The 72,089-nt window shown below is 36.3% G+C and overlaps 1 protein-coding gene across 1 annotated transcript; it reads right to left on the reverse strand.

Annotated features, from left to right (window-relative positions):
* Nucleotides 1-9,963: 9,963 nt before the first annotated feature.
* Nucleotides 9,964-45,815, reverse strand: LOC149532450 (annexin D1-like). The gene is made up of 6 exons (XM_089804265.1): nt 45,650-45,815; nt 14,608-14,753; nt 14,176-14,394; nt 12,920-13,132; nt 10,629-10,718; nt 9,964-10,447 (listed from the first exon to the last, which is right to left on the reverse strand). Exons 1-6 carry the CDS (start codon nt 45,723-45,725, stop codon nt 10,241-10,243), a joined length of 951 nt encoding a protein of 316 aa, XP_089660391.1. The 5' UTR covers nt 45,726-45,815; the 3' UTR covers nt 9,964-10,240.
* Between the last annotated feature and the right edge of the window lie 26,274 nt (nt 45,816-72,089).

Raw genomic sequence — 72,089 nt, forward strand, 5'->3', positions numbered from 1 at the left:
TATTTATATGTATTAAAATGAATGATTAACATCTCTCGGTATTTGTCTTGTATTTATATGTATATATTATTGATAAATGAACTAATTATTTACATTGGATTGCATCCTGCCAATCCTAATACACCAACTAAGCACCATGGAGGCATCGATTTGAATGTGGATCATAGTACTGAAGGTTTATATTTTCTATTCGATTTTTTATTTTTGAATTATTAATAAAAGTAAACATTTTACATTGAATTAGGTGTATTAATATAAATTTAACTATAGTATGTGATGGGGTTAAGAAAACATCTTGTATTGCAATTGCAAGCGATGTAGAGGTTGTTCCTAATGAGCGTGTTGAGGTTCAAGTAGTCGAGCAAGATGATATGGATGGATAAGGTAAATAGCACTACAATGTTCTTTAAAGTCTTTTTTTAAAATTTAACCCTTGTATTTGTTATTGCAGAGGACCCACCTTTGCAAAGGACAACGAGATCACGTCCATGGGTGACAAGAAATATCGATGATGAAATGGATATGCCTCTACAACAAGAGATGGTGTTGACCAATGGAGTGTAACATTTGATTAATTACTACAATTTTTGCACACAAATTTGTGTCACCTTTTTTTATCATTTAATGAAAAACAATAATACCATAAATGTAGAATCCATGAATAGAAACTTATAGATATATTCTTGAGAAATTTTCATTGGCATTTTTAGAATGCAACATGTATTTCAATTAGAATGTGCGAAGAAACCTTATATTTGTTTACTTTTCACTTTCTTCTTATTTGATTCCCCTTGAACTCATAAATAATATTTCACTGAATGTTTTGAAGAAAGAACACCAAGTAATTATATCAATTCAACTAATATCATCATAATGATATTGTTACAAAACCTTCTAAGAAGGCTAATCAATTTGAGTCCAACATAGTTAGTTACGGTTGTTCTTTAGACATCCATCTCTTATTTTATTTAGGTTCGAGTAGGTTTAATCATAAATACTTACCCACATTTGATGATGACTAATCCATTGTCATTTATTTTTTCTTAGCTTGCATTCATAGGGTCAATTTATATTGGTCAAGAGGTATTGAAACTAGTTGCAGCAAGCAACCTTAAGCTCGTGACACTTGAACTGGGAGGGAAATCTCCTTTTATTGTATGTGAAGATGCAAATTTTGATCAGGCTACAAAGCTTGCATACTTTGCTTTATTTTTCAACCAAGGAAGGAGTTTGGTTTATATATGTATCTAATCTTTTATGTTAAATATTTGACCAATGCTTCTCAAATCACTTTCTTCTTCAAGGCCAATGTTGCTATGCTAGATCCCGGACATATGTGCATGAAAAAATATATCACAAATTTGTAAAGAAAAGAAAATTCTTGATGTTTAAGTCATATTGTTGATGATCCCTTTAAAAAAGGAGTCGAACAATGTCCTCAGGTAGGCAATTTTCTACACAGCTATGAAATTTTGAGTATTTGTTTTCTCAAAAGGATATTGGTAGTCTCAATGAAAATTAGAGGGAGCAAGCTCAAAGCACCAAATTAAGTCCTTATTTTGTTTGTGTGGATTGTGTCTATTTAATTTCAAGATTAATCAAATAAAATTTATAATATTTTAACATTGAATTAGTAAGCATATCATGTTTTGATGAATTTTCCTTTTAAAATTAGTGAATGAGGACAATGAAACTGAAGTGTCCTTTTTTCCCTTAAACATATTTCTCTTCACTTCCTCCAAATATTGATCCTTAGCATCTTTGTATTGCTTCTCATCATCCTCTTCCTTTCTTTTCCCTTTTCTCACGCCTCCCACATGTGACGTATATGCTTGGTCCTTAAATATTTGATGGCAAAAGAGTGACAATTCCTTATTTGCATTTTCCAAAAACTTGAGTTGTTGGTGCGCCTATGGGTGAATTATGTTTTGTTGAGTCTATTAGAATATTCTTGGTACTGAGAACATTTTTTTTAGGTAATGAGCTAAATCTTTTGCGAGTTGCATTCATTGCACTATGATAATCTATATTCTCCTCCTCAATCAAGCTTTCCTCCTCAATAGGAAAACCATGTTGACCCAGTTTTGTAACCACGTTTCTTTTAATTCAAGATGTCCTTTCATTGTGAAATTTTTTTATGCTCTAGAAAGAGAACTCTGAGACATGCGTTAAAAGAAAAAATAAATTAATAACTTGACTATCTGTCACAATTGTGACAACCCATTCTGACGGCTAGCTGACACTTGCATAGCACAACCGTCACAATGATGTCACCATTATGACAGAAAGCACTGATGGCTAACCATCACTTTTATAGCATATTTGTCACATTGACATCACAATTGTGAAGACTAATTGGAAGCTTAATTTGTCATAATTACGATGGCATACTATTGCAATTGCAACGTCCTAAACATGACCTCTTGTCCCTTCCATCTTCCAAGTTGTGATAGTGTTAGCCATTGCCATTATGATGGATCCCCTCATCGTCATAATTTGCAATAGAAAAATTATTATGTCCATCCGATGGGAACCATTTTATGGTTTTCTCGATAGGGTGTGGCTAGACATCGCAATTGTGACGACTTGCCATCACAATTCAAGTCCAAATGTAGTAGTTCCTTGATCTCTTGACTACACTACTTGATTGGGAAAGTTTTTCACTTATCATCTCTCTTGCATTATCTACTTTGCTATTTGGGCTTCTTTCCTAGCTCTTGAATTGAGTCACTAGTGTTGTAAGCTATTTGGACACTTTTCTTGACAAGTCACTCATTCATTTCTACCTCTCTTTGACAAGTGAACACTCTACCTCTCTAGTTTATACACCAAGTTATCTTGTGTCACCTTATTAGCTTCCTCTAGTCTCCTTCATGCTTGATTTTCTATCTACTGCTATGGGCTTCAAACATTGTGCTACCAAACCTCAACCAAGTCTAGATGATCATGAGTTCTTCCATATCACTAAAGAGTTTCAAGATGTATACACTCAATACAAAGAACAAGAAGAAACAAATGATCTTTCTTACCTTCATCTCACTAGGCACATGATAGAAATGAAGTCTAAAATTGAGAAAAGGTTAGAGGAAAGAATGTAATCATCACATGAGCTTCCCTTAAGCTCTCAATGTGCACACATGTCATCTTCTTCAAGATCATATTCTTCCTCTTCTTCTAAGTCTACACACATTGTCTCTCCAAGATATCAATTGACTTCATTTATTGGATCTAAAGACCCCCTTAGAGAGAAAGTGATACCTCCTTTGATCCTATGCCAAGATTTCATGATAAACAAGATCTTTGATGAAGATATTGATGCATCCTATGCACTTGATGAACAACAAGAAGATCCTAAAAATACTCTTGGGAGAAATTTTACTCCCTTGGAAGATTCTTATGATGTCATCTTGCAAACACTTCTTGTTAATGAGTTTATCACATTACCATACCTTATGAACCTAAAATCAAACCTCCATGGTGGAGAGATGATCACTTTTGTAATTATCATAGAAACAAAAGTCATAAGACCAAATATTGCATAGAGTTGAAGCATAAAGTCCAAGATCTTATCGATGAAAAGGTAGTTGGAACCAAGAACTGTAATGACTCATGTAATGAGGATACTTCTCTTGAGCAAGGTCATATTGATGTGTTGATATTATGGCAACTGATCATGTAGTGGGTGTTGATGTTGTGGCAACTAAGAACTCTAGTTTTTTGTTCTTTTTTGGGAAAAGAAAATCGAAAACATTGTAAAACCCTAAAATGGTTGATTTTAGAGGTTTCCCTAAAGATGTTGTTGTAATCAACTGTGATGCATAATGCATTATAATATTGGTGTACATTTTTGTTGGATAATAGAAAGGTTGAAGGTTGTGTAGGTAGATGTAGCCTAGGTTTGGGTGAACTACATTAAATCTGTGTGTTATCTATGTTCTTTGTGTTTTCTTCTTTTGTTTTTGCATATAATTATGTATTCTTATATTGGTCCTTATCTGTCAAACCCTAACAATGAACCTGTGTTTAGGGATGGTCTTCTTGACACCTTCACTTCTTCCAACATGCATGGACTTCCTAAATCTTTAAACATTTTCAACATACCTCCATCAAACAAAGAACCTAATGCTTTTTGCGTTAACTATGTGTACCCTCAAGGGATACCTCTAAAAGAAACCCGAGCTGATCTATACTTGGATGCAAACCTTTTCCATGCTACTAAGACTAAAGATCCTCAAGCTTCATGCAATGCTATGCGTACTATGTCTACTTTAGCTAATCCCACATTAGCTCTTCAAGAGCCTATCATGCAAACCTCATATTTTCCCATGTCCTTAGAAGTGGCTACATGTCATCAAGAGGACTCTCAAAAGGATAAAGCTATAATTGTCAAGAAAGATCAAGATCAAGCACCCTTTCATCTCCTCCAAAATGTCACCTTTCCATATCCTATGTCTTACCCACATCCTAAGTATGATGAAGATACCACTTCCACTACTTCCATTGAGCTTATTGAAGATCAAGAAAAAATCACTATGCCTATGCTATCCAAAGCTACTTTTCAAGATCAAAGTATCCCCTCCTATTCTACTTCTCCATGCTCACTTCAAAATTATGCTCAAACTTCAAATTCTCCTATAAAATGTGTTCCTCCTATCAAAGTTCATCATGATTTTATTGATGTCCTTGTCCATGTTTCTCACTCTAAAGATTTTGATATATGTATTCATTATCCCTTTGCATCTCCTAAATATATCCTTTGTCCTTATCCATCAAAGTTAAAATCTTCAAACCTTCCTTCCATATTGGGGCCTTATGTTCCTTCATCTCCTACATTTTCCAAACCTACTCCCATTATACCTCAAGATCAAAAAAGACACTCAACCTTGAACCCTTCACATCAATCTTTGCATCTAAACTCGTCATATCATCTTTCTTCATCCACAAGTCCCAAGTCTTTTGGAAGCAATTTGTATGATCAACTTAAGAACAAACATAAGAATCCATTTATAAATAAAGATCACTATGTCCCATCTAATCAACATGCAAATACAAAGAGAAAGGAATCATTTAAGAGACCACAAAGCTCTCAAATTCACAAAAGATAAAATAAGTTGAAAATGACCCTGGACCCCTTATATAGTCCTTTGACTCAATTTTGACCCATTTTTCAAACTCCTTAGAATTCCGCAAAAATTGCACCCTTGGCTAATTTTGATGTCCTGGATCTATTTTTAGGATCAAAATTGAAATCTAAGTTTATCTTGATGGTAAAAATCACATTTTAAACATTTTCATCCTTCTATGTAGTTAGTTGACTTTTTGAGGCCTAATCTTTGAATCTTCGTTGGGGCATCTCTATTTCTTCATATCTTTGTCATCTCCATCCTCTCAGAGCATTATATGCCATCTCTTGTTCATCTTTCTTCTCACTTTTACCTAATCCTATGACTTATCTTTTTTGGTCAAACTTAGTCAAATTGGGGTATTCTATCACTTCTTCTTGGTCACTCTTGGATTTTAATCACTTATCTATCATCATGGACCTTTCTTTATCTCGATTTTTTCATATCTTTCTCATTTCTGCATCCCCTATATCTCATTTTGATTTCGATCTTGAGGGAGTGGGAATATTCGATCACCACTTCAAATTGCTTGCTTTCTATGACTATCTATTTCCCAAGAGCATATGCCTAACCTTTCCATTTGCTCTTGATCTATCTTCTTTTCTTGATGTTAGTACTCTTCTTGAGTTCTGATATAGTCTCTTTCTCCTAGTGTTCAATACTACTGCTACCAGGTTGTGCATTCAGGATTTTCTATCTCGTTATGTATTTCGTTCTTCAGAATCAGACCTCTTTATCTACTTTTGCCTACTTGGCTTCTTCATTCTTTGATGTTATGTGTTACCAGATCGATCACACATTATTCAAATAGGAGAAAATGTAATCACCCAAAAAATGGTCACCCAGACTATTAGCCCCCTTCTCAACATTTTGGCTAAATTATTTAATTATTTGCCTAAGCTAAATCTTTGAAAATCAATTTATTTAATTTCATCCTATAGTTTGACCATTATAACCTAAGTTCATCTTTAATTAAAAGTAACATATCCCCCTTTAATTAAATAAAAGACCCATTTCACCCCTTATCCTAAGTTGCACACATAAAGCATTTTCCCCAATTTGAAAATAAAAGAAAAGACCTTTTGTCTCACATGGAGATGCAAAAGTCAACTCTTTCTCATTGGTGGAAATGATCTTTCACATGGATCATACTAAAAGTCAACCCCCACCCTTGATCACTCATCTCTTGATCTTGATCTCAACCGTCTGTACATCTTTAAAAGAGATAGCTCTCTCCTCATCTAAGGATCTTGATTTTGAGCTATTGTTATGCTATAGGTTTACTTACAAGTTTTCTTGGAGCATTTGTGGAGAAATTCTATCTTCTCTCATTCATTCTTGCACCCTCATACTAGTTTAGTTTCATTTGCATTAGCTTAGTTTCCTTATGCAATAGAATAGTTCACATAGCTTAATTAGAATGGTTTTGTAATACTCTCATGTTGCTAGTATAGTTGAATTTTGTATTCCATTTAGCATAGTTACATTTGCATTGAATTTCTATGGAAGCTCTTTGACACTAGCATTCTTGCTCTTGTCACAAAATCTCCCATTTCATGGTTTATTCACAACGGACTGCATTCTTTAGGCTCAACTGAGATCCCTTTTCATGCTCATTTATATGTCTTTGCACTCCATGACTAGGGAGCTCAAGGCCGCCATCCAAGCTTTCTAATATATGGGATACCTTGGATAGAATGGTTTAGAAAAGTGCACATTTCTAGTGTACACATTGTACCAAGTATGAGTACCCAGTCATTGAATTGAAAAGATAACCAAGACACCAATCAAGTAGTCCTTTGAAGGAAATATGTCAATGTTGTCAATGCAAGATAGAGCATATAAAAGTCACTATCAACCATAAATAACACTTGTATGTAACAGCCAATGTGATCTCTCTCTCTCTCTCTCTCTCTCTCTCTCTCTCTCTCTCTCTCTCTCTCTCTCTCGTTAGAATAACATACTTTAGTAGATAGAGAAGCTTTTAAGATGTACTTCATCAAAGCTTTTGAATAGTGGGTTCGATGTAGCTATTTTAATTTACATATTTTCCCCCTAAATTGATAATGTAAACTTTTGCCTTTATAATAGTTATGGCATTTTCATAATAACATGGTAATGTCAATAAATATAAAATAATGAATATTGATGTATTTTTATTTTTAATTAAAATGATTAAGTAGGTGGACATGTCACATTTTTTTTAATTTAAATAATTCATTATGTAATTGTTCTATATCTACAATATTTCAATGGTTTTCATAATAAGATACTGTTGGCTCTAAATGCAATGTATTTATATTTTAAATTAATACAACTAAATTTCTCTATTTTGTTTGTTTCAACAAATAAGTAAATAGAGTGGGGTAAGATATAAGTAAACCTTGTGTACGCCTAAAAAGATTGAGCCCTAACGAAAACTAAACCCATCCCAAATTGAACTCTAACTTTAATACTAAATCTAAAACAAAACAAAAAAGCTAAAGAAAAATAGAAAAAAATTATGGTCCTGACATTAATCCATCCTATTTCAATAATGAACCAAACTAAATTGAACTATAAACTCTAAACCAAATTAAAAATATATGGCTACTGCTAAACCAAATTGAACTCCTACACTAAAACAACACCCATGTTCAACGAACCAATTCTTTAGAGTTGTAACTCAAATTAAAGCTTCATCACTATAAGACCTTAACCCAAATTGGATGCTAACCATAGACCTAAATAAAAACTAGAAAAATTTGAACATTAATAAAAAACCATTAATTGGGTAGAACTATAACCCTATAGTAAACCATATTAAACTCTAATTCTTATAAAAACACCCCAAAAATTGAACCCTATAACACAAACTAAATTTGAACCCTTGTAAAAACTTAACGCATAGTAATTTATAGTCCTTCTCAAACCTTAAAAGACAAACTAAGCCATGTTTCTTAACTAGATTGAGCTCCAAGTAGGAGTGTGACCCAAATCAAATACTAATAATTAAACTACAATACTAAACAAAAATGAACCCTAACCATCAACTTACTTTAATTAAGTATTAATGAAAATGATCATTTCTATGTTAATTATACATTAAATTACTTTAATAATGTAAATAAATTATTTTTCTTTAATATAATAGATTAACACTATTTCAATTGAATGCTTTAGTAAAACACTAAACTTATATAAACCAAATCCTATCCTAATATGACTCCTTGAGCACATAAATTAATGTCAACTATTTTCTAAATTATGATTAATATTTTAATCGTTAGCCATATGTAACCAATGTATCTTTAATCGTAACTATAATAGTACACTCAAATAAATTTGAACTATGTAAACTTAGTTCAACCCTAACTTTAATATAGAACTAAAATCTAAATAGAAAATTAACCATTACATAATCCTAATATAAATTGCATTCTAATCTAGCACTAATATAACATCAAAACTAAATGAAACCTTACTTCTAAAACTAAATCAAATTGAAGTCTAACCCTAAACCAAACTTAACTCTAATTTGAATAGTAGCTTCTGGTTTAGATTGTGTGTAATTTTTTTAACATCAATGTTACATTTTGTTATCCATCATCAAGATGCCAATGAGCAAGAGATGCATACCAAAAACTATTATAACTTAACCATAATTGTAAAGAATAGTATACTTCTTATTTCAAATATTTATATTTTCATTCACTTAATATATCTAAACATTATTACAACTTACCTTTACTATAGTTGCAAAACATTTTGTTGATATATTGAAAACTAATGTAAATAAGATACCTCTTGAAAACTAATTGTTAATAAATGCATGTTGAATCTAATTGAACAATAAACCAAGGTAAATCTTATACCTACCACTATGCCTAAATTAAATTGTACCCTAGCCCTTGGAAACATAAAGGAACAATAAATGTAATTAAATCCTAACAATAACAATAAACCCAACCGAACACTAAATTCAATTGAACCCTAGATCTAAACATGATAGAATAAGAAACAAATTATACTATAACTCCATCAAGCTTGAAATGAAACTCTACTTGTAACCAAAAAAAAAAAATTAATCGAACCCTAACACTAAATTTTATTAAACACCAACCCTAAGCATAGCTAAGAAAATAACCAAGTAAAATCTTATAGCTAAACTAAATTGAACCCTAACCATAAACTTAATTAGACATTAATCCCAATTGACCCTTACTATATGTTCTCTAAAACAAAAACTTTCCACTAACGAAAATGCACAAACTTACTTGGACATTAATCCCAATTGAACCTTTACTATATTTTCTCTAAACCAAACACTTTCTACTCTTGTAAAGGCACAACGGGCACAACACAACCACTTAACAACACACCATATGATGAACATTTTTTATAATTTTACTTAACAATAAATATGAAATAAAATTATTGACCTCAGTATTACTAAGTAATTTTTATTGCTTTTAATATTTCCTCGTGCTATTACATATATGTTCATTTACTTCAGTCAACTGCCACTACCATATCAGTCTATTCCAAATCATGACAAGGTTATTTTCACAAGGTGAACATCAATTAACAAAGAAGATATAACAAAAGCGAGGATCAAATTAAATCTTTTCACCCTATGGAAAGGTATCTTCCAAAAGTGAACATCAAATCAAATCTTTTCACTTTATTCTATTTTATTATTGTTTTGTAGATTGTATAAAAAAATACATAGCACAGAAAATATCCAAAGAACTTATGAGATGGATTTTAACAGTTAATTTATGCCTATTATGACATGCTATTATTCTATTTAATTCAGTACCCTCCAAAATATTATTTAACATGCATATAACTCTGCGAAGATGATAATTTAGTCCCATAAATAACGCAAAAGCTTGTATCTTAAAAGTTTCCTATATCTATCCATACATGATCCACCTCAACATACACAATTCCATGCAAATATGTGTCTCATACGCAATCATAATCTAGGCATGAGCGAACTGACTATAACAAATATAATAATCATAAAATTATCTGTAGGCTCCATAAGTTTGTAAATCTAAGCGTCCAATGTTGTTCAGTATTCATATCAAGCATGCACGTGGTTTTTAAATCTCCTCTAGAAATTAACATGCTCAAGCATCATCTTTGCCTATCAATGTAAGCAAGAAATCTTGGTAGTCTCCAGAGGTATCAGCCGCTATTGCATGTTCCAGTTTCTTGCTCGTCCGTTTAAAGTAATTGTCTTTGATGGTCTTCATGTCAACCTCAGCACGTGTTACAACCACTCTTGTAAGTGGAAATTCATCTGTCCCAATTTTTTCCATTGACAAACGCAGGACCTGCATAGAATAAAATAGAATTAGAATAATCTTCATAGAAGACAATCAGTGGCAATGGTCTTAAGATGATTTTTCTTACTGGCTTTTTGATAGATATAGGGAATGAGAATCACTAATATGAAAAGACAAGATGGTACTTCCCTGTGCTCAAATTATTTCTTGCCGACATAATGGATCTTACCTTCGTGAAGTGCATTTCTGGACAACATATGCATCTGATAACAATTCGCAATGCATCCTGGAAGTCATCAGGACTTTCACTTTTCAAGGCCTGTGTATACAATGACAACATGCCACTTAGATTCTAGAATAACTTTCTTAAAATGTTCAATTTGGTATCAAAAATAAACTCTTTAAGCTGTCGGAATGGTGAAAAAACTAATGACATTCGTTACATTTGACATTAACAGAACAAGATAAACTACTCAACGAAATGCCTTCCCAAGTGCATGGGGATAATCATCCTACTTTTCACTTTCATAACTCTCCCTCTCAAAGACTGAATTATCAAAAGATCGAGATTTGAGATTGAGACTATTTTTTGAGGCTCTATCTCATTATCTACTTGATTCAATCTGATTTCATAGAATTGGTCAAAGTGCTGGTCTGCCTTTGTTGATACTCCTGTTAAAAAAGAACCTTTACCTGGATGACAGAATTGTCCTTTCATTTAGACAATTATCCTACATTGTGAATTCCTCCAAGGTTTGTTTCCTTCTAAACTCTTCCAACTCTGATTTTTCTTTTTCCTCGTGTTCTCTTTGATTCTACTGCTATTATGAAAAGAATCGCATCAGTCAAATACAAGTATACTTTCCTTTCTAGATCTCCGTCAGATTTCTCTGATTCTTCATCTGAACCCACCTCTTCTTTGCTCTCACATTTGTAGCTTACATTCCAGGAGTCTTTGCATAAGAAACAAAGTTTGTCTTCCAAGTTTTTTTTTTTTTCTTTTCTCTGTGATCTAAGTTATCGGGTTCCACATTTCAAAATGACTGAAAAACACTCCCTATAACGAAAATTGTTCGTAGGCCATATTCACTATAGCCTTGTAGCTTGTTTGATGGCTTCTTGATGATTTGATTTTAACTGTTCTTTTTTTAGCTCTGACTTCTCTTCTTCCTCCACAACTTTCTCATCTATTTACACATCTCTCTTTTTCTTGATGCCTTGAAAAACCTTTCAACGGAGTGCCACAGATTTGAAATCATCCCATTTGTTTCTAAAATTCTCTCAGATTTAGATTTTCCTGATTACATTTTTGGAATTATGTTGTCTAATCTCCTTACACAATTTTTTTATAGGATTCTACTAGATAACCCAGACCTGATGACTTATCATTCGCCATTTCCTTCATGTTTGCCTCCAAATAATCCATGTATAACTCTCTAGAAGTTCCTCTTCCATAGAAATAAGGTGCATGTGGATTCTATGCTATGGTTGAATGATTCACAGTAGCCTTGATTTTTATCTAACTTACCGGTACCAGTATGGGCATGGGTACAGGTATGAGAACCTGGTATGTGGGTATCAGCAAATTATTTGCCCTTGGGCACGTGGGTTTGGTTACGTCCATGTGTGTGTAAGTTTTTAGTCAAATTGTGTTTTGTCTAGAGCAAAATGATGGCTTCAGGGGCAAATTAGGGTCTTGGGCAAATGAAGGTTAAAATTGATTTAAGTGCTTTTTATTTAGTTTATTAGAAAAAAAAATTGGGCATCTTTTCCCACAATTCCCTATGAGCTCGCCCAAGGTACATCCCTCGAGAACCAGGTATGTTGTGGGTATGCGAGTGACCCTGGTGCCTCAGGTATAATTTGGGTGAACCCGGTGTGACTGCAACAAGGATTTTTATTTTTGGAAAGGATGAAAATAATTTCAGTTTATGAAAAAAGAAATATAGTCAAATAAATATAGTTTTATTTGATGAACATAGAATGAATTAGGCAAAAAAAATTAAATGGATGAATAACATAAGAAGGAAACACTGATGCCAATCAAAGAAAATAATAATCAACAATTCAATATTATCCCCTCTGGCATTAAACTCTGAATTGGAAGTCATCAAAGTAATAATTTTAACAAGAAAAGTTTCAACATAACATTTGTAACCTCTTGATTCTTCACATACACTGCAACAAATAGCTTTATTCAAGTTGTATAAGGCGATTTGGAAAAAAGAAACATTCTTAAACATACAATATTGAAAATCAAAAGTCAAGGCATGCAATGCTAAAAGCCATTCTTGGGTGTTTGAGAAGCATGCATTTCAACATGAAAGACACTTTTATAAGACCAATCAGAGTGTAACAATATATGAGCTACCAATTTCAAACCAATTTCAATGAAAGCAAATAGAGTAGTTTTGAATATCTTATATGATTTCAGTATTTGCCAGAGTAACAAAATAAATAGGTAGAAGAAAAGAAACCGATAGTAAAAGAATACTTGTAAATTAGTACACAAGATCAAACCTTGTTGATATGATGACCATATTCATCTCTATAGTAATTGAATGCAGCATTCAGATGGGGTTTGCTCCTAGTACTTATGATTCGGATTACTTCTTCATGATTTGCTGCCTTTTCTGTTATAGCTTCATGTAGCTTCTTTGCTTCAGCTCTTGCTAAATGCATATCCACTTCTGGACCTTCATACCGATATGAACTTACAAGTGCTATCAAGAGCTGGTAGAAGAACAAAAAATACATAGAAATCAGCAGTATACATAGCTATTCCATAAAGTCGTTTCCAAGACAGGTGACAAAATTCATTGCATAAATAATAAATGTATGAATTGTGCTTATTATATAATAATCACATGTTACTTCTCTTGACAAACTTCCTTCCAGTCTCTTTTTACTTGTGATGATTCCTACAGATTCATGTTTAAGTAGCAAAGATAAATATTTTACAATTTAATTTATCTCGAGTGCTTAAATTGGAGTAAGTTTCAAGGAATTTTTAAAAATGCATACAGAGACTTCAAGGAAAAATATGCTTCAAATCGCTTTTAACTGATTACTAACAAAAAAAATGTAAGACCCCTGGAATATTGTTGTCTTTTAGAGTTAGTTATTTAAAAGATCAAATTCATCCAGTATTATCAATATCAACAGGGTTATAGCACCACAACATTTATGTTTGTAATGTACAAACATTTTCCTTCAAAACCATTTCTATGCCTCCACCCGTAGTGTCCCTCAAGTTTGAGTAGGCAGAAGATGACCTTCCAATTTTCAAAACACATCAAACTATTGGAGAAAAATCAGAAATGTAGAACCGTATTTATGTACAAGATAAGAGCAAAACTAAGAGGATAAAAACATTTCTATCTACATGATGAAGATAACAATATGAGGTGGTCAAATGGCAAGCAAATGATATACAAGTGAAAGAGAATCAGCTATAAGATTGAAAGCAATGAGAGAGAGAGTGGGGGTGTTATGCACTGACCTTAAGATAAAAAAATCAAGATGACCCTGACAGACCAATGATTGTGGTTACATTTAAGGATTGGAAATAACGAAAAAATTTAAAGGGGTGCTCATGTTTACTTAAGGGGGTGAATTTTTTTTTTACATTAATGATTAGTCTTTGTAGCTTCTTTTGTCAACTTTATGTTCTCCATTTTTCCCATTCATGATATTTGCGGTGAGGATGCAAAACATAGACTGCTTATTGTGTCATTGTTAACCAAAAAATTAAAAAATCAATCAAGACAATTCACCTTTCGAAAATCTCCTGGTGTATGTGCAGCAACATCTTCTTCAAGAGACTTCTTGTATCGTATATGATAAGCTTGTCTTACCATCAATAGCTCAGCTGAAGTTCGAGCACATGAAATTTCTAGAAGGGATTTATTCTTTGGGTTCCACTTCTTTATTGCCTCATGGGCTAAGACAGCATCACGATCAGCTGGGTCGAGTGTCCACAGGAACACAGCTCTCTTTTTTACACACAATTTCAAGGTTAGAAAATAATTCACATCGACAGATTCTGAGCATAATTTCTTTCATCTGAAAGATTAATAGAAAGTCAATCAAGTGGAAGCATCAAGAGAAAATGTCACATTACCAATAACACCTGTATATGCATATCACTTATTAAATCGTATTTTTTTCTAATAGGAGAACAGAAGTATGTAGCTGATTGTGCATACCTCAAAGTCATTTGAAAGCTCTGATTCTAATCGTTTCACAAGGTCCTCTCCATACAGTTGGAAATATGTTTGTCTGATTAGTTTCCGTTGTGGTGCAGTTCTATGACCTAATATTTGTATAATTAGGTCCTCGTTTGTGCCCCACCCTAAGAAAATAGCCCACATCATTTAGCACCATCAAACTTTTCAAATGTTATAAAGAATATAATCACTAAAAAAATCATTACAAAAGTTTCTGAATAATAACATCACATATGTTAGTATGTTTCTAAAAGTTATTATAATTGCATATCTTTAGTGATTACACATTTTCCTCGTAGACTCGCAACCATAGTGCAGGTTAAGTTATCAATTGCATACAGAATAGAAAGTAAGTGTGTAGCAAATAGAGTAACAAAATACAACAGAATAGCAAAATTATTTAATAAAATATGCAAGCATAGTATGCAAACATGTGGATTAAGAAAGCCCAACCGAAAATCTAACACTTTCCTTGTTTATGATTATTCAATAAAAAGGAAGTCAACAGTTGTCAGTTAGAACAAAGCCTTTGTGAACCCCTACAACTAACTGACAGCTGCCAAACCAAAAAACAAAACAGTCAGCTCCACAACTAATGAAACATTACAAAGTTATTTGTGCAAGGAACCAAAATAGCCAACTCCTTGTTGTACGTAATCCGTACAACTAATTTAGGAACCATGCTCTGACTAAATTGGGTGTAGATTGTACATCAATCCTAATTGCAGATTTTAACACTCCTATACACCATTCAACAGTTTTCAGTAGTGCAGTATAAATGTCCCCCCTTTTTGTGAAGTTCGCTGAAAGTGCAAAGTGAAAAATGAACAGAACAAGCAAAAGAAAAGAGAAACGCAAACACACGATTTATCTTGGTTCACCACATATTGTGGCTATGTCCACACTGCAGGGAAGATCTCTATTAATGTAAATATTTGAACTTTACATCACAGCTGTTGTTTCAGCTTTTCGAATACAATATACAATGAACAACCTCCAAAACATATTTATAAAGTCTCAAAGGAAATGAAGAGACAAACAATTTGGAGGGAACAATAATAAAATGAGCAATAATAAAAAAGTGATTGTTGGGCTTCACATATGCACCCAACAAACCCCCACTTGAAGTCCAACAGCGGTAATGTATGAGTCTCCCCTGAATTCCCCTACTGTTATTTCTTTACAACGCCAAGAGAAGTTTGACAGAACTCGAACTTCTCTCGTGGAACAACCTTGGTTAATGCATCAGCTGGATTTTCCTTGGTGTTAATCTTCAAGACTTGAAGTTTGCCCTCTTCAAGTTTACTTCGAATGAAATGATAGCGAACCTCAATATGCTTGGTCCTGCTATGAAACACTACATTTTTAGCTAAGTCAATAGCACTTTTGCTATCACAATGCAAGGCTTAACCTTGTTGAGGACAATCAAAGTCACCAAACAGACGTTGCAACCAAATCAACTCTTTTGCTCCTTCAGTGAGAGCAATGTATTCAGCCTCAGTAATGGAAAGTGAAACCACTTGTTGTAACTTTGATGCCCAACTGATCACTACTCCAGCAAATGTAAAGACATAACTAGTAGTAGATCTTCTATTGTCTAAATTTCTAGCCATATCTGAATCCGTATAACCTCTAAGTGAAGTGTCTTTGCCACCAAAACACAGTACAAAATCAGAAGTGCCCTTAAGATATCTCAAGATCCACTTTACCACATCCCAATGTTGTTTACCCGAATTGCTCATGAACCTGCTGACAACCCCCACTGCTTGGGCAATATCTGGACGAGTGCACACCATTGCATACATAAGACTACCGACTGCTGAAGAATAAGGGATGTTCTTCGTGTAGTCTTGTTCTTCACACATGGCTAAAGACAATCGGAAATGATCAGCAAGAGGGGTGCTGACCGGTTTGACATCCGCCATGCCAAATCTTTCTAGAACCTTAAGAACATAGTGTTCTTGAGAAAGCTTTATTTCCTTCTTGTGCCTATCACGGATAATGTCCATGCCAAGTATCCGTTTCGCTGCCCCTAAATCTTTCATGGCAAACCTTTCTGACATTTTTGCTTTCAATTCTGAAATCAGCTTCATAGATGAACCGGTGACAAGCATGTCATCAACACAGAGAAGTAAAAGAATAAAGGAACCATCAGGTAACTTCTTGTAATAGACACATGGATCAGATTCACACCGAATGAAATTATGTTCAGTCATAAATCGATCGAACTTGAGGTACCACTACCTCGGAGCTTGCTTGAGACCATACAAGCTCTTCCTCAATCTACAATATAAGTTTTCTTTACCATGTTTAATAAATCCTTCGGGCTGCATCATGTAAATTTCTTCATTTAGATCACCATGGAGAAATGCAGTCTTGACATCCAGCTGCTCAAGTTCAAGATCATGAGCAACAACTAAACCAAGAATAGCCCGAATCATAGTCATCTTGACCACAGGAGAAAAGATCTCATTGAAGTCTATGCCCTTTTGCTGATCGAAACCTTTGACAACCAACCTGGCTTTATACCTCTTCTGATTTTTACCTTCATCTTTCAATCGATAAATCCATCAATTTTTAAGAGCTTTTCGATTTGGTGGCAAAGGAACCAAGTCCCAAGTATTGTTTTGCATTAGAGAATCCATCTCTTCCTGCATCGCTACCTCCCATTTGTGAGAATCCGATGCTTTGCATGCTTCTTTGAAACTAGTTGGTTCTACTTGGTTTGAAAGCAAGAGTTCCGGCTCTGCTTCTTCAGAGTATAGGAGTTCAAAATCAAAGAATCGGGCAGGAAGCCTTCTCTGTCTTGTAGATTTTCTCAGTCCCTAAAAATTATCCCCATTTTGTATACTGCCATCAGCATGTTCCTTTTCAATATCATGAGAAGTCTTTCTCAGTGATTCATAATCACTACCTTGAGAAGATGTAAAATGACTCTTCTTTTGAGTTCTGCTATTGTTGGTAATGACACAATCCTGATTGCGTCTACCTTCTAGTGTATTGCCTTGTGACTGGGAGCAAGTAAAATGGGTCTTGTCCCTGTCTGCAGTAGATACATCCCTGTCAATTTGATTAGGCCGAGTGACTCTAACCATAAGCTGGCTCGATTCATGCTCTGCGTAATTGGATTGCCAATCCCCTACGTGGCCTGTCTAGTGGCCAGAGACCTCCTCATGCAAAGGATTTTGTCCTGTTCTAGCATCCTGTTGGCTAGTGTGAAAGGTGCGTGAGCCGTGGGTGAACTCCTGTCTGCTCACATTTCATGATATTTTTGTGAATCGTAGGGGGAAGGAGGCGAGTCGTGGGTAAGCTTCTGACTGGAGTGGATGAGCCGAATGTTTCCATCCGCAAGTAGGTGTTGTTCCACGCTTTGATTATGTTGGCAACCCGACTCAAGGTTTTCATGTCCTCTACTCTCACGACAAGAGATCTCCAGATGCGATGGGTTGTTGGACGTGCGGTCTGCTGAAGAGTCTTGACGCCAGGTGCCGAGCCGATCATTGTTTTCAATTGTTTTCAGTTTGTGCGCACTTCAGGCCATTCAATGCCAATGTTAGAAGCCTATTCACACAGACCATGTGATATGGAGTTATCACTGAGCCTTTCACCATGAGTTGTGGGTTTAATAACCATATTATTCCTGTCTGCATCCAAGGTGTGCTGCAAGCCATAAGAGTGAGCAGTGGAGCCATGAGTGGGCATAAATTCATCTGAATGTGGAGTAAAGAGCCTGTGATGTGGGCTGGAACTGTGAAGTTCCATATTACTGTCGTGAAAGACAGTTGCTTTTGCAAATTCTACACCTTTAGACAGAGGATTGTCTGCAATGTTTTGATTTGAAATGTGATGAATATCCTGTTCCTTATTGAGACTATGATTTCCTAATTCTTCAATACTCTGTTCATCAGTAGTATTGGAATGACTCCACATGCTAGTGGATGAAGCGGAAAAAGGGGCAGGAGCTAGAACTGAATTTGGGGATAAATTACTAGAAGGAGCATTGTTCTGAGCTCTCTCAACATTGGAGTTATTATCAAAAATAGAGAAAGGGGCATATTCACATACTGTATTTTCCTCTTTGTGTAATGCTGGAAATACCTTCTCGTTGAAGACATCTCTACTTCTGATGATTTTGTTCCCAATTGGATCCCATATTTTGAAACCGAACTGGTCTTCACCATAGCCCACAAAAATACCTTTTTGTGATTTTGGATCAAGCTTTTGTCTTTTCTCCTTCGGAACATGTACATAAGCTTCGCATCCAAACACCCAGATGTGTGAGTATGAGATTTTCTTTCCCAGCCACTCTTCCTCAGGTATGCCAAAGTCCAACCGAGAAGAGGGACTTCAGTTGATTAAATGTACCGCTGTATTGCATGCCTCTGCCCAAAACTCCTTGCCTAAACCGGCATTAGAGAGCATATAGCGAGATTTCTCAAGGATTGTTCTATTCATCCTCTCCGCTGCTCCATTTTCTTGCGGGGTGAATGGAACAATCTTAATTCTATGGATGTCATTATCCGCACAAAATGAATCAAACTCTGATGAACAAAACTCTCCGCCATTATCCGTTTGCAAGCATTTTATTTTGTGGCCTAACTGATTCTCAACTAAAGCCTTAAAATTTTTAAACTTGTTGAAAACATCAGATTTCTTATGCAATATGTCAATCCATACCTTTCTTGTGCAATCGTCAAGGAAGGTGACGAAGAAGTTTGCTCCTCCAATAGAACTTTCCTCGGTGGGTCCAAACATATCAGAATAAACAAGTGCCAAAGGAGTACCTTTCTTTTCATATCCGGTCCTCAAAAAGTTGACCCGCTTCTATTTTCCATAGAGACAATGTTCACAAAATTGTAAGTCAACTGATTTCAGCCCCGGTAATTGCTCCTTTTTATGCATAACAGCAAGGCCCTTTTTGCTCATGTGACCGAGCCTTTGATGCCACAATTCTGAATTGCTATCTTCAACTATCATGGAAGCCCCCACTTCACCTATATTTTCTACGATATACAAGCTCCCAATCTTGTCTCCTTTTGCAACTAACATGGATCCTTTTGTGACCTTCCATGAATCAGTTAGAGAAGTGACAAAACCTTGTGCAAATAGTTGACTTATGGAAATCAGATTTCTCTTTAGTTTTGGAATATGACACACATCTTTTAATAGCCATTTAACGCCTCCTTTCAAAGATAATAAAATACCTCCTTTTCCTATTATTTTACATGCCTTATTATCACCCAAGTATACTTCACCGAACTTACCTTCTTGATAATTCGAGAAGTATTTCGTACATGAAGTGGCGTGGAATGATGCGCCGGAATCCAAAACCCATGAGGCTGAAGTGGTTTCGATTGTAGATAAAATCAACACGCTATCATCTTTGTCATAGACGATGTTGGCTTGACTTTCCCGCACTCGTTCTTGTGCTCTCTTATAACCTCTACAATCCTTTTTCAGGTGACCACTTTTGCCACAAAACCAGCAGTCTCCTCCTTTCCTTTCCCTTGACTTCGAGCGCCTAGCTGATTTTGATCTTCTATGATGATTGTTCCTTCCTCTATTTTGGCTCCTTCCTCTATTTTCGGTGCTGACCGCTGTCAAGGCTTCACCGGATGAGGATTCCTTGTTGCTTCTCCGCATATCCTCACTAAGTAGAGTTGCCATAACTTCATCATAGACCAACTTCTTGTTTGAGGAGTTAGAAGTACTAATTGCTGTAACAACAGGATCCCAACTGTCCGGTAATGAACACAACAAGATGATAGCTTTAGATTCATCATCTTGTGTCATACCAACGGAAGTTGCTTGGCATAGCAAGGTGTTCAAATCATTTATATGATTTGACATCGCAGTCCCATCCTTCATTTTCAACTTGTAAAGCTTCTTCATAATAAATATTTTATTTGCAACTGAGGCCGTTTCGTACATAGTTTGGAGTTTATCCCAAACTTCCTTTGTCGAACATTCGTTGTGAACATTGAATAAAACATTCTATGATAAAGAAAGAAATATTGTTGCCTTTGCTTTATCATCAGTTTTAACCCAATCTTCATCCTTCATTGCAGCCGGTTTCTTTGCCTTTCCATCAATTGCTACTACCAAGTCTTGCTTGACTAACAATGAACGCATCTGAACTTTCTACAAACTGAAATTCTGTCCTAAGAATTTTTGCACTCGCAAATCTTTCATGACTCCAGATTTTCAAACACCGAAATCAATTCCAGCGTCTACGCCAAGCTCTGATACCAATTGTGAAGTTCGCTGAAAGTGCAAATTGAAAAATGAACAGAAGAAGCAAAAGAAAAGAGAAATGCAAACACACGATTTATCGTGGTTCACCACAAATTGTGGCTATGTCCACACTGCAGGGAGGATCTCTATTAATGTAAATATTTGAACTTTACATCACAGCTGTTGCTTCAGCTCTTCGAATACAATATACAATGAACAACCTCCAAAACATATTTATAAAGTCTCAAAGGAAATGAAGAGACAAACAATTTGGGGGAAACAATAATAAAATGAGCAATAATAAAAAAGTGACTGTTGGGCTTCACATATGCACCCAACACTTTTGTGGGCTGTATGACACTCTTTTGAATATGACTAACAATGTCATATTGTTAACATATGGGCTTGGTAGTTGAATTTATAATATCAACAGCAGAGTACATGGTGACAAGTTCCAACTATACTGATAATGCAGTAACAGATGGAGGGTCTGATGAAGAGAACATAGCAGAAGTTAATCTTAGAATACTTGACACAAGATATCATGTGTACATATTTCATCTGATCACAATCATGACAGAAATGTGTAAAATAGAATGCTAAAAATAATATACTAAATTAGAAATCAATAGTTACGCTCTTCTTGGATGTCTACTCCTTAATTTGTTCTATCCATCGTCCTTGCTACTTTTCTTCAAATGAATTATCCTTTTACAGGGCTGATTTATGTGAAAGATTAAAGCCAACCAATGATCCTCCCTGGGACCACTATTACAAACTGAGGACCACACAAATAAGTGCAAAATTTACATACGTTAATACAAAGGCCCCACTTCTGTAGCTTATAAGATACAATTTTGGATATAGGAACAGATTCAAGGTCTCTTTACAATAGTTTGATTCTAATCTAGCAGCTTCAAGTGTGATATGTAGTACTGCATAAGGTAATGATTGCTTGTAGCTTGGTGTGAGCACGTAGAGCCTAGAGGTTTGCAATAAGAAAATAGATCTACCTTTAGAACAAAATACCTATCAATTGTTAGAAATAGGGAATACTAAGATGGGGGTTGGGGGGGTGAATCAGTGTTCCACAAACTTTTGCCCGACTATGGATATTATTAACAGTCTTTAAACCAGCATATAAGATCAGACTGAAAAGTAAACATAACAGTATCACAATGCAACTCATAACACCATTATTTTTTAAATAGGGAAACCCTGGCGAAGGGAAAACCCCGGTGGGGATGGTACCCACAAAATGAACCACTAATCAAAAGTATCTTTTTGGCAATACAAACAAGCATTAAGAAAATATTTTTTGATTGATGGAAAATTGCAAGATTGCGGAGATGCTTCTGTACCAAACACCACAAGTAACACAATTTTGAGTTGAACGCTCAATTTTAAGATCATTATGGCGAACCAAATCAACCTGCTTCTTCAATGATCTATGCATCTTCTCCAGGAATTTTCCATCTGTGCTCTTTTTTTCTGGTTCTTTTCCCTAGACACATATCCAAAATATGCAACATTTCCTCTTAATACTCAAGCATTTGTTGCCTACAATCAACCTCTTACAATAATGGTGTTGCTATAAACACTTTCAACTCTACCATAAAAGATAAATCAGTAATCTTGAATATATATGAGATACCCAAGTCTCTAAACAACTCAATTTTATAGGGTAAAATTTTGATAAGGACCATATCTTCTTAGGTTTTAACTTAGTATAAGTTCCTCTAGGAATTATTTAATTTATTTCTTCTCAAATGTCCCATGACAAATTCTCCCTATCTAAGTGCATCCTCTCTCTTCTATGCTTATCTACACAAGCCTTATATTCAATGTTGTTCGTTTCCAACAAGGTTGCACAGGGATGGGGGTACTTGGGGTACTTAGGGTACTGGCACGGGTATAGCTATTTTTCAGAATAGGGGAGGGGGTTACTTGGGTATGTCAAACTTTATTTTTTATTATACTTTTATATTCATAGAAAATCTGAAATTATTAGTCATGACAATGGTTTTTCAAAACAAGAGCAGCGATAAAGTTTGCAAATGTAATGTATTGTTTTCAGATTTGCTATATGTTTGTAATAATAATTTATGATAAACGTTTAGATGCATAACACAGAACACGGACTTTAAACATGAACAAGAAGATCATAAATCCTATGACAATGACAAATTGCAAATGATAAACTTCTGACTTGAACAGTGATAAATTTTATTGTTAATCAATATTGTATCGAAGTTTCAAACTGATTAGGTACTGAATTAAGCTTGATAAACAACAAGCTGATACGCAAACAAAAAACCGGAAAAAAAAAAATCAGAAATCTTAATCAAGGTCCTTGGCTATGATGCTCTCCACTGAGAAACTAAAATCTGATATGAGGCAGAGGATACTGAGAAATACACCACACCAGGAAGAGGATCTACTTGTGTTAGAATTTCACAAGAAATCAAGGAATCGTTGGGTAGCTGATAGCTCAAATTTAGCTAGTCCCTCAAGTAGTCAACCAGTTCAAGCTCAAGTCAATCAACCAAGATGGCTCAACCACCATGGATTCAAAACAATGCCTCACCCATTTCATTCCAACAATACCATGATCTACCAAAGATTTCGGTGGTATTCTGCTCCAAGTTCTTTGTTAATGACCCTAATCGTACAACAAAGGAGCATATCAAAGTGTTTGAAGATGCATTGTGCAACAGAAGAATTCTACATGAAGATGTAGTGTGCAGGCTTTTCCCTTATTCATTGGGGGAAGAACCTTATTACTGGTTTGTCAATTTGCCAGCATCATCTATAACGGGATAGGTTCAGCTCAGAGAAGCCTTTATTGCGAAATTTGGCATGCCTACCACACCACTGGAGTTACATAGAATGTTTGTGGACATAAGGAGACATGATAGGGAGTCAATAAGTTCCTTCAATGATTGTTTCCATAAGGCTTACATGAGATTGCAAGCCCCTTACACAATGACGGAGGCAGGTGCACTGGAAGCATATTACAGTGCCCTGGACAACCAGACGGCTATGTTCACAAGGATGGCGAATCCTGCTCCCACAATGTTGACTGAGGTGTACACCAAAGCAATTGAAATAGGGAAGCAATTGGGCCAACAAGGAATGGAACCCTCAAGTACTAGGTATCCGAACAATCCAGTTCCACAGCTTACATACTAGGCACCTACAAATCAGTTGATGGTACATCCGGGGCCTCCGTTGTCTCAAGCACCGCCATCAATGCCAATTTATCTGCAAAGTGCAACTTCATCCACAAGATTGCAAGAAGAAAAGGATGAAATGAAGGAATTGATTGACCAAGTCACCTATTTGAGGAACTAGAACAATCAACTCCAAAGTTCCCATAGAAATAATCAAGGAAATAATTACCAGAATCAAGGTGGAAGTTATCAAGGAGGGTATCAAAGAAATCATCAAGAAGGTGGATACCAAAGAAATTATCAAGACAAAGACTACCAAAGAAATAACCAAGGTGGTGGTTATCAAAGGAACTATCAGAACAATAACTATCAAGGTAACAACCAATCACAAGACCAAGGATACAACAATCAATCTAACCAAAGGAGGACTTGGAACCCAGGCCCAAACAATGGAAATGTGGTGTTGCCACTTAACAATCAAGCTTCCACAGATAGTAGACCAGTGGACAGGATATTCTTAGCTGAGTCCGCCATGTCTAAATATTGTAGATTCCATGAGACTAATCAACATTCAGCGTTAGGATGTGCAGAATTCAAGAGGGAATCTAACCTATTTCAGAACATAATAGATGAGTCGAATAATCAGGAAGATGTTAAGGTTACGGGGTATGAGATTGTCCCATCCCCGGGATATGATCAGTGTTTGACTTTTGAGGAGTTCTCATTTCCACCAAAATTTGAAGCATATGAGGAACACCAAGGGAGATTTCCTCCTGAATCAGCAAATAGGCCAGTTGATGAGGTAATGGATCAGAAGGAGTATGGTCAGATTTTTCTTTCCCACCTTTGGGAGACACTGTTCTAGTTCAAGGAACAGGTGGGAACCAAACATTTCAACAACCAGCTAGCAATGCAAGGTCTTATTAGAGGAACAACAAGAAAAATGATGGACCCTTCACATCCTCCATACCCCCAAATAATTTCAATACGCCTCCACACCCCAATGCGAGTAATGTACCAAATTCCTCAAGGGATGCACCTAATACAAACAAGGTAACCATGGCAGTGGAAATGGACAGCAGAGTTTTCAACAAAACAATCAAGGTACTCAAAGATTGCAGAATGTCCAGTTGACACAAGAAGCAAATAGAGGAAGAACTAGAAACAATGTCGTGAACAATGATGAGTTGAAAAGATTAGGACAAAGTGTGACAAAGGAGATGAAGAAGGTCAAAATCAATCTCCCTTTATTCGAATTATTGCAGGTAGCGGAGATTAGAGGTACGTTCCTTGACAGTTTGAAAGATAACAAATCACAAGGGTCTCACACTCAAGGTTCAGTAACACATACTCAAGGGAGGCCTCCTCCTAACTTGGTACATGTGATCCAAGACATTCCAGGAGGGAACATGAAAAATTCATCTCAAAACATTTCATACGGAGAGATAGGAAGCTCTACACAAGAGATTACATATGGCAATATCAATGAATTCAACGGACAGCCAAGGCCTCAACCAATTTATGTGGCTCAAGGTTCAATGCCGACGGTACAACAAACTCAAAGGAGCCAAGACCCGATAAACAATAAGGAAAAGGTGAAGAAAGAAGAGGCAGCTCAACCAACAAATTTTGGAGTGAAGCCGAAGCAAGTACATGGTGTATTATCAAGGGAAAGATGAGCCAACCCCATTTTTTCTATCGGTGAGGATATTCGGGAAGTTGCTTCACAATTGCTTGATAGATTCAAGAGCATCAAGTAACATTATGCCTTTGAACATCTGCAAAAGTTTGGGAATCACGCCTTTGGGATCAAACATAAAGGTTACCCAATTGGATAAGACAGAAGTGTCGGTAGTGGATGAACTACACAACATACACATGCAATTGGCATCTGATCCGAGAATGGAACACATGCTAGATATTTCAGTAGTAGATGTGGCTGATACCTATGGATTGATCCTAGGTAGAGATTGGGCCAAAAGGGTTGAATGGATACATGGCAACTGACTTCTCTCACATGTGGCTTCCATGGAAAGGATTAGCCAACCAAATCAGAATTGATAGCACCCCAAGGTGGAGATTGACAGTTACAGAATATGGGGAACCAAATGAAATATTGTTTGTGGAAACAAATATAAGCACCTATAGATCAAAGAAGGTTGAAGTGTTGACTATGAATATCATAAGTGAAGGAAGGGATTCCACCAAGATCCTGATTGAGTCAGATCCAGATGCTTCATCCGACGAGGGTGAAGGCATGTTCGAGAACTTCAAGAACTTTGTGACCAGAACTGTGCAACAAGGAATAGAGTTGGGTAACCGAACATCAGTGAGAGACTTATTATTACCCAACTAGTGCAGAATTCACAATGCATTCCATTCAAAGTTATCTTGCTCCTTGTGCACAGTTGCCTTGGAACAGGTAGAAAAGAGAATCCTAGGGGCTTTAAAACAAGATGATCAACATGGCAAACAGGGGGTTGAGACTCTACAAGTTGATGAAGCAGAAAGTAGCATGATGGGTGAAACAGAGAACCAAATTACACCACCCAACGTAGAAATGAAGAGAGGTGATGAGACAGACGAGTTGAAGAATTCCCAAAAGAAGAAGTACCAAGAGAACAATGGAGTATGGACTCTAAGGTTCGATGGTTCCAAAACCAAGCAAGGAGCTAGAGCCGGATTTGAATTAGTCAGCCCAATAGGGGCAACATGTTTGGAGGCACATAGATTGCAATTTCCATGCACCAACAATATGGCAGAATATGAAGCTTTGATTTTTAGGCTTGTTGTGTGCTATCAAGAAAGGTGCCAAGATACTTCATGTACTTGGAGATTCATATTTAGTAATTGAGCAGATAAAGCAGAAGTTCGCCTACCATGACAAGAGATTGAAGAGATATAGAAATAGATTTTGGGATTTGATAGAGGACTTTGATGCCTTCAATATCAAGTTCAGCTATAGAGCAAACAATCAGGTGGCGAATGCCCTTGCACAGACCGCAAGCTCACTGGCATCAATTAAGTTGGATGGCTTGAAGAAATTTAGAGTTGAGTTGGCATCGGTCCCGTTAGTACTAGATAATGTCAAGAACTTCCAAGTATTTGAAGATGATAGACATATCCTCAAGTTCTTGACTAACTCAGATGTCTTAACAGCACAAATCATTGATGGTGAAGTGGATGAAGAAGCAGAGATCGACATAAGAGTAATGAGCTTAAAGACAAACAATATTCTAAAGGGAATGATTGAATTAGAAAGAATATTCGACATGGACCAATTCAACAAAGTGCAATATCAACCTACAAAAGGTGATGAGTGCGAAAAGGTAAATTTGGGAACTGAGGATTGTCCCAAAATAGTTCATATTGGGAAGGTTTGCACACCTAAGGAGAAAGCGGATATACTGAGTTTGACGAGGGATTCCCAAATGTAATTGCTTGGGGATATGAAGATTTGAAAACATACGATCCTTCCATCATCACACATACAATTCCACTGAAGGAAGGGAGTAAGCCATTCAGGCAGCGACAAAGGCCAGTCAACCCTTTGTTAGAACCATTGATATATCAAGAAGTGAAGAAATTGCTAGATGCACGAATTATCTTCTCAGTAAGGCATTCAACATGGGTCGCCAATCTTGTCCCAGTCGAGAAGAAAAACAGAGGGATAAGGTTATGTGTTGATTTCAGAAATTTGAATACAGCATCAAAAAAGGATAATTATCCATTGCCATCACTAGATGAGGTCTTGCAAATTGTAAATGGAGCACAAATGATGTCATTTATGGATGGATACTTGGGATACAATCAAGTGATAGTTGAAGAAGAAGATAGATTGAAGACGACTTTCACCACAAAGTGGGGAACACTTGCATACAAGAGGATGCCTTTTGGCCTGATCAATGCAAGTGCAACATTTCAAAGGGCCGTGGGTTATGCTTTCAAGGACTTAAAAGACAAGTGCATTATCATTTACATGGATGATATAACGGTATTTTCAAAGAACACAGAAAATCACATTATGGATTTGAGGAAAGTTTTCACAAGGTGTAGAAGGTTCAGAGTTTCTTTGAATTCGAAGAAATGTATGTTTGGAGTTACCGAAGGAAAATTTTTGGAACATGTGATTTCAGAAAAAGGTATCATTATAGATCCAGAGAGAGTGGAAGCAATTTCCAAACTTGGCATACCAGCTAGCAAGAAAGAGCTCAAATCGTTCTTTGGAAAGATCAACTTTGTGAGGAAGTTCATATCTGCATTTGTTGAGATTGTGAAGCCAATGAATGACATGCTAAAGAAAGATGCAAAAATAGATTGGACTCCAGCAGCGAAGAGGGCATTTGAAGAGATAAAAAATGCTATCATCAATGCACCAGTTCTAGTAAGCCCGGATTATGAAAGGCTATTCAATATATATTCTTTCGCCTCTAATCACGCATGTGCAGTCATTTTAACACAAAAGAATAAGGAAGGTGAAGAGCATCCGATTGCATTCATGAGTGCACCTTTTAGGGAGGCCGAATTGAACTACCCAAATGTGGAGAAGCAAGCTTATGCCTTGGTGAAAGCGGTAAAAAAGTTCAGGCATTACATCTTGAGAAGAAAAGTACATGCAATTGTGCCTGACATAGCAGTGAAGACTCTTTTGATGCAAAATGAACTTGGAGAAAGAAGAGGCAAATGGGTCGCCTCTATCCAAGAATATGACATAGAAATTCAACCAATGAAATTGGTCAGAGGACAACAACTGGCGCAGACCATGGCATCAGAGGGGCCTAGACTTGTGCAACAAGTTTATGAATTGGAGGATGTACATCCCGATGAATGGTATCAGGACATAATCAACTATTTGTTAAATCACCGATGCCCTTCACATCTGAATCCAATACAAAGGCAAGCATTGAGATTCAAGAGCAGAAGATATATGCTACAAGGAGCAGTGTTATACAAGCAAAATCATGAGGGGATATATTTGAGATGCGTTGGAAAGGAAGAAGACAGAAATATTTTGGAACATTTTCATGATAAATGGGGAGCAGGACATGGATCAGATTTGGCTACAGAACATTGGATACTAAGAGTCGGATACTACTGGCCAACTTTGTTCAAAGACACCCACGAGCATGTAAAGACTTGTCATGTTTGCCAAACTGCGGCAAAGAGAGAAAGGATTCCAACAATGCCTTTGTGGCCAATTATTGAGGTGAGACCTTTCGCAATGTGGGGGCTTGACTTCATTGGTCCTATCAATCCACCTTCCTCAGCACAACACAGGTATATTCTAACTACAACTGACTAGTATACTCGGTGGTCAAAAGCTCAAGCTTTCAAAATTTACACTATTGAGTCTATCATTAAATTCTTAGAGGAAAAGATCACTACCAAGTTTGGGTGTCCTTCTGCTTTCGTATGTGATAATGGTTCTGCTTTCACTTCTTTGAAATTTCATATTTGGGCATTTGACCACAGGATCATATTAAAATTTTCATCAGGTTACTATCCCCAGCGAAGTGGCCTAGCAAAATCCACAAACAAGAATCTTTTGACTGTAATTGGAAAACTTTTAAACAGGAACCCAAGAGATTGGCACACACAACTGAGATATGCTTTGTGGGCAAATAGAACAAGAGTTAAAGAGTCCATACGAATCACTCCTTATCATTTGGTTTATGGACAAGACCCTGTATTCTCGATTCAATTGAAAATCCCAACTTTAAGGTTCATACAGAAATACTATGATGAGCATGAAGACAGAGTCCAAGTTAGGTTAGCTCAACTAATGCAGTTAGATGAAAAAAGAGACGAAGCCATAGAGAAATTTGCAAAACATCAAGGGGTAGTAAAACGTTGGTTTGACAAAAAAGCGCAAAATAAGGCCTTCAGGATCTCTAACTTGGTCTTATATTGGGACAGAGCTATTGAAAGGAAAGGACAACATGATAAATTTGACAAACTATGGAAGGGTCCTTTCCAGATTTCAGAAATCATTGGGGATAATGCATTTAGACTTAAGACACTCACTGGTGGAAATGTCCCATTGCCTGTCAATGAGCAATTCCTCAAGCATTATTTCCAAGCCTAGAACTCCGTCCAGAGCCCTTTTGTACATAGAATAGGTTTGCTTTCAGTTAGAAGTTAGTTTGTTTCTTGTTCTTTAGAGTAGAGTTTGTTTTGGACCATTTGGCCCAAGGGTTTAGAGTAGTTTCCCTTTCAGTTGTTTAGAGTAGTTTTCCTTTAGTGGTTTAGTTTAGGTTTGTGAGGGAGCTCGAGTTTGATTTGCATCAAGTCATTTGATTTGAATTTTTTTAGCTTCCCTCAGTCGGAAGGCAGTTTTGGTTTTGGACCTTTGCAAGAGCAAAGGGAGGTCCATGTTATCACTTGTGGGCGAGGTGTGTAGATTTTACATTTTGGTGACAAAACGGAGTCCGTCTTGTGCATTTCTCGAATACATTTGGCAAGGTTTAGAGATTAAAGGGTGTGCATAGTCGTTAGTCTATGGTAGGACTTGTACTAAATCTGGGTTAGACTCGATAGATGTTCTTGAGTTATCTTTGGCACGGTTACAACATTCTACTCACACTTAATTGCTCTGAGGTCTTGATGTCTTGAAGTGAAATTGGACTTAGTAAAAATCATACACCTGCTTCAGTGCCACTGTGGTCTTTCAAACCCTCCGCAAGCTTCATTGCCTACAAACCAAACAAAAGATTGAAAAGAAAAGAAAAAAAGCGAAAATATCATGAGAAAAGAGAAAAGGTAGTATCAATGCGAAAATAAAGATAAAATTTGGTTCAAGGGTGTGCAATCATCTCTACCGATGCTATAAAAATAATCACTAAAGGTAGAACCATGATTGTGGTGCCACAGCGATAACTCCGTCGAGGCTATAGACGCCTGACTGGCAGCGGGGCTCTATGCAGGTTGCTTTTTAAGTAAGGATATTATAATAGCTAAGTTTAATGGATCTGAGAAATTATCAAGTTCTCGTCAAGCGGGGAGTAAATCATTTGCACACATGTGAGTAACATATGGTCAGAGTGCTTAAGTTCAACTTGAGAGTCTTTTCCCTTGTTGAGTGCCTGTTCTTAAGTGGATTTTCGAATAGGCCATCCTGAGATTTTTTCCTCTAAGTTATTTGTTTCTTGAAACGTTCAAGAACATTTCACCCATGGAGTTGCCAAATGTTGTGAGGTTTTCACACCATCGCCCCAAAACTTTGCGAACCCCCTTTTTCAGTCGCCTTGGTAATTTTTGTTAATTTTTTTTTTGAAGTTGTTTGAAAAAATTTTGATTTGATTTTGAAAACTTTTAAGTCTTGGACACCTTCAGGCCAAAAGGGAGAGGGTCAAATTTATTTTCACCCGGTTTCAACTTGATTTTCCAGAATGACCAATTTCATACTTAGGCCAAACAAATTTCAAAGAACAACACTTAGCAAGATAAAATTGTAAATTTTGTACTTAGACGATTTTTTTGAAAATTTGGATAGAACTGTATATATTTGAATAATTTTCAAAAAAATGAAATTTTGTTAGATTTAAATTTTTTGGAAAATTTTGAATTTTTTTCGGTGAGAAAATTAATTTTGTGATGATGAAAATCAAATAGGAAAATCGATTTTAGACTCTAGAGAGATGATTTGCTTTTGTCAAAAAAACTAAAAATTGCTTAGGAAAATCGATTTGAATTGAATTGCAAAAATTGGCTTTAAATGGACTAAACTTGCCTTGAAATTTTTAAATCTTTAATGAAATTAGTAATTTAATATTGAAAAAATGGCATTTGGCTTGCCAAATCCGATTTTTAATGATATATTAATTGCTAAATCATCATTAAATGGAAACATTTAACATCTCCAAGGCATTATTTATTTTATTTTTTGCAATCTTGGTCTAATTGGCAATTTAAAAAGTAAATTTTATCTTGGCAAAATTAATTCTGGGCTAAGCATTTAATTGGGGGCCAGTTTTGTGTTCTAATTAATATTTTTTTTGCTCACACGGTCCCAGTCGGCCATCTAGGAAGGATAAGCAAGTAGGGTATTAGAGAAAGCCGTTTCCCCTTTTCGCCTCACTTCTCATTCCTCCTTTTCATGGTATTGTCAATTTTTGACTTAGAGCAGCTCTATGTGCTTTGGCGAATTCTTTTGGAAGCGCAGATTTTCATTGCTAGGCGATTTTGCTTGCAATTGTGGACATTTTCAGGCCTTGGCAATTTCTTTGTGGAGGCAGATTTTTTGCATTGTTGGGCAATTTTTCTCCTTCTATTAGGGCTGTGATTTATGCCCTAGGTGGCTTCAGGGGGGCAGATCTGAAACTTCTCATTGCTAGACAATTTTTGCAAAGTCTGATTTTTGCTAAGGAGCTATGATTTCTGCCCTAATTTGGGCGATTTTATTTGGAGGAGGTTATTGTGACCAAAGGTCTGATTTTTTTGGGCAAGTGGTGGACAGTTTCAAGGGATTGAAATTCTGATTTTTCCAATTCGGGCATCAAGATTTGCAAGGGATTTGAAATTCTCAAGTTTGATCCTAAACTCCAAAAGAAGACCCGGCCATTGGTAAAGATAAAATCAATTCATTTAGAGTTGAAAGGGGTCCTTAAGCGGATTTCTCTCTTTCATTCTTGTCTAGTTTTGTTTTCTTTGGTTCTTCTTGCATTCATCATCCACCACTTCATCATCCCATCATAGGTTGAAGTTTGGAGATTAGTAAGTGTAGAATACATGATAGGACATTTGGCGAGGCAAAAATAAGCTAAACCACCCCTAGGTTGAAGTTTAGAGATATAAGTGTAGTCTATCTAAAGGTAAAGGCAAGGCAGAAATAAGTGGTAGTCCCACCTCTAGGTTGAAGTTTGGAGATTGATAAGTGTAGTGATAGGCCTTGGCGAGGTAGAAATAAGTGTAGAACCCATCAATAGAAAGAAGATTGGAGATCGATAAAAGTAGTCCATATCACTTAAAACAAAGGGGCAGAAATAAGTGTTTGGGATGATAGATGTTAGTGCAAGCAAGAACCCTAAGGGAACAAATACTAAGAAAGACAAAGAGGATATAATGCCCAAAACAACTTTCTTCTCGAAAATGAGGCGAATAACCAATACCAATGTCAGTACAGTAAATATGATACAGGTAAAGGACAAATTAAAAAAAGGACAATCCCCCTTGGCAAAGAAGATATACAGGAGTGGAATTGTACACATAACAGTTTTTCCTCCCACCTTGCCTTGTCCAGAGTTGGTTATGGAGTGCACATCCAGGTTTGATCTGATCAGTAAATCCATCATTTTTAGTGAGGGGAAGAGGGCGTTGGCCAACATTGGCGGTCAAGCGATTGAAGAAGCATTTAACATTCCCCAGTACAAGAGCATGACAATGGTGATGATGGATCAGGCAGCCAAATCTTTTCAGGACAACCAAGAAGCTTATTACACACATCTAAAACAAGGTTGGCTACACGAGGGAAAGAAAGGAGTAACCAGATCATCAAGGCTTACCGTGACAGACTTCAAATCAGAATATGGAGATCTCATTGTGCTTCTCAGTCGGATCATGAGCCTAGCTCAAGGTATGCAATTCGAAAACTGGATGTACTTCTTTATTGATGAAATTGAACAAGGAAAAAGAAAATTTGATTAGGCTAAGATCATAATCGAGAATCTAGAGTTGCAACTTAGAACCGTACAAAACCAAAAGCAATTCTACATGGGATCCTATCTGTTTTACCCAATTGCTAGATTGTATAAAAATCCTAGACTTAAGGCCTTAGGAGAAATTGGCAGTGGGCCAGGGAAATATTTGGTGCATGAATGCTATCCTCAGTTTCATTTCCACAACAACAAAGATTACAAAATGTTTTGTGATGCCTTTGCCATGAAGATAGTAAGGGTATTACAAGGGACACTTGCTAGGAAACTTTCATCGGAAGTAGAAGCAAAGATAAAGAAGTATGGGAGTTGGTTCATCCAATTTCCGCAATTCACATGCATTAGAGTAGCAAGAAGCACAGTTTGTCCCAAGAGGCTTCCAAGATACCCACCCGACAAGGTAGTTTTGATGGAGTTGGCTAGGCAACTTGAGCACTATGATAGAATAATGAAACTCGAGGGTAAGACAGGGATTACCTTCTCATTCGGAATTGCCAATGATAGTTGCCCCAATCGTGCCGCCTTTGCAGCTCCGAAGAAAGAATTGGAATGGTATCATCTAGGATGGTATAGAGTGAGACAAGGATTCGATCCCAATGGTCTTATCAAGGTATCTCATGGAAACGCGTTTAAGTATGTTCCCACTAGTGAAGACTTTTGGGCCAATGCTAAGGATGACTTTCATGTGAGAAAGCTAGCTTTCTCAAGGTTGTCGATGAACATGATGAGAGATATCAGATGGAGAGGCCTTGATATTCCTGATCAACTGGAAGATGATGGAAATATGTTGAGAGAAGATTATGATACAGTAGAAGGAACAAAGTTGAATCCAGTGGATTGGGATGACCATCAGGATCCTTCCTTGGAAGCAGTCACAAGGGCAGTTGATTTGCATACCAAGTCGTGGTATAATGGAAAGTTAAGGAAGCTATAAAGTCAAAGGATACCCCTTACTTATGAGAAGATGAAGCCAAAAGAAGGTCCAACGGAATCAGTCGGACAGCAGGGTGAAGGAAGTAGCCGGCAACAAGAAACAGTTAGGGGCAAGAAGAGAGCTTTGGAGGTTGAGAAAAGCAAAGAACATCTGGAACCTCCAATAAAGAGACAGCATGCAGCACCTTCAAGGGAAAGCATAATTGAGGCTAGAAGCCAAGAGGTTAATTCAAGTGATAAAGGGGCCGCGGTAGAGGTGAGCTCTAATTCAGAATCAAGTGGTTACAGTGAGAGCACTGAGTACTCTCCTCTCTCAGAAAACCAACAAGGAGATGATATGGCAGTAACTAGTGGAGAAGAAGATGGACCAATTGATATTGAGGAAATGAGTCAAGCACCTGAGGCCATTAGTGATGCTCGGCTAATTGAACCAAATCCAAATTTGGGGAGATGCACCGCACCACTATGGTTAAGGAAAATGCTTATGCCAAGAGGTGAGGTAGTAACTGCCGGAATGGTTGAAGACATCCAAGCACTAATAGAAAAGGGTGATAGCGAGAATGAAAAACAAATGGCAAAATGGTGGCAAAGGTAATTAGGAGCGACAATGATGGTCACCAAAAGGTTCAAATTGCTATACCAACAGTCAACAAGGCATTGGATGAGATTGTGGCCCAAGAATATGAGATAGTAGAGCATAATTTGGGAAGAAACACAGATGACATGGAATGTGAAGAGATCCAAGAGGGTATGGCTTCAATCAGAGAAAGGTTGAGGAAGGCAAATGAAAGGATCGTAAAGTTGGACATCGAGAACAAATATTGGAGAGATTGCTAGCCTATCCAACAGTTGCACCAGGCAACCCTTCCTCAAGACAGCAAAAGCAACATAGAAGAGATAGTGGCTCAGCTACATGAAGTCAAGGATTGGATCCATGATACAATCCAAGATGGGCAAAATTTCTTGCCTTCCTTTATCTCGACATTCTGGTCATTAGTGACCATTAGAAACAAGTTCAGAGTATTTGAAGAGGAGTGGAAGGATTTCCTTCCGGTCAAGGATTTAGCTATTCCCAGGCTACAGGCATTCATTGGACTACCGGAGACATATTTGGAAAGGGCCAAGTTGGTTGATGAAAGAGGATTGAGTACAGTTGAGTCTTGGTTTATTGCCTTGACTACCAGATTGAGAACACTTGTGGAGATACAGAAGGCAGTTGCACATTATAGCCTAGGCGTTGACACTTCCATTTCAACCATGATGAGCGACGTTGGGGTGGCACTTGATTTTGAAGACATTAGAGAAGAGAACATCAATGAGACAAGACTTGGATCAAGATTAGATGAGTTAGGAAAGGTTGCAATCAAGAAGAAACATTTGGGCACCCTTTCCTCCCTCAATGCCTTTATCGGATTTGCAAAAGAGTATGCGAAGGACCATGAGAAGACACTACAGGCAGCAAGCAGCATGATGAAATCGGCTGAGCTCAAGATAAAGCATACACCTTGCCCTCCCATGGAGGAAGTCAACGAAAGGCTAGCTATGTTCATTGCCTTAGCTAAAAGAACGAAAGAAAAGGGGAGATTTATATTAGAAGATCATTTGATGTAAGCCCAAGTGGCAATTTCTCTTTCTTCTAGAATAGGACAAGTGTCTAATTCTGATTGGCCACCATTTTGGTGCCTTCTCATTGGTTGCTACTTTTTCACTTTTTTCATTGGTCAATTGGCGAGGTGGCATCTTCTCATTGGCCGATGGGGTGGCAACCCTAATTAGGGTTTCTAGGATTCAATCTGGATCGTCAATTTTGCCTCTTTATCTCTACCTTTGGTTGTACATTTTGGCCTCTATGTAATGCCATTCGCTCTCATTTGTAATGGTCGGAGAAAATTGTTGCAAAGATAATGCCAAAATTCGCTATTTCTTTCTCATTGTTGTGACTTGCATGGTGATTAAGAGCATTTGGTATTATTCCATGGTTTCTACTTCCAAATAGTTAGAGTAAAATTTCTTTTCAAGTTGTTAAAGTGGATTGCATTTCAAGTTGCTAAGTAAGAGTAAAGTAGATGGATGGTTGCATGATAGCATTAGTAGATGTTTGATAGGGACCAATACTAGGCCACTAGCATCCTAGCGGCTTGTTGGGAAGCCTTGTGTGGTAAACTAGTCTATTTTCCTTTGAATAATTACATCTATGGAGGTGGAGGCGCTGGTTAACTTTCATTAGATTCGATCCCCGTCCATTTGCTAATCTTCCATTCATAGGAGTAAGAGTAGAATAGCAAGTAGTTAAGGAGTTAGAATTTTGAAGAAGAGAGTTAGAAAGGCACAAGTCATAAGAACCACTCACCCTCCATCACCATCACCTTCTCCACCAACATCATCTAGCATTCATATTGAATCACCATCTCCATCGTTCCATCAAAGTCCAAATCGCCCTCAAATAAACAGCGTAAGGCCGCCTACATGATTACCAGCAAATCACATCGATATACTAAGTTAGTATCCACAAGTGTAAGGAACATTGGAGTTATTCTCATGTCCCATAAGTATTAACTTTTCAAGAGAGGAATTGTGTGTTTGATACTCCATATCAAATATGCAATTGCTAATATGTTATGTGGTATAAAAAATGACATCAACACATTTCCATGGATTTTGATTTGATGATAACATCTCTTGGATCTGTCTTGGAAAGTGACATGCTCCTCTCAAACAAATAAATCATCCATGGCACATGCAACAACTGAAACCTATACTTGATGGTGATTTCAATAGTAGCATGAGACTTTGCGAACATCTTCCATTACACTCCCTTCTTTGGTGTAAGTAAAACAAGTATAGCCCGATGACTCAACATTCCCCTAATTAGACCGCCCTTTAACAAATTTTCACTTTGTCGAATTTAGAGCTTATATTCCATTTTGGTGCTTTATTAGGCAAACTAGATCCTATAATCAAATCCATGCAATGTGAAGCATTGCACATTGGTGACAATTCTCCAAGAGTTCCATCCTCCATGATGTCCTCAAAACTCTAATACCAATGCCTTCAATTCTAGAACACTCAAAACTATGTGGCTTATCTTCCTCCACTAGTCTAATTTCAATAACAAATGCCTAACTTCTTACAAGTCCTTAATATTCTAAAGAAGCTTATTAATAGTCAAGAGCATTTCCTTGTTTTTTATAGCTTCTTCTTTGACCTGTGAAGATTACTGTTCAAACTTACTGAGAAATTATATTCTCTCCGCCTAAGGTCACAATTTTTGTTTCACTTATTTATTCCTTGTCTCCTTATGTAACATGCACTCTTTCCATTTTCTCACGTGGCATTTGGACATTCAACTGCCCTATGGCCTATTTCTCCATACCTAAAGCAAGTACCAGTGAACTTTTTTCCATAGTCTCCTCTTCCTTCTTTTTGGGAGTCAAGTTTTCTTGGACCCATATGCATCACATATAGACTTTTTGGTTTCTCCTAGCACATAGTAGTAGATTGTGTCACTTGTGTGACATATTCTCCTCTACCCTTAGTACAAGTCGGTATGCTTCCTCAACAAAATGAATATGCAATAGATAGATCTCATCTTGGATTGCAGTCCTCATGCCATTCAAATTCCAATTACTTATCTATATTGATGTTTCAATCAAATAGATCTTCTTGAACCCAATTTACTAAATTGCAAGGAATGTCAAACTTCTTGACTCTTAACATCATTAAAACTTGAAGTCTCTTCAATGCATTGTTCCCAATCTAGACTTCTGTCATCACTAACATTTTCAATAATCGCCTTCCTTCACCATTGTGCAATCTTAAGGGCCTCCAACCTCATTACCATGTCGATTAATTCATTATCACGATTCATATTGTCCTTTTTGATTTCTGCCATCTCTTCTTCTATGAACCATTTTTCCTTAGATCATCTACAATGGGTGCAATTCTTCTACTATAGGGTCACCAATCACCCTTCAATGACCAATAAACTAGGCACTAATACCAATAGAGGGTGTAGTGAGACAATCTATTCATGTAGCACAACTATGGTCCATAGACATTGAAAACACGATGCAAGAGTAAAAAGGTTTATAAGATTTAATACAAGATAGTGAATAATAATTTGTATATATTGCAATCACAACAAGTCCATGTACAAAAGAGTATTCAAAAAATCACATTATAAGGTTCAATCTTCTCAAATGTGCAATAGTCAAGTGTATGTTCTATTTGTCGTCCTCATTATTTTTCACCAAATGAATTGCTATTTTGTAGGTGTACTTTGACGTAACAAGATAATGCCAACCATAGATGCGCTTGATCCTCCTTGGATGGAATACCTCTTTATGTTTCTGAATTTTGATTTGCTAATTTTAGACGGTAAACTTTGAAGACCTTATAACCCAATATCTTCAAGACTAAGAAATTTTTAAAGGCATTTAAAATTATGGATTTTTGCTTAAATAAGGGTAATAATATTGTTTCAAAAATTGTCTTGAGATAAGTCCGCGACATATATTTCATTAGCTATGGAAAATAATGATTTTAAAACTAAGCAATAACACTTCAAGTGTTTATTTTAAACTAATTAAATAACTTAAAATATGTGATCACGTGGCAATTTTGTTGCAATGTACATGTCACCATCGATAAGGAAGTGTCAACCAAGTTGAAGGGTAGTAAATGATTTGGTAGGGAAGATTGTCAATTGCTTCAATTACAATGCATGAGCAAGCCAACAAGAGGAACATGGTACAACCCAATGTCAAATAGAAAAGACGAGTGTTTCAAGTAATGCATAGCACAAGCCACCTGATTGCATGAAACAAAAATTAATCAAGCCCCAAGGGCAATGCATGGGAGTAAATAAGCTTAAAGAAGATCATGTGCATGGTTAGAAGTAAACACTACATACCAAATCACACTATTGAACAAATTACCAACCAAACAAAGCCAAGGATTTGAATGGTGTGGAGAGTCTCAAAAGTGAAAAAATCCCTTAATATTTGAATATTCTAAATGATTAATTTAAAAAATAATGAACCATCCTAATAAACCAATAAGGTACAAGAAGGAAGAGCTTTGAAGAATGCACAAATAGTTAAAGGAACCTTGTCAAACATGTTGAATTCACAAACACCTGTAAGGGCCGAGCTATGAGAAGCATTTGAGAAGGGAATGAAAAAGTGCTTCAAGATGAGATATGCTCTAGCCTGATAACAATTTTAACAAAATAAGATGGCTATACAAAGGTTGTTAATTGTTTTCAGCACCTCTCTTTGTGTGTGTCTTTGTGTTACTAGGGTAAGTCCATATTGTAATTTAGTATGTGTATGGTTTGGTATTGTATAAATAACATTTGAGCTAGTGACAATAATGACTCCATGAATTGAGACCTTGGAAAGTTATATAGTTGCCCTTGGAAAGAGCAAAGCTTTGTAATTATTTTTGAGTTATGTCAGATGATGAGCATCCTAGTTGAGATGGAATAATAGTAGTCTGAGGGAATAATTGTTGTCCTTATGAATAACCAAATTGTAGTGCCTCTCGTGTTTGCAATCTGTACCTTGTTATGTTTTGATTCGAGAGAGACTTGATACTCTTACCATTTTGTACTTTGAGATGACCTGAGGGTCGGATGTTATACTTTGATTTCAGTACCATAGATGTTGTACTACTATGCTGTTCAGTTTATCATATTTGCATGTTGGTGCCATTTTGAGATGATAATAGGTCTATGATGATACCTGAGTATTTGGTATTTGGACATATTTCTGATTATGTTATGTGATGGATTTTATGCTATAGTTATTTACTTCAGTCCTGTTTCATTATGCTTATTGCGAACGTGAGTGATGTAAATGGATTATTTAAGTATAATTGAATAAATGATTAAATTAGTTATTTAATGCATTTATTGCTTCGGCTATGATATTATATGCAATTGCACTTGATCATGTGTTTTAGTGTGCAGGATTTATATCCCTGGCAGTGGCACATGGAGTTAGTGATTCAGCCATTCATATTTTACCAATGTTGTCCTTGTATGGTCAATGTATCCTCATTTAATTGTTCAACTAAACCTTTCGATAATTATTAAATCCAAACTCATTTGCACTATGTGATTAGACCAGTGAGCATGTCTGTGTATTTAGCAGTTTGCATTGTTGCGAAAGTTGTTAAGATATTTTTTATGATTTTGGGTTTTTAGGCTTTAAATTTTATTGAATTTAATTTTTGGCAGCTTTGCCTTAGGTGAATTCCTATTACAAGGGATAACCTGTTTTTGTTTGGGTCAATTCGAAGTTTAACTAGTCTAACTAGCTATTTACCCTAATCGATTATTCACTCGAAAAGTGAATAAGTATTGAAAAAGGGATTTGTTTTCTCACTTCTCGCTTTTGCAAAATACAAATTTGAGAGCTTTTTTGAGAATCCTCTTTTGGAGGATCGCGTTTATGTTTGTTGGGAGAGTTGTGAGTGTGGGATCTTCACGAGGTTAATCTTGTTGGATCCGGCTTAAGTAGACATTGCTTTGTCGTGATTTCTGGCAGTTTCAGCGAGCGATTTATTTTATTGTATTGTTTTCAGTTTCAGCCCCTTTTGCTGTCAGGTAGGGCTTTCCCGTTTTCTTGTTTCTGCTTCATTTCAGCTTCTATTTCTGGTAGCAGTTTGTTAGGAAGCTGAGAACTAGTGTTCCCCTCTGTTTTTGTTCGCTGGTTCTGCCCGATTGGTCGAGTATGAACATTTTCCCTATTTTTGGGATGGGAGTTTGGGGTTTTGAATCATTATGCTGGTCGTTTTTGCATACGGTGTCCAAACTCAAATTTTATTGGATTTTTAGAGTTTTTGTGCCCAAAGACCAAATGGGTTTTAATTTTGAAGTTTTCCATTTTTTGGGGTTTTTACCTCGTTTTGTGTGCCGCCCTATCTTCTCGGATTTTCTTGGCATGAGTTTGGTCATGGACCTGGATCATCCGTTTGGATGTCAGTTGGACCTTTGTTGCACTTTTATGGTGCATTGGGATGCATGCCACATCCATCCTCCCAAATCTGTTTTCGATTGAGTGATTTTATGCATTGTGTTCTCATCCAGTCCTTGTGTTATGATCTACCTGATGGTGGTGCGCCACACACGAGTATGTGCACATACATTTGTCGGGTAACTTGCAAGGACCGATCTCCCGTGGTACTTTCGAAGTTATGATCATTTGGGTTGGTTGGGAATATGCATGCCTACGGGCACTCATCGTTGGATGAGCATGGGTAGGGTAGGGTAGCATATGGAGGGGGCTTCTATCTCGCAGCCTGGTGATCATTGTGCCTAGAGGGTTGGCAGAGGAAGTTTTAATTGAGTGATAACTAAATAATACACTGGGTGGTAATAAAACTTAAGATAATAATTTGTGCTAGAACCTTTCCGTTGAGGGAGTTGAATATGCACAATCCGAACTTGGGATTATGGATGTCAAGCAACTCTCCATAATGTCAACCCCTACTTAGTAGCACATTGAGTGTCTAACCAGGGCCTGTAGCTTATGCATTGTCTATGTTCTTGGTTTCAGTCATCATACTGTTTGGGGTGAGTGTTAGCCATGGACGTTTGCTTTGTGTGTGTGTGTGGTTGGATCATTATCTCCATCAATACGGCAGGAATGGACCTACGGGTTCCACGTGGTTGGGAGACATAGCTACCTTCACCACTGCTAGGGACCGATGTACAAAGACGGTCTATTGTTCCAATACAACCATTGCTGGATATTTTCACTTGGTACTTCGGGTTCCGAAGTATGCTTCCTTGTGATTTATGCTTTCATTAGAATACTTGTTTATCATGTTAGATGATATTAGTTTTACTGACGCCTTCCTGTATTATGATATTTAGCATATGTTAGACGATGAGTTTGATTTGTTGGAGTATCTTATGCTTTATTTCTAGCATGTTAGATTTCGTTACTCTTATGTTGTAGCACGTTTTAGTAGTGACGTCCTCATAAGATAGCACCAACGATCTGGTCAGTAGTTTGGGATGTTACGCGCAAGGGATGGCTAAGACCCACGATGGTCTTATGATGCTATTACGGTTGGGAGGAACAGCGTACTTAGTTTGGTTGTTTTGTACATTGTGATGTTGTTTTATTTTATTGCGATGTTTTAGTACACTGCAATGTTACCTTCCATACTTTCCCTTCATTGCTATAATAGATGGTTTGATTTAGCTTCCGTCTTTCAGCTATTCGTTCGAGTGTCTTTTCCTCAATATGTGGATCTGATACTCCCTAGTGTGGAGGAATACATTTTCTATCTTTCTTCCCTTAGCGTTTTTTGGTTTGTTGTTTTGGATTCTCATATGAAATTGTAGTTTCTCGCATGAGAATGCAAGTTCTCGCATAGTGTGTTGGGTTTTCTCGCACAGTGTGTTGGGTTTTCTCGCACAGCTTTTGGCTCTTTCTCGCGCGAAACCCAACACCAGTTTTGGGTGTCTTGGCTGTTGGGCCAAGTACATTCTCACGCTGTTTAGTGCACTTTCTTGCACAGATGGCAGTTTCTCGCATGGCGTGTTGCACTTCCTCACGTGAGAATCTATTAGTCTGTTGTCCTCGCACAAAAAACAGGGGGTATCTCCTCTAGTTTTCGAGGATCGAATTTTGGTGTTTCTAGTACCTTTTGGGTTTGCTAGTATTCCCTTGCTTTTGCAGTTCGGAGATTTTAGGTTCTGTTGTCATAGTGGGTTTTCGTCCTTCAGTTGATCATGTCAATTCAGGTAGTGGTGTTTGGAGATTCGTTGGTTGTCGAGATGTTGGTTAATACTTCTGTTGTGATCTTTGTGATCTATGTATGATGTTGTCATGTGCACTCATACTTGTAAAAAAAAATTTATCTTGGCTTGTATTTCATCCTTGTTCCAAGGATCTCTGGGCAGGGCATTACACAAATAGTGTTGCCTTAGCTTAGAAAGTCATTGATTTACTATGAAGTGTTTCCAAAATGATGATTAGTGAATAACAAGATGATGCTTCTCCACTATTGCAAGGCATTACCCTGTCATCAAAGTGATTCTTTTTCACCAAGCTTAGCTCATTAGAGTGCCTTTTGCCCTCCTAGACCATGTCTTCAATGTGAATATGATTCGAACATTGAAACTTATGCTTGTATATGTGCATGTTTGTGCTTGTATAAGATTACATCAATGAGTTGAAGCTTGTATTGGTTGAGTGGTAGAAGGCCGCATTTGTTGGGATAGGTCAAAGAGTATGAACCATAGGCTTTATGAATCTGAAGGTGGATTCCAAGACATTGCTGTGCTGTTCTTACCTCATTACAGAGATAAGAAAGCTAAATTTTTATCAACAAATTTAAAATTCATTGGCATTTATTGTGGGGAAGTTGATGCATTAAGATCATGTTAAGAATGTCATATTAGCTTAGATCTGATCGTTGAAAATTTCCTTCCAACATCACCTAGGGTTGTACCTGTTGTATCACAAAAGCCCTTTAAATGAGAAAAACAACACAAGCTCATCACACCAAAAAAAATCAACTTCAGGGACCAGAGCACCATCTCAAAGTTATTTTTAAAAGTAACATAGAAGTGCTCATAAACATGCTCTTGTAGTCTGCTTTCATATGGCATCTGTGTCTCCTTTTCCAACCTCTCAAAGTGACCAGGAAGGCAGACAATGAAAACATCCAAGGGATTCTAGTGTAGATAAGGCAACATATGAATGCTTCTCAAGGCAATCAACATCTCTAGCAACCTAGGTACAGGCTAAATGAATGCTACTCAAGATAACCCACATCTCCAGTGACCTGGATTTAAACAATATAAATGCCACTCAAGGTAACCAACATTTCCACGTCTCAAAAAAATGGATAACTATGGCCGACTCTGTTGACCCACATTGCGAAAAACAATCTTATAACCAACGACTTGGTACATGAAGTTCTAGATGAAGACAAACAAAGTAAACTTGTAGATAAATTTAATATTAAAACAATGATATGCAGGAACCTTCCCTGTCGATATAATAACTACATATTCATCTTTAAAATATCTGAAAAAATTGATGAGGTGGAGGAAAATAGATAGCCTAAGGTCGTCACCACAAAAAAATTGAATGAGGACAAGAAGACTTTGTTAAAAAAGAACATCAAATGGATGAACAAGTGTTAGACAGAGAAAAACATTGATTCATTTAACCCCACGATGGCAATTCACTAGAAGGATCATATGGGGCAATATCACTGAAAGAGCAAAGATGCCCATAGTCCAGTAGAGGACTGACTGGCATCTTCTTCAGCGTGACCTCGGTGGAAATAAGCTAAAAGAAGAATGTGAAGACTGGATATGTGTCTTTTTACAAAGCTAGAATAGTTATTGATTTAGAATGTGAAACTGAAAATGTTATTCAGCCCATTTAAGTAAATATTTTTGTAGCAGTTCCTTAAAGGATCTATTCAAATGAAATGAGCTTTTTTATTCTTGTCCATGGGACCCAAGAATCGGAACTGAAATCACTTGAACCAAACGAAACAGTCAACCCCGCCAAAGAGGAGAGAGTCTTATCATTAAAACAAAGAGCAGAATATCAACCATCCAGAAAGCTAAAACGATCGAGTCTGCTAACCCTTATACTGTCGTTGACCTTGCGGACCTTGAAAAGCTTCTATTATATTCAACATTTTTTCTACTGGAGTAACGGAATTAATTTTTTACAGAGTTACAAATAAAATAGGTTGCTAGATGTTAACTATTCCAGCTCTTTCGGGTTTGTCTGGAGATCAAACACCAGAGAAATTTCCATTCTACATTTTGATAGATCCTACATATATCTTTGGCCTAATGAATGTTATCAAGAACGGAGACAGAGTTAAAACAAAATGCAGATCACAGGGATTGCCGCTCACTGGGACTAAAAAGATCAAACAGCAGATAATTTTCTATTCTACATTTTGGTAGATCCTACACATAATGCGGGCCTAAAGGAAAAAATGATTTGGGGAAAATGGCACTAAGAAAGTTATGAAGAATACCTTCGACTGCTTTTCTGAGCTGTTCAGAGTCCTCAGTTGGGGATGGAGTTGGCACTGGCACTGTAATCGTTGACATGATGCCCGATAATGCTGTGAAATCAGTATGAACAGAGGAAATTTGTTGGAACAACTGTATTTCATTGCTTCCTGTTGGTGGTCTATATAGAAGGAGATGAACATTTTTAGTAATGCCCGCCTCGACTAGACGACACAGAGAGTCGTTGGCGGGATGAGAAGGACGCGGAAGAGCGAAATCATTTTGCTACACATGGCAAGCATATCAATTCAAACAGTAAATTATCCGCATTTCACGAGTTCTGCATGGGATTGTCTAATTGGTGGCCTTTCACTATTATAAATTTATATATCCAATAATTAGGTAGCTATCAATTTTTGTTTATTTCCTAAGTTTTAATGTTTCGATTTATTAATGAAAGGTGTAATCTAGTATTTTTTTTTTCTCAAATATTTGTTGTTAGATAGTATTAATTATTAATTTCACGAGTTCTGCATGGGATTGTCTCATTGGTAGCCTTTCACTATTATAAATTTATATATCCAAAAATTAGGTAGCTATCAATTTTTGTTTATTTCCTAAGTTTTAATGTAATCTAGTATTTTTTTCTCAAATATTTGTTGTTAGATGGTATTAATTATTAATTTTTGACTTTCTTGGTTTTAATGTTCAGATTCATTAATAAATATATGTAATGTAGTATGAAGTGCTTGTTTTTTAAATATAATAGATGCTTTGTATTTTTAAAAATCAAATAAAAAATTGTATGTATAAATATCTTTCAATAATTAATTATTATACATATCTTTCAATAATTAATTATTAATTTTGGCTTTCTTGATTTTAATGTTTAGATTCATTAATGAATAAATGTGATGTAATATTAACTTGAAGTATGTTTTGTATTTCTAAAATTCAAATTCAAATGAATATTTGACTTTATATATAATTAAAATATAATTAATAATTTTTAAAATCTAGAAATATAAATAGTTTTCCAATTAATAATTTTTAGAAAAATAAAACTAGTATGCTTATAGTTAGAAAATAATATTTAAAAAATGTTTGTAGCTATATTGTTGAAGTAATTAGAAACCAATCAATTATATTTTTTTAATTAATCAAAATCAATTTCTACTTTTAAAATACAAATTGAATGCTAGTATATTCATATTTAAGGGGGAAAATAATGTAAAATTTATATGTAGATATCAGTATCAAATTGTGATATTGCTATTAAGATTCAATTATGTAATTTTTTTAGTCAAACTCATTGACCCATATTTCATGAGTAGTAATGGAACATTTAGCACTCGTTGAATCTAGGTGATGCTCATGGAGGTAAAGCATTGAGACTTCCTTGGAGGTCACCCATCCAACAAAATGAGTTTAAACATGGAGGAAATTTCATACTTAAGTGTGCTCAAGCTAGAGTAGTGGGTGGGTTCCTCCCACGAAGTCATGATGCTTCACCTCTATGTGAATTGTCTTGATGCAATGAGTGTTAAGTGTTCCATTTAATTTTATTAGAGATGGGTTCATGTGAACCACTACTCATGAAACATAGGTCAATGAGTTTGACTTAAAAACTACATAATTGAATCATGATAACAATATCACAATTTGGCTTGTGGAAAATATCTCCTACTTACCAATTGAGCTTAAGAAACTTTCTAATGAATAGTTCATTAGGCACAACACTTGAAGGTTCTACAAATGGAATTGTAACAAGAGTGGGTTTAACAATTGAGGAAACTATGTACTTAAGCGCACTCAAGCTAGAGTAGTATTGGGAGGGTTGACCTCCCGAGAAGTCTAAGCGCTTCACCTAGATGCAGTGAGTGACAAGTGCTCCATTTAATCTCATTACAGACGAGTTAATGTGAACCACTACCCATGAAACTTGGGCTAATGAGTTTGACTAAAAAAACTACACAGTTGAATCCTGATAGCAATATCACAATTTGACTTGTTATGGAAAATATCTTTTAAGTTTACCAATTGACAAGCATGAGCAAATTTGTAATGAATGGTTCATTATACACAACACTTCATGAAGGTTTTGCAAATGAGGTTTCAAGCATAGTGGGTTTAACCATGTAAGGAACCTTGTAGTTAAGTGCACTCGAGTTGGGGTAGTACTGGGATGGGTGACCTCCTAGGAAGCCCTAGTGCCTCACTTTTGCGAGTATCACCTAGATGTAATGTATGATAAGTGTTTCATTTATTCTCACATGAGAGATGGGTTCATGTGAAACACTACTCATTAAACATGGGTCAATGAGTTTGACTCAAAAAACTACATAGTTGAATCTTGATAGCGATATCACAATCCATTGATATCATCAATTAAAATAAAATCAAATTGAATTTGTACTATTTGTACTTTTTTTAATGGGAACAAATCAAATCCAATTTCTACTTTGTAAGAATGTATCTGATCTAATTTAGAGTATGAAATTGACCTCAAATACAACACCTTAATACAATTATTTAAATAGTAAAAAATGATATTTTATAAAAATAATTAGATAAATGTAATCAAAATAGAATTAAAATAATTAAAATTTTAATATTTTTCAAAAAATCTAGTTATATGTAATCAAAATATTTATATTATTATATTAAACTATAATCATATTATTGTACTTGTTGTATAAGGATACCTTTAAGAAACCCCTTGCTTGACACGTAAAAAAAAGTGAAATTTTTGTGAATCCAAAATTATTTTTGGCAAAAAAAATCATAGCAAAGGCAAATTATTTTTTAAAATAGGACAAAAATTAAATTTTTATTGGCAATATTTTTTGTACTATAACAAAATTTCCTTTAAATTACGGTGAATATAAATTTATGCAGGGCCTAAATATATATTTTATGTGGTCAATGATTTGGTTTTGAAGGAAATAATTTGTAACATGTGACATTAATGATTAGGTTAACAAGGGAAAAAAATTGTAGTGGCAAATGATTGGCTTTAAAAGGAAAAAAAAAAATGTATTGGCGGTTTTCAAGAGTTGTGTCTCATTGTGTGGGCCAATCATGCCAAACAAACATCCATCAAAGATATAATTGATGCAATGTTTGTTGCATTAATATTGTATTTTTTAGTTATGTAGGAGAAGTAAAAACTATGGCGTCTAGGCAAGCATGGCATCCTCACAACGAAAACTAGGGTTTGATGGAGAGGCCTTAACAATGCCCTGGTTACACAGAGATGGCAGAGATGGCAAGTTTAGAGGTAATAGGTTTTACAAATCAAGGGCACATGGGTAGTCTGGTTCGGATGGCAGGGCGTTTGGAGGCTCAAGGCAATTTTCTAACATCCCCCATGACACATGTGTTAATGATAGGAGGCCCCAACAATGGAATGGTAATGGACAAAACTGGGTTTTTCAAAATGATCAAAGGCTTGGGTGGAAATGAAATGGGGCTCCCCAGGGTTTTAATGGAGATTTGGCATTACCTCATTATTTTGACTTTGAGCAAATTGAATGAAAGTTTTGGCGACTGAAATAGGCCCAACAAGAAAAAATAGTGACAGTGGATATGCCTTCTAATGTCTTAAATAAAAATATCTTTAGGGTTTCTACTCTCCCAATACAAAATCCTTCTTGGAGTGAATCTATTAAATGCCTTCAATGTAGGGCTTTGTTTATGAAATGGTTAGGACCTTGGCCATCTTTAAGGAAAATTCAAGAGTGGTTGAATGCTAACTGGGGTGCAAATATGGTGCTCAAGCCTCTAGTGAACGAATTTTTCTTGGTAATATGTCCAACACCTGATGACAAGAAGGCAATCTTGAGTGGAGGCCCATATATGCTGGATGGAAAAGGTTTCTATGTATGTGACTAGCGGCCAAATTTTAACTCGGAGACTGAAAAGGTGAAGGAGGTTTTGATCTGGGTTAACTTTAAAAAAATTCCATGGGAATACAAGGATAAGGAAACCTTGAAAATGATCAGGAATAGTTTAGGGGTTTTCATTAAATTAGAAGAATCACCGGAAAAGAATCGTTTGTTTCAATATTCTAGGATTTTGATTAAGATGCAAGATTGTTATTTTGTGCCTACCCAAATTTTTATTCACACTTCGAAAGGGGAATTTGTTGTGGTCATTGATGTTGATTATGCTGATCATGTCACTCTCCAGGAGCAAATTGGTAAAGGGAAAGGTCAAATGGAGAATTGTTCTTTGGATTTGATGAAGCATATTGAGCAGCAGGAAGAAATCATTCCCCCATGGTCTATCTCTTTTGAGGAGGAAATTATTTGTAGATCTTTAAAAAAATGTGGATTGCATTGATGGTTTGGAGATTAGCTCCAGTGATGATGGTTGCGGTCTAGGCATTGGTGAAAAACTGCGAGACTACTGCCTAGTTTATACAGGTGGTTACAAAGACCCCTTACTCCCAGCGACTTAATATCTAGGGAACCCTAGGAAATGTTCCTTTCCATTAGGGTCTTAGTTCCCTTGTTCCAGATACCTTAGATAAGAATGTTGGTGAGGATGGTAAACACGTATTGGATGAGAGAGAGCTAGTGCCACAGAGGGAGAAGTGTGTCAATGAGGCGGTGGGGGAGTTTTCATTACCAGTGGGCAAGGATTGGGTGGAAGAGGAAATCTACAAAGATATAAAAATATCCCCAATCAGAACTCTGGAGTCTTTTTTGGATAGTGAGAAGGAACATAGGAGGGATGCCCTGGCTTCTGAATCAGAGTTTTTGTGTGATGAAGATTTTAGAGAAAATGAGTGTGGGGTTATGGATTCATTGGTGATGGAACAAGAGCATTCTATTCGAATGACACCATCAATTATTAACAAACCTAAGGTCTCAGAAAAGAAAAAAGGGGCCCAAAACTGGTGAGTGTTAAACTTGCCATTGTTGGTTGTGCAATGGACTAGGCTAAACTGCTGAGATTGGAAAGAGGATGTACCTCTTCCTGGAAGCCATGAAGCTTCTTTTGTGGAATGTCAAGGGCTACAATGCTCCTAAAAAACTATGCTTGGTCAAACATGTGGTTGATCAAGCAAATTATGATGTTGTTTTCTTGCAAGAAATGAAGTTAAGTGGTGAAGGCAATAGTGTTCTCTCTAAGAAACTTTTGTCATGGCAGTGTATGCTAGTAGATGATGATGGTGTGTCTAGAGGTTTAGGTATCTTAAGGAAAGAGGCCTCTATTTTTGTTTCTTTGGTGTATTTTGGCCCTTATTGGAAATTAGTGAATACTTCCTCTTTTCAGTTTCAGACGAGTTTTTTGGCTTTTAATATATATGGGTCATGTAAATAGACCCTTAAATCTCAACTATGGTCAATTTTGATGGATAAATTGAGATTGGGGGAGGGAAAGTTGGTGGTGTTGGGTGGTGACTTTGATGCAATCCTATTTCCAAGTTGGAAACTTGGTGGGGTGATCAAATTAAATAGAAGCCATTAGGAGTTTGTTGATTTTGTTCTAATGAATAATGTAAGAATTTTCCTAAGGGCAAAATTCACCCAAGAACTAAGAACTCAAACACAAGCACACAGTAGACCAAAGAGAGAGAGTATGATCAGAATGACGATGTTCATTCAATAACTAGTTGAGAGTACACTAGGAGTGCTTGAATATAAAGGCCTCTGAGATACATCTAGAATGCCTCGTAATCAACACCATGATATGTCATACAACCAAGCACATGTCCACCAGATATGGGTTATCCTCCATTAAGCACGAAAGTAAGTGCGGTGATGAGAGGATAAGCCTACAAGGGTGTGGCATGCAAAACAGTGTTGTAGACACCATGTGCTAAAATAGAGTTGCGTACTCCTGTGTTGTCTACATGACAACTCAAAAAGGTGCGCAAACTCCTAAGTGTCTCACAAATAAAAATAATAAAATAATGCAAAATAATTAAATAATGCATTAACCTAAGTAAACTTAAGTAATTGTAATAAGTAAATACTTATTTACACCAACACCCCCCCTTAAGTGCAACTTAGCGGAATGCCCTTAAGCTTACAAACTAGGATGAAGATGCATAATGGGTCTCGGCTACTAGGCCATATTAGGTACCCATGTACATAATGAAAATGCAATCTCCCATAAAGCGGGGAAAGAGGGAAAACCTCATGGGAAAAACCCTCCCCCAAAAGGAGAGATGAATAAGGATGCATCGATGGATGGAGTAATCAAGACCCCCCCATGACGACATACATCCAGTATATACATAAGAGAATGAGAGAAGGAAGAGAGACAGAATAGGCTCCCCCCCCAAAAGAAGAATGCCAGCAAGTGAAAGCTGCTCCGATGAAGAAGCTGGTCCATGAATGCAAAATAGTGTTCCTCCCCTTAGGAAGAAACGATGCCAAAGGTACATTGCTGAAGATGTATGGTGGCCCTGAAACCTACTCAAGTATCCATGTACTGATCCTAATGTTCACCCCTTCCAACTATGCTGAAAAGAATGAATGTAGATCTGGCAAGGATGTTTGTTGAACCTGTTCCATTGAACCATCTGTCTCCTCAACTGACAAAGAGCCCTCCACTAATTGTTGTTCATAAGGATCCACAATCACATCAACCTGTTCAGATTGATCATGTAGAGAATGGACATGAGGGTCAGAGTGAGCCCTCACAACAACTATAGAAGAATCATCATCAATGAGAAGATGTAAGTCCTCAAATTTGTCTCCCAACTCAAGTGAAGCTGGAGCTGGAAGATGAGATGTACCATGTTGTGTTGGACCTTTCACTATGGCAATATAAGCATGTGGACTGGACTGATGTGACCTCTCACTACAACTGTCGATAGAACCCCACGTGTCTGAACCTATTGAAGCACTATTGCTGGAGTCACTATCAGTTTCCATTGTGTATGATATGCGAAGAGGAGTGGAGGACAAGCTGGGAGAACTTTCCTCAAAGTGAACATCCTTCTCCACAAAAATCTCACGAGTCTCTAGATCCATAAGTCTATAAGCCTTCACATTGTCTTCATAACCAATAAAGGTACAAGGCCTAGGTTTCGGTGCCTTGCAACTCCTGGAAGATAGGTTTGCCCATGCTAGACAACCCAAGACTCTAAGGTGACTCACAACTAGTTTTCTGCCGCACCATGCCTCAAAAGGAGTCTTGCCATCTAAGGCTAGATGAGGAGATCTGTTAAGTATGTGAGAAGCACTGCTAATGGCTTCAACTTCAAGTGTAGGATCAAGAGACTTGGCCTTTATCATGTAACTTGCCATGGTCTTGAGAGTCCTAATCCTCATAGCTGCAACATCTGTCTTGTGCAGATTGAATGCTGGTGAGTTCTGAAGATCAATCCCCTCAATTCTGCAAAAGTTCTTAAGTCTTCTGTCTACATATCTGTTCTCATTGTCCACTCTTAATACTTTGATGGCTTTCCTTGACTTGTGTTCAACATGAGTCTTGAAGCTTATGAACTACTTCATTCTTATGATGAAGGAAGAAGACCCAAGTGAATCTCGAAAAGTCATCAACAAATATGAGTATGTGGCGTCCTTGGTTGATTGAAGTCACTGCAAAGGGTCCTGCTAATACCATGTGAACTAGTTGAAGAAAAATTGGAGCTCGAGAAGACTTCCCTTTATCATACTTCTCTTTGAGATTCAAATTTCACCGGCCCCCTCCTAACCCTCAACCCGGTAGCCCATCCCACACACGATGAGTTTGGTTTATTTACTCTACACAACGGGCAACTTTTACAAAGCTTATACATTCCAACCCCACGAATGTGGATTTTTGCTAAAGATCTGTGGCTACTGCAAAAGTAATATGTGATGAGAAAGTCTCCAAGTAGCTCTGATACCATGTAAGAATTTGGCTTAGGCCAGAATTCACCCAAGAACTAAAGAACTCAACACAAGCACACAATAGACCAAAAATAGACAGAGTATGATCAGAATAACGATATTCATTCAATAACTGGATTAGAGTACACTAGGAGTGCCTGAATATAAAGGCCTCAGGAGAGCTTCTAGAATGCATAGAATTCAGCATCATGATATGTCATACAACCAGGCACATGTCCACCAGATAACACCAACAAATAATTTACAAGATTTACCCTTCTCTAATGGAGATTTTACATGGACTAATCAGAGGAAAGGATTTACCAATATTGCTAAAAAGATTGATCATTTTCTACTAGGTGGTGATTGGAAAAGCATGGAGTGGTTATGCCAAGAAGACATCTTACCCCTTACAGGTTCTGATCACTTTCTTATCTATTTAAATATAAGGAATGATTCAGTTCCGAAGTGAGCTTCTTTTTGGTTTGAAAAGATGTGGATGCAGGAAGATGGATTCTTTGATTTGATTAAAGGATGGTGGAGCTTAGCTCCTAAATGTAAAGGCACCTATGCCTTCAAGTTTTTAAAGAAACTACAGTTTTAAAAGGAACAACTAAAAGTGTGGAATAAGGTAGTTTCTAAGAATATCTTTGATGAAAAGTTTAGGCTAGAGAAAAAGATAGCGGAAGTGAATGAGGTGGTGATGGCTGGGGGTATGGAGGATGCTCTATATCAACAAGAGTTGAAACTAAAAAAAGAATATGATGCAGTTTTTCAAAAGGAAGAAATTTTTTGGAGGCAAAAGTCTCACATATTGTGGCTTAACAAGGGTGATCATAATACCAAATATTTCCATTATTGATCAAGCACAGATTAATGGGGAGGTTGTAAGGTTTTTCAAAGATATGCTAGGTGCTCAACACAATGAAGCCTTTGAGGAGGATTGTCAAGGTATGTTGGATGGTATTCCTAAGTTGATTTTAGATGCCCAGAATAACATGCTAACTTGTCTAGTATCGATGGAGGGAGTTAAAATTGCCCTTTTTACTATGGGAAGGGATAAAACACCTGGTCTGGATGGGTTTCCTACTCTTTTCTTTCAGGGAATCTTGAAACTTTGTTGGCTAGGAACTTTGGGAAGTTGTAGAGGAATCTAGAAGGAAGGATTTTGTGTTTAAAGATCTGAATAATACCTTTATCTCGCTCATACCCAAAAAAGGAGAAAGAGAAACTTTCAATGACTTTAGGCCTATTTCTTTATGTAATAGTTTATAAGGTGATTCCTAAGGTAATGGAAAATAGGCTTAAGTTGGTTTTGCCCACTATTATTTCTTCAGAATAGAGTGGGTTTGTTGCTGGTAAGTTTATCTATGAAGGAATTATTATAGCCCTGAAGTCATACATTTGTTGAAATTGAACAAGGTGGCAGGGATGATGATTAAATTGGATATACAGAAGGCTTATTATAATGTGAATAGGTCTTTTCTGCTAAAGGTTCTTGATAAGTTTGGTTTTAGCAGTGGTTTGTGTAAGTGGATCTTCTCTTGTATAGATTCCCCCTGTATCTCAGTGTTAGTTAATGGCAGCCCTCAAGGTTTCTTTGAAATGGAGAGAGGTATTCATTAAGGAGATCCACTATCTCCCTTTCTTTTTATTATTTTGGTGGAAGTACTAGGAAGAACAATTTCAAAAGCTAAAAAGGATAAAAGGTGGAATGGTTTCCAAGTTGCTAGAGGTGTGGATTCGGTTACACATTTATAGTTTGTGGATGATAATTTTTTAATGGGTGAGGCAAGTTTTAGGGAGGATCGTTGTATATTAAATGTTATAGAGGAGTATGGCAAAGTGTCAAGTTAGCTCATTAATTGGCAAAAATATGAGATCTTTTTGTTTAATAATGCAAGTAAGATTCAGGAAAAGATATGTAGAATTTTGGGGATGAGGCATGGAAAGCTACCCAATAAGTACTTAGGTATACCGTTGTTTCAGGGAAAAAATAATTATAACCTATGGAAAGAATTGATCAATAGTTGCATTAAGTGCTTGGATGGTTGGAAAGGGAGGTGCTTGTCCTTTGTAGGAAGGATTTTATTGCTACAGTTAGTAATTTCAATGATTCCAACCTTTTTTATGAGCTGCTTGAAAATCCCGGTGGAAGTGTTAAGGTATATTGAACAAAGGATGAGGAAATCCCTTTGGAATGGAACCCATAATGAAGAAAAAATTCCTTTGGTGGAATGGGAGTCTTTGTCACAGCCAAAGAAATAGGGGGGTGTGGGTCTTCATAGATGGCAAGATGTTAACAGGGCATTGGGTGCAAAGTTGATTTGGGAAATGTATGTGCATACGAAACAATTATGGGTCAAAATACTACAAGCTAAATATTTAGATTCTAGAGACTTGTTGAGGATCCTTATTGTAAGGAACCTACAAAATGGATCAATTGTTTGGAATTTTATGTTGGATTGCAAGCCTATCATCACTAACCACATTTCTTGGCACATAGGAAATGGGGAAAAGCCTCCTTTTGGCATGACTCTTGGAATGGTTTGAGTAGGCTGGCTCATCTTGAGGGAGTTGAAGATCTTATTCCAGTAATTTAGGTAGACTGGGGTGACATAATGGATTGTTATGTGGAGGAGAGGCAATCCAAGGTGGGTTCTTACTGGGCATGGAAGGACTTTTCTAATTTGCGACTGTCAAAGGAACATAAATTGAGATTAAAAGGTATTTTCCAAGATAGGCAGGTTAATTTGAGTAATAAGCAGGATAGGATTATTTGTGCTTATAAGAGTGGAGGTTACTCAGCTAAATTGGGATATCAACTCAATAGAAAGGGCACTATTTCAGATGGATGGCCCCAGAAGTTGTGTTGGAATAAACTATGCTTGCCTAAGGTTGGAGCTTTTGCACAGTTAGCTTTGAAGGGTAGGATTCTAATGGATGATAGGAGGTATAAGTATGGGTTTGTGGGACCATCTTGATGTGCTCTTTGTCTAAGTGCAACAGAAACTGTGAATCATCTTTTGGTTCAATGTGAATTTGCTCAACAATGTTGGATGCATTTGAAGATGCAGTTATGCTGGTCGGCTCCCCTACCAGATTCTCTTCAAGGTATGTTTCAAGGTTGGCTGGTAGCCTTTAAAAAATCTATCTATTCAAATATTTGGGTTGTTAGCCCAAGCTAGTCATTTGGGAAGTTTGGAAGGAGTGCAATAGGCAGATCTTTCAAGATAGATTGGAAAGTGTGGAGATGGTTTGGGAAAGAATTCACTGAGCTATTGAATAATGTATGAATGTTAATGGTATGTTATAGCATCCGAGGAGAAACTTTAAGTGTTGGGATAGCAGAGTGCAAAAATTTTGGCCTGGGATTCAAATTAATTGGCCCAATGATGGAGGAAGGGAAGGTAAGGTGAAAGTTGATAGGAAGGAGATTAGGTGGAGCTCACCAATAGGGGAGTGGATTAAAATTAATTTTTATGGTGCCTCAAAATGGAATAAAGGGTTATCAGGTGCAGGGTTAATTGCTAGAAATGGAATAGGGGACATTATTGGTTTTGCGACGAAATGACTAGTGGAGGGTACTACTAATGCAGTAGAGATAGAGGCTGCACTTTTAGCAGTATTATTGACCAAAAAATTGGGTATTAAGTATCTTCATCTCAAAGGGGATTCAAAGATTATTGTAGATGGTATTGTTAAAGGTTCAATGTAGGCATGGCTCTAAAATCTAATTCAGAGGATTAGAGCGGAGTTGGAAACCTTCATTAATTTTAATGTGAGCCATGTGTACAGGGAGGGGAATGTGGAGGCAGACAAGTTGTCAAATTGGGAAACAACATTCTCCCAAATTAATTCAATTACATTCAAGGATTTAAGAATGGTACAATTAGAGGGAGGATTAGATGCAAGCAACAAGTAATTATACAGATGTCAGCCATTTATTATTGACGGGTGAAGCTTGTTGAATTTGATCGGGTTGCACGTGAGAAGAGTTAGAGTTTGAAGCTTTGTTCTTATTGTTATATGAATTAGAGATTTGTGTCAGAAGATAGTATTGATTCAACGGTGGCTTTATATAGGAGCTGGTTTCAAATAGACAATTTAAGCATGCGAGGTTAATGCTTCTAGTTAAATGGAAATGGGCTATTTAATTATAAAATGTGGGGAAGGCGATGTTTATGTCTAGTTTTTTTAGCAAGGTGTGGAGAAGATGATAGAAATGGAGGCTTCATTTGCTATGGATTCCAACAAGCAGTTGAAAGCATTCAAAGGTCTAGTTAGCAAGGAGTGGCTGAAGGGCTTGCTAAAGATAAAAACTGAAGGAATGATTGAGGCAGTTTTAGGTGTTATCAATGCCCAGTTTCAGGAGTGAGTGGTAAAACATCATCCTAATTTGGATTTTTTCATGATGGTAGTGGCATGGGGGTTGGAGTTGAATAATACTACAGAGGAAGTGGGCTATGTAGCTAGGTCATTGTTTGAGGAAGATATATTGGGTGGCCTTGATTCCATCCTAGAGTGGTCTATTCCAGGTATTGGGTCAGATTTTACAGAGTTCTTTGAAGATGAGGATGAGGGAAGGTGTTATGGATACATCTTCTTCCTAAGATGGAAGGTAAAGGCAGATAAGCCTTCTTTGTATAAGGTAGTGAAGGGATCTTAGGAGAAGCTGCAGGTGGAGTTGAACTAGGCGGAAGGTGGTGAGGATAAGCTAGAGAGTGAATGGGTTAACTTTCCACATCGACAACGCAGTCCACAAGGTGGGAGAGTTGCCTCTGAATATCAGGGGTTGGCACTGGTGGAAGATTAGTGTGCCACGGGTGCTATTGGTTAGTCACTGGGAGTAAAAAAATTTTGGTTATAGGTGATAGTTTTGTATGTAATGTGTTGGCTTTATAAGAATGTAGTGGATTCAAGCTAGGGGTAGGATGGTTAGAGTTATTTTGATCATGGATATTGTAATGTAATGAAGTTTTGGTAGGCAATTGTAGGTTGGGGTTTTTGGTTGCAAGGGTTTTTGTTAAAAATGGCTCGATGCTCTTCGAGGGCTTATGTGTAACTTTTTTGTTTTATGTTTAATATATATATATATATATATATATATATATGAAAACTTTACTGATAAAAAAGAAAATGTATTTTTTAGTTGTCAAGATATTTTCTATCACTGCATGATGGTATCGATAACTGCAACCACCTTGATGCATATCACAAATGGATTAATTAGGACCATTTCATTGATCATAGAATAACAACTAAAGTTTTCATTTAGGCCCACTTTCTTAAAGGGAATGAAAATCTCTAGGAAGTTTCCAGAATGAAGACACATATCAAACCTTAGCATGGGCCTCAACTTCTATGATTAAATCTAACTAGTTAATCATTTACATGGACAATGCACTTCCTTCTTGCATAATAACTTATATAAGAAATATATGTATTGTCAGTGACCACAAACAATGATTGTGACATTCTCTAACTACTATCCACTCATCATGCACAACTTCAAAATTGGTATTACTATAGACTATATTATCAATTTCTCACACTCGTGCATTAATGATAAATATTTACCTAGAGATATGAAGGAAAATGACTATTTATAAATGCTCCTTCTTTCTTCTTCAAATTCAATTTTCTTTTATTTTTGGAAGTTATAGTGGCTAAGTTGTCATCGGTTGGAATTTAATATTTTGCCTCTAATTTTAAGTTTTTAAGTCTTTAGAAAATTTTCATTTGGTTTGAAGGTATTGTTTAAATTATGTTAGGGTCTTTAGCTATGTAAGTGGACATGAACAATCCAATTAGGTTGAGAAGCACAACCATAGATGAGAAAAAGCCCTTTTTGAGCATGATACTAGATGTAGTGCTCACTTCCATTTGTAAGAAGGTTGCTTCTTTTACAAATGTTTTTATCTTCATGGTGCTTATCCTAGACTTCCTTCATAATGACAATACATTTTATGTGAGCACAGTCATTACATCTTAGTTCTTGGTGTCCCTTTCTTGAAGGAGACAGGGTCAACATGCTCATGTTGTTGAGGAGGGTTTTTCAAAGAATGTCCTTTAGGGGTTGACATTCATGTCATTGTTTTGGAAAATGCAGGGGTGGAGATCCCTTGGGCTAGTAAAATATCCAAGCTTCTCTAGTGGGATAACAATGTAGAAAGGCAACCCTTCCTTCTTAATATGAATGCACAACAACTGAAGTGACATCACAAGTGGGTAAGTATTGGCAGGGATTTTTTGTGGAAATGGTTCCTCCTCAAAGATTTGGTGGATACAGACTATGGATGGCTCAAAGAATTATTTGATGTTATCTGCTCCAAATAATTCTTCTTGGATAGATTAGGAGACCCTTAGTGGTCCTAATGAGTTGTTGCCCTATACTCTACTACTAGTTTTTTCAAATGGAGGGCTTCCAGTTCCACTGTATTATTTTTGGCTCTATTTTAAAATTTTAATATCATCATACAACAAGTTCCCTTGACTCTAATGACAACAACTTTTTGTTGTTTTGGCTAGTGCCTCTTATTCCCTCATTTTGGCTTTAAAGTTTTAGAGTAAGTCTACAAATTTTCAAATGAATTAATAAAAAAATTTCTATTTGGACCAATCAACATTCATTTCAACTTTTATTTTTATGTTCATGTAAAAAGATAGATTACGTTTGATTGTTTTGCAATTTGCATAATCAATTTGAGATGAAATGGACAAAATTGTGCATAATATTTTGTGGGAAAAAATGAATTTGCAATTTTTCAATCTAAAAATGAATCAAACAATTACATGCATGTGAATTAAACATGAAATTTTAATAAAATACTACCAAACAAATTATTGTAACCTTAACTTCAGAAATAAGACATCTGTTAGACTATCATATTATTGTTTGATTAAGTTTAGTTTAATTGTAAATTTTTAATGAATTTTAATATATTAATAAATTATATGCCATATAAATGGGGAATTTTGTCTATAAATTCATAATAGAAATAATTAGCATTGATTTAAATATATAATTTATAGGTAAAGATTACTCAATGTATAATTAATTGTTAATATGGAAATATTTAAATAGCTTTGAGTAATTAAATGATTTAATTTATCAAAGAAATCATCTTCTTTTGGATGACCAAGACGTGTAACCTAAACTGCTTGTAGAGAAATAATCTTACATGAATTGAGGCAGAAAGTGATAACTATTTAATTGGCACTTGAGTAAATTTAATTAACTATTATGATAGGGTCTAGGTGAAACATACATTTCGCACAAATACTTAAGAGTTTGAAAGAGGAAAAAGAAACTACTAGTCTTTGATGGAGTAGCTCTCAAAGTTCATTGTATTCATTAATCTTTAGTATGAACCTACACATAGATTTATTTTATTTTTAATTGGCTAAAGTTTTAGTTAAGGTTAAATTACAATAAACATTTAATTGTGTGTAATACATTCAATTTTGAAAATAAGTTATAAGGGATTATAAAGTCTCAACAATATTCCATAAAAGTGACACGTGTTAGAGTGACTCATCATATATCAGTCTTTAGAAAGAAGTGAATAGTATTTAATAATAATTTATTAAGTTCTAACATGATTGTACAAGTTTTGTCATTTAGGTTTTAAACTTTTAAAGGGTTTTGAACCTAAGTTTTTTAGTTCTATTGTCATGTCCCCTTTTCAAATAATTAAAATAATAATCTTTGCTAAGGTAGGTAGGCTCAAAAAAGTGAAGTTTTGGCAAAAGGGGCTAATCTTGGAAACCAATGGACTAATAAATAAAAATTATTATTAAAATATGTTTTATTAACCCCTCTTGGACGTGAGTTAGGGTTATGCCCTCTTTTAAGGGATTTGAAGGCATTTTGGGCTTATTTTAGAACTTGATTTTTGCGCATTGCTTTGTTGTTCTTCAGAGGCTGCCAAACCTGTGGAGAATGAGACCCAAGGGCCCTACTAATAGTAGGGCGTTCAGGCCATAGAATTTGAGAGGCCGTAACGTAATCTGCAACTAGGTACCGCAGCTACTAGACCCGAGCTCAACGTTTGCCCATAGAATAGTAGGGGCCGTGCGGGTGAGATGCTCGACCCCCCTCGTGAACTATGGCCCCTATGGGCGTCGACTAAGGAACGGATAAAGAAAGGAGTAGTCGATGCGGGTGAGATGGCCCATAGAATTTTAAGGTCCCCCAGTAAAGGCAATAATCTACGGCTGGGCGGGCCCTTACCCCCCCGGCCAGGCCGGGGCCGGCGCCATATTGTGGGCTGCCCTACTGAAGTCCCACACCCATATGCGTTCCCAAGTTCTGATCGATATCCGTAGAGTTGATTATCCCTCCCGAAGACGAAGATTTGAAGCGATTCATAATTCACCAAGTACTCGATATAACCCACACATTCGTGTACAAACCAATGTAGGGTGGGGGCCTATGGGCGATTGAGTGTAAAAGTGGGTTGTGTGGGTTGTGGCTATGTGTTTGGGGTTAGGCCTTCGTCCGTAAATGGAGGGTGGGGGCCTATCAATTCCATGGCCTTCTGGATGAGGGTTTGTCGTTAGGCCAAGAATGGGAGTTTTTAGGTTTCCAAGAAGGCTAAGGATGGGAGTTTAAATCCATTCCATGTGCATGCTCATGCAGAGTTTTCCTTTGTGCTGAACAGTGCAGATTTGTGAGTTTTCGGGTGTGTTTTTTGTGAGAGTTTGGTGTTTCCGGTTGAGTATTTCATATCAGTTTGAGTTGCTGTTATATTTCAAAATTTTAGATGTTAAAATAGAGCTGAATATATGTATTGGGTCATGGTTAAACTTCTGTGATAGATTATTAGTGTTTTGTGGTGTTTTTGAGCTATTTTGTGTTATTTTTGGGAGCCTGATGAGCATTGTTTTTGCCCTCCATTTGGGAGTTGTTGTGTAAATATTATACAGATCTAGAAATGTCATTTTGTAGGCTATTATGCTGCTGAAATTTTTGTAAAAATATCCACTTTCAGATCTATTAATAATATGTGAAGCTGTGAAGTTTTTGGCACTATTTTGAGCATACTCGATTTGGGGTTTATTGAGAAATTGGTAGATCTTTGAAATATTGGTTGTTTGATTTTAAAAATCTAATTAGAGGCTTGAAATATCATATAAAATCAGAGAAAGGGACATTTCAATGGTATCAGAGCTATGATCTTGCCAGCCTGAGGGTTTGTAGAAGTTTGCATGCAACCAAGTGAAAGAGAAAAGAGATATTTGTAGTGAGAAAAGAATAAAGAAATTTTGATCAAACCTCCAGTTAAAAGTAAAAGTACAAAATCCAATGAAGGAAAAAGTATGGCTGATCAAGATGAGATGGCAAAGAAATTTTTTCAAGACATCCAAAATACTCAGAAGCAAATAGTGGATAGTTTGGCAGAAACTAGAGAAGCTTTGCAGATATTGACAGAAAAACTGCAAAGAGTTGCATCTATTAATGAGAAAGGGAGCACTTCAAAGGAGCCAAGAAATATGAAACACACACGCTCTAAATGAGAAAAAACCATTTTCTTGCTTGCAGATGAGCCATCAGTACCAAATCTAGCCCTTAATCTCATGGAAGAGGTTACAGGTAACTTGATTGCATTAAGAGCTACTTACAATGACTTAGATGATGACTTTTGCAGTTCAGTTCCTTTTAGAGAATATGTGGATATGATGAACACTTTGATGCCCAAGAAAGAGTACAGGAGGGAGCATGACATAAGTGGAAGAGAGCTCAAAAATAAAATAAGCAAGTTTACAGCACCTATTTTTGATGGAACAAATAAAATTTCAGCTAGAGCATGGCTACAAAAATTACAGACCTTCTTCACACTTAACCCCATGAAGGAGAGTGATGCTGTTCAATTTGCAAGTCTACACTTAAAAGGTGCAGCCTATGATTGGTGGTATCATGGAATGACTACTCAAGGTCATGATCAGGTAACTACTTTTGATGATTTCAATCAAAGAGTGATAGATAGATTTGACCTCAAGGATGATGAAGAGTACTTTAAAGAATTGTCAAAGTTGAAGCAAATCAAATCAGTTAATGAGTATATAGAAGAGTTTCAAAAAGTGGCTATTATGGTACCTGATATGAATGAAAAGAGGATTGTTTATCTCTTTCTTGATGGTTTGGAAGATTCTGTTAAGGGTTTGGTTAAGGATTTTTCACCCTCAACCTTACAGGAAGCTATCAAAAGAAGCTTGCAACTTGAAACTTGCGTGCCTATGAAACCAGTCATTAATTAAAAACCCCCAAATCTTGGGCAACATAAGGGGAATTTTTAGAAAAAGACTTTTTCAACACTACCACCAAAAGATGTGATAAATGTGGCAAAAAAGAAAGTAGATGAAGAGACTAGGAGTGAATTACAAAAGAAAAAGCTTTGTTTCACTTGTAGAGAACCATGGGTTTCGGGACATAGATGTTTGGGGAAAGGTCAAGTGCACTATATTGAAGTTGCTTCAGAATTTGATTTAGATGAGCATGAGGAATTTCATGACACTGAGGAGGAGGAAGAATAAGAGAAAGAAAAAGAAATCAGCAAGGATGGCACTTTAGCAGCATTATCAGGAGTCCCAAGATACCATCCCTTTTGAATTCGAGGGGTACTAGCAGGGCAAAGGTTGACAGTTCTTCTTGATAGTGGGGCAACTCACAATTTTATTGATGAGGGATTTGTCATGAAAAGAGGGCTTAAAGCAAAATATTTTGAGGGATTCAATGTTACTGTAGCTGATGGATTCACTATGCCTTGCACACGGGTGGTGAAACAACTCAAGATGACCTTAGGAGATTATGAGTTATGTGATGACTTCTATGTGGTTGGCATTGGGGAGACAGATCTTGTATTGGGTGTTCAATGGTTGCACTCTATTGGAGGCTATTACATGAACCATCAAACTATGGAGTTTAAATTTCATTCCAATGGGAAAGAAGTCTTATTGAGAGGCTTACCAAATGGAGCACCTAAGGCAGTCTCTATAAAGAGGATGGAGAGGACTTTTCGAAGAGGACAAGTAGCATGGGCAGCAGGAGTCATAATCCATCCAACAAGCTCTCCAAAGAATCAAAGTAATTTCCATTTTGAAATTCAAAATATTCTTGATAAGCATAGCATAGTTTTCAATGACTTGCCTCCAGGATTACAACTAGATAGAGGTTTTGAGCACGTTATAGAGTTAGAATAGGGTGCCAAACCAGTTATAACAATCCCATACCACCATCCAAGAGGTTATAAGGAAGAAATTGAAAAAAATATTAAAGAACTCCTAGACATGGGATTCATAAGGTCTAGCTCTAGTCCATTTGCATCATCTGTGGTACTCGTCAAGAAAAAGGATGGTACAATGAGAATGTGTATAGACTACAAGGCTCTAAAAAAGAAGACCATAAAAAATAGGTATCCCATACCACGCATAGATGAACTCATTGATGAGTTACATGGTGCTATATACTTCTCAAAAATTGACTTAAGATCAGGGTACCATCAAATCTGAATGAGGAGTGAAGATTTGGAAAAGACTGCTTTTAGATGTCACTATGGGCACTTTGAATTTCTTGTTATGCCATTTGGCCTCACTAATGCACCTGCAACATTCCAATCTTGTATGAATAAGGTATTCAGCCAACATCTTCAAAAATTTGTTTTGGTATTTTTTGATGATATCTTGATTTACAGTAAAACATGGGAAGAGCATCTAAAGCACATAGACACTGTTTTGAGAATCTTGGAGCAGCAATCTTTCTATGCTAAGCTATCTAAATGTGAGTTTGGTTTGACAGAGATCCTATATTTAAGACATATTATAAGTTCTAAAGGAGTACATGTTGATCAACAAAAAATCCAGACAATTTTGGATTGGCCTCCACCCACTAATCTTACATAGTTGAGAGGTTTCTTTGGGTTGTGTAGCTACTATAGGAGATTTGCCAAGGGATTTTCTCAGCTTGATGCCCACTTGATTGATTTGACAAAGAAAGGAGCTTTTGTTTGGACAGAAGAGGCACAAAAAAAATTTGATAAGCTTAAGGAGGTAATGAGTTCATGCCCTGTGCTTGCAATTCCAGATTTCTCTTTACCTTTTGTTGTTGAATGTGATGCTTCTGGAGAAGGTATAGGGGCTGTCCTATCTCAAAGAGGACATCCAATAGCATTTGAGATTAGAAAATTAAATCAATTAGAGAAAGGTTACTCCATCTATGATAAGGAAATGTTGGCAATCATGCATGCACTTCATAAGTTTAGACAATATTTGGTATGTGGGAGATTCATTGTAAAGACAGACCATAATAGCCTCAGGCTCTTCTTGAACCAAAGGGATTTGAATGATCATCAACAAAAATGGGTAAGCAAATTGCAAGCTTATGATTTTGATATTGAATACATGAAAGGAAAGAATAATGTGGTTGTTGATGCTCTCTCAAGAAAGCCCACTTTGTGTTCCTTAACATCTATCTCTGCTGATTGGAAAGTCTCCATAATTTTAGAGTATGCTAAAGATTCCTTTGCCACCAAAATTTTGGATAAGTTAGTGGATGATAATAGGTACAAGGTTGTTGATGAATTGATTTATTACAAGAGCATGATCTTCTTAGTGCCAGGATCAAAAACTAAGGAGAGGATATTGAGGGCCTTTCATGACACACCTTTGGTTGGTCATCGGGGATACTTCAAGACATACAGGCAAATTTGAGAGCAGTTTTCATGGAAGGGTATGAAGGAGGATGTCCTTAAACACATTAAGGAATGTATGGTATGCCAACAAAGCAAGAGTGAGCAAAATTTTCCTGCAGGGCTGTTGCAACCACTTCCTATTCCTGAACAAAAATGGGAAAGTATTTCCATGGACTTCATCACTGGGTTGCCCAAGGTTCAAGGTAAGGATTGCATATATGTGGTGGTAGATAGACTAACTAAGTATGCACATTTCTTTCCTATCACATCTGATTTCAAGGCATCACAAGTGGCCGAATTGTTCTTCAAGGAAATTTTTAGATTACATGGCTCTCCTAGAAACATTGTCAGTGACCGGGACAATAGATTCCTCAGCTCTTTTTGGAAGGAGCTCTTTCATTTGGTAGGCACTGAAATCACTCTCAGTACTAGCTATCACCCTCAAATAGATGGAAAAACAAAGATAGTTAATAAATAGATAGAGGGATATTTGAGGAATTATGTTTCAAATCAACAACATGCTTGGGTGAAATGGTTGCACCTAGGGGAGTATTGTTACAATGCATCTCATCACATGTCTATTGGTATGCCTCCTTTTCATGCTCTTTATGGTTATGATGCCATTTCCTTTGTTGATCTAGTACTTTCAGAAAGCAAAGTACCTGCAGCAAGTGATTTTATCAAGCAAACCCAAGACATAATAAGGTCCCTCAAGGATAATCTACAACATGCATAGAACCAATAGAAGTTGTATGCTGATAGGAAAATGACTAAAAGATCTTTTGAGGTGGGAGATTTGGTATTTGTTAGGTTACAACCATATAAGCAAAGCACGTTGAAGAGGAGTGGGACAGAGAAACTCAAGCCAAGGTTCTATGGGCCTTATAAAATCATCAAGAAGGTAGGAGAGGTAGCTTATGAATTGGAGCTCCCACCAAACAACAAAATACATAATATTTTCCATGTATCTTTCCTGAAGAAGGTTCTAGGCCAGAAAACCATAGTATCTATAGAATTACCACCTCTTGATGATGAAGGGAAATTAGTTTTGATACCAGAAGAGATTTTGGATACAAGAGAGAAAAGATTGAGAAATAGGAGCGTCATAGAGCATTTGGTCAAATGGAAAGGATTACCACTGGAGGATGCAACTTGGGAAGGAGCACATATTCTTGATCCTTCATTTCTTGAGGACAAGCAATATTTGGGAGGGGAGGACTTTTCATGTCCCCTTTTCAAATAATTAAAGATAATAATCTTTGCTAAGGCAGGCAGGCTCAAAAAGGTGAAGTTTCAGCAAAAGGGGCTAAATCTTTGGAAACCAATGAACTAATAAATAGAAATTATTATTAAAATATGTTTTATTAACCCCTCTTGGACGTGAGTTATGGTTATGCCCTCTTTTAAGGGATTTGGAGGCATTTTGGGCTTATTCCATAATTTGATTTTTGCGCATTGCTTTGTTGTTCTTCAGAGGCTGCCAAACCTGTGGAGAAGGAGACCCAAGAATAGGAGTTTGTAGGTTTTTAGGAAGGCTAAGGATAGGAGTTTAAAGCCATTCCATGTGCATGCTCATGCAGAGTTTTCCTTTGTGCTGAATAGTGCAGATTTGTGAGTTTTCGGGTGTGTTTTTTGTAAGAGTTTGGTGTTTTCGGTTGAGTATTTCATATCAGTTTGGGTTGCTGTTATATTTTAGACTTTTAGATGTTAAAATAGATCTGAATATATGTATTGGGTCATGGTTAAACTTCTGTGATAGATTATTAGTGTTTTGTGGTCTTTTCGAGCTATTTTGTGTTATTTTCGAGAGCCCGATGAGCATTGTTTTTTCCCTCCATTTGGGAGCTGTTGTGTAAATGTTATACAGATCTAGAAATATCATTTTTTAGGCTTTTATGCTGCTGAAATTTCTGTAAAAATTTCCACTTTCAGATCTATTAATAATATGTGAAGCTGTGAAGTTTTTGGCACTATTTCGGGTATACCCAATTTCGGGTTTATTGAGAAATTGGTAGATCTTTGAAATATTGGTTGTTTGATTTTAAAAATATGATTAGAGGCTTGAAATATCATATAAAATTAGAGGAAGGGACATTTCATCTATCTCATATCAGGAGATTCATAAATGGTCTACATTGAGAAGTGCAACAAAGTTTTGTTGCCCAGTCACAACTTGCTCAAATTGAAATTCTAGGTAAAATCCAAAACATCAACATCCTACATTTTTTATTTTTAAATCTTGTGGTTTATTGTTAAGGTAATAAAGCTAGAATTAGAGTTTTTAGTTCATTTGAAAGTTGAGAGTAAGGATTTTCATGCAAGTGTAAACACTAACTGTCTATATTTTTTTAACCAATAAAATTACTAGTTATGGGTGAACAATAGCCAAGAGAAAGAGATAAGAGACTAATAAAACTAGTTAAAATAGTAGGTTTCACTAATGAATACTATGATATTTATGATCTTGTTATTCATAGAAAAATGAAATCATTGCAATTAGATATTCATTGTCTAATAAGTGGAGAGATTACTGATGAATGGTTACTAGGGCAGGGTGGGGGATTGAATTAGTAATCACCAACCCAATTAAATTTATAGGCCCAACAAAGTTTACCAAATAGATTAACCTTTAAATCTTCTTTAACCTTTTATCAACATTGTCACTAAAGTAAACATTAAGCCAACATGCATCACATAAAAATATCCACACAATTATAACACTAGATTTATCTCATGGAAACCTGATTAGGGTGAAAACCATGGTGTGAGAATGATGCTCACAAATATTTGAACTCTTCTAGAATACACTATGTTAAGAGCCTGCCCAGTTAAAAGTTATAACAACATTTCTAAATGCCAAATGGTTAAAGGATTTCCCTAGAGTACTGTAAGCCTTATACCCTATTAGAAGTAACCTTGCTAGAGGATTTCAAACACTCTTTTGAGCATGTCACCTAGTTAGAGGATTTACAAAAGACCCGTTATGGCCACCCAATTAAAGGATTTTTCTATTACAATGGTTAGTGAGAAACAAATAAGAAATGAGCTATAGTTCACACTATTCCTACTTAATCAAACCCAATAAAGTTCATCAACACATAAACATGCCATTCTTGATCCTCTATTCTAATCTTACTCAATTTTGTGTCTTCCTTTGTGATTGCAACCTTCTTCAACCTTCATTTGTTCGTTACAATACTTAGCCACACTATTGCAATATTTAGCTATAAGACCAATCATCTTCTCTATCTCATTCTTAAGAAGAGACTTCTTCAATTACAAACCCTAAAACTGAATCTTGTAGAAGTTGTCAATCCAACTTCATGAAACCAAGGTCACCTACATGCAAAGATAACCTATCATTGAGAAGAATGGAATAACAAAGCATGGTTTGGGCTCTAAAAATATGAAAGATTATTATCAATTCAAATGAATCAATAACGAAAACAATGATCAACCCTAATATAGGAGATATGGTAACTTAAAATAAGGAACCCTAAAAAGTAACCATTTAATAATTAATATATATTTTAAATTCACTAATACATAAAGTGCTATCTTAAGAGAGAAGTAAAGGTAACTTAACAATAATTAAGTTATTGCTTTATTCTAACACCCCCTTAAGATGAGCAACAATGCAACTACACAAATGCATGAAAAAAGAATTAAACTACCATGCAAAAAGAAAACTTGGGTCCCAACAACGTGACCTGATGAGGTACCCAATCACAACCATTTTTTTGTAAAGTAGACAAAAAGAGAAGACCACATGGGAAAAATCTACTCCAAAAAGAGATGGGAAGAATGTTGAAAGATTAGTGAAGGATTGCATAAGCCTCTAAATTATAGAATGTCCTAGAAAATAGGAACAAGAGAATGATCACAAAGAACATCGTTGAAGCATACAAAAGTTGAAAAATATTGTCAAAAAGTAATTGCTGATTTGAAGAACCTCCACTGAAATAGAATATGACTAGGTAGAGAAGACTATAATTTACATTTGTGTCCTCATATGAAACTACTTGAATAAGGAGGAAAATAAAGGCAAACAACTCAAATCAAAGATATAGATGGCATAAACACCAAAGAAAGGAGAGTTGATCAATCCAAAATGGAACATGACTAGGTAGAGAAGACTATAATCTACATGAGTACCCTCAGATGAAACTACTCAAAACAAAAGGAAAAACACTAGACTCAAAGATATAAATGGCATAAAACACCAAAGTCTAAAGAGTTGATCAATAAACATGAAAGTTTGCCTCTAAAAAAAGAATGAGAAAAGTGTCTATATGGTAATGATCCATCTCATTGAAATGCATAAGTACCCAACCACAACATCCATCTAGTACATAGGATTTTTTTTTTATACATAACTCAGTCAATCGAACTAAGGAAGCATAAGAATCAATAGTAGAACCTAGCCCCCCCCCACCACCAAATGTGAACAAAAGAGAGTAGATAGGAAACTAGAAATGATGGATAAGATGAATTGCATGTGAAGGAACCAAGAACAACAAGATGCACAAAAAATACATAATAGTGTTGTGAAGTGATTAGGCTTTAGACACAAAGCATGGGGCTAATGTTGTAGAAAGAACACTCACATTACGAAGGTAAATAGAAAACATTAACCCGCTATGATACTTTGTCTATAGTGCATGTCTAATAAGGCACCAGATGTGGTGAATCCCAAGAAGAAAATAATTTTTATAAGTGCCCTTAGATGACACTGCTTGAATTAGGAAGAAAAACAAAGCCAAAAATAACTAAATTCAATGATAAAGATGAAAAAATGCATTTTATCTCAATGTATTTATATAAATGCTCACAAAAGATGTCAAAAAAGATTAAAAGAGAGATAAGGCTAGTATAATGAAAAGTACAACCCAAGACAAGTGATCCCTTGCAATGAAAATGATCCTCAAAACTTAAACAACTAATATAGTCACTAGAGTACAAAATGCAAAAAAAATGAATAGAATGTACCCAGAGTAGAATCTAGAAAAAAATCCATATCACCAGAAGGAGCACATAACGAGCTTTCCAATGATATAAAGTTTTCAAAAAATGGAATCTAGATGTTCTTGATATGTCTCCTTGAGTGAATGTAACACCTGACTTTGATAACAAAAAATACCACAAAAAAAGAAAAATTGGTAAATTAAACCCTACACCTTTGCAATGAGCTAATAACTAGCTTTCTAGAATATCACATTTTTAAAAAATGGAATCCTTATGAGCAAGATACGACCAAAAAATCACAGGTAGCTCCAAAAGGATCAAAGGGGCTAGCAAGCATGTTGATGTAGTGAGGATGTCATCCAAACATTTGATGGTCAAATGGTTGTTGCCACAAAAAAGAACCACTTGGAAAAAATGGTCGAATGTTGGATTAAAAATGGTGGCAAAAAAAAATATTGACAGTTGTTAAGAAAAATAAATTATCATTGGGAAAAAGAAATTTGTCAAAAAAAGTAAAATTATGGCCCAACAAGTAGGTTGTGGTAGCTAAGCCATATTACAGATCCATAATGAGTTGCTAATGTAACCTGGCCGAATTTGGAGTAGAAACCATGTGCCCCGCGTGGATTACTAGTTGTGAGGCTAATGTCCCTTGAAAAATACATGCAAAGGTAGGTACAGATGGGACAATGCTAATGAATGGAGCCCATTGTTAGAGTTTTCCTTTCCAATGTGCTCCTTTGTACAAAATTACATGCACCCTTTAATTTTTGTTTTTGAAAAAACAAAGAAATCCACTGTCATTTATTTTTTCTAAAAAAACACTCATTTTTTAAACAGAGCATTTTTTTATAAAATTAAAAATTGATTTTCACAAAAAGAATTTAAATATCCTTGTCTTGATATTCATGCCCAAGGTCATATGGTATTGGGCCAACTTTGTTTTGTGTTAGATTGTAACTGTGTTCAAA

The sequence above is a fragment of the Cupressus sempervirens genome, chromosome 10 (genome assembly GCF_028749045.1).
Source record: "Cupressus sempervirens isolate cs-2001-9-10 chromosome 10, ASM2874904v1, whole genome shotgun sequence".
NCBI lineage: Eukaryota > Viridiplantae > Streptophyta > Pinopsida > Cupressales > Cupressaceae > Cupressus > Cupressus sempervirens.

What these genes read in the sequence shown, in the direction of transcription:
- LOC149532450 (XM_089804265.1), bottom strand. Translation starts at nt 45,725, where the DNA reads ATGTCAACGATTACAGTGCCAGTGCCAACTCCATCCCCAACTGAGGAC. An exon ending in AGCTTTCAAATGACTTTGAG is followed by an intron (nt 14,395 to 14,607) that starts GTATGCACAATC and finishes TGTGTAAAAAAG; the next exon opens with AGAGCTGTGTTCCTGTGGAC. An exon ending in ATGGTCATCATATCAACAAG is followed by an intron (nt 10,719 to 12,919) that starts GTTTGATCTTGT and finishes TTGTATACACAG; the next exon opens with GCCTTGAAAAGTGAAAGTCC.